At 51.4% G+C, this 70110-nt stretch overlaps 1 protein-coding gene and 1 long non-coding RNA gene across 7 annotated transcripts; one reads left to right on the top strand and one right to left on the bottom strand.

The window, feature by feature from the left end:
* Positions 1-4885: 4885 nt before the first annotated feature.
* Positions 4886-15138, top strand: LOC125936721 (uncharacterized). 2 transcript variants are annotated; one of them, XR_007462101.1, is made up of 5 exons: positions 4886-5334; positions 12155-12634; positions 13295-13405; positions 14091-14303; positions 14776-15138. It is a non-coding gene; the product is annotated as an uncharacterized LOC125936721 (long non-coding RNA). The 2 variants fall into 2 exon arrangements; XR_007462100.1 differs by lacking the exon at positions 12155-12634 and having other exon boundaries at positions 4900-5334.
* On the bottom strand, positions 8103-46750 carry HM13 (histocompatibility minor 13). 5 transcript variants are annotated; one of them, XM_049650974.1, is made up of 13 exons: positions 46454-46744; positions 38119-38217; positions 32549-32631; positions 27380-27468; positions 25645-25730; positions 25441-25566; positions 24579-24636; positions 21805-21888; positions 18678-18714; positions 15691-15793; positions 11346-11431; positions 9478-9624; positions 8103-8572 (listed from the first exon to the last, which is right to left on the bottom strand). In XM_049650974.1, exons 1-13 carry the CDS (start codon positions 46634-46636, stop codon positions 8470-8472), a joined length of 1284 nt encoding a protein of 427 aa, XP_049506931.1. In that variant the 5' UTR covers positions 46637-46744; the 3' UTR covers positions 8103-8469. The 5 variants fall into 5 exon arrangements, 3 of the variants coding, with proteins under 3 accessions (XP_049506931.1, XP_049506929.1, XP_049506930.1); XR_007462096.1 differs by having other exon boundaries at positions 8377-8572; positions 9422-9624; positions 25645-25784; positions 46454-46750; XR_007462097.1 differs by having other exon boundaries at positions 8377-8572; positions 9422-9624; positions 46454-46748.
* Positions 46751-70110: the final 23360 nt, after the last annotated feature.

Consider the following 70110-nt stretch of genomic DNA (forward strand, 5'->3'; position numbering starts at 1 on the left):
GACCCCTTGCTTGGAGCCTGGAGCCTGCTTCGGATTCTGTGTCTCCTTCTCTCTCTGCCCCTCTCCCGCTTGTGCTCTGTCTCGCTCTGTCTCTCAAAGATAAATAAATGTAAAAAAATTTTTTTTAAAGAGGCCATGATTTTGATTTTCTGTTGCTTGCTGTAACTGGTAACTATCCCTGCTCTCAGAGACCTGCTGGGAATGCTCTCCCCCTGCACCCCACCCCCACCCCAGGTCCCTGTTACTTGTCACAAGGCAGAAGTATGCATTCCAGGATCATTATCTAATTCAGTAATTGTGAGGATAATAATGGTGGTAATGATCTAATGTAGGGGTTAAGACTTCAGGCTCTGGGGTGAGGCACACCTCGATTCCAACCAGGGCTCTGATGCTTTGGGGACCGTGGTGCTTTGGGCACACGGTCCGTCTTCCCTGGGCCTCAGTGTCCTCTTCTGCAAATGGGATTCTAGCAGTGCCACTCGGAAAGGTTGTGGTGGGGACGCATCCTGACAAGGATGCAGCGACTCCTGACACTTTGTCATTGGTCTGACTCTCCGTTGTCCATAGCCCACGCTTCCTGGCGCCGTCCCCCACGGAATCCCTCCAGCCACACCGTGCCCCAGGTACATCGCCTCCATTTTGCAGATGAGGAAACTGAGGGGGCAGACGGCTGAGGGGCGTGGGGAGTCGAGGACCTGGGCGCTCTCCCCGTGTCTGACTCCCAGGACCAGGGGGCAAATGGGGCTGGGGGCTGGGAGGAAGGGGCTCTTCTCCTCCACCCTCTCCCCCCCTTCCCTGGGAAAGTCCAACAGGTGGCAGGCCGAGGCGCTGGGGGCCATTGTGCGGGGGGCCGGGGAGGGTCGGAGGGCCCAGTGTGTGTCTGGGAGAAGATGGATGCCTTCATTACCATGTGAATCCTGGGAAACTGCCACCGGGGCTGGGTGGTGGGTGGGCGCGGGCCCCAGGGCGGGGGGCTTGGCGTTCACAGGCCTGGACCACACAGCAGCTGGGAAGGGGGTCCCTGTGGAATCCTAAGGGACCCATTAAAAAAACTCAGATAATGGGAATTCCCCTCTTGTCTAATTTCTTATTTTAGGACATCTCCATCCTGTGGGGCTTGAGAGAGACATAGATTGAAAACAAAAAGATTTTTTTTTTTTTAAAGGACAAAAAAACCCTTGTTTTCCCCCTCTCCGTTGATAGCGCTGCACATTTGGGCCTGAACAGTTAAAGTCAGAGCCTTTCACAGCATGCCGCACAGATCAGCAGCTCCGTGGGGGCATTTTCCAAGCTGTTCCCTGAATGGCTCTTTCATTCCTGTAAAATATGTCCTAGGTAAATCCAGGGTGATTAGCAAAGAGTTGCTGAGCAAATTGGGAGAAGCAGGTTTTCGGCTTAAAAAACAAAGATGTCATCAATTTGACTGGAGCAGAAAGGACTGGCCAGTGCTTGGAAAGGAGGCAGGCGGTGGAGGAAGATAAGGGTGATCAGAACAACCCCAACAGTGACCAGTCACCAAGCACCCGCGTCTCACGGGTGGGAGAACTGAGGCTTCAGAGGGACCCACGCAGAGGGGAGCACGGACCACAGAAGGAGACCTGGAACACAGACCCACACACACGTAGGCAGGAAGAAGGTTGCAGAAGTTCCTCCAAGTCAAGCTTTTCCAAAAACCCTTTCATAAGCCTAGACACTCTCTCAGTCATGCACGATCGATCTTGCTCTCTCTCACACGCACACCAGGGCAGGCATTTGCTCACAAACACACACCCTTAAACACAACACAAGTGCATGTTCACAGACGCAACCAGGTGGAGGCACGTCTACAACACTGTCCCACATAAGATGTCCTCGTGCTTACGACATACTTGTACAGACCCAAGCACACAGGGATTCTCGAAAGAACACATTCGGTCTCGCTGTCGCAGGCACACACACGTACTCCTAAGTGCACAGGGCAACTCTCCAGAAGAGAGGACCCGGGTCCAGCAGAGAGGGCCTTGGCCCCTCCCCCAACTCCACACTTGGGCAGCTGGCTCCCCAGCCTTGGCCCCTGGGTTTTCTCTACTGTCCCCCACCATCTGTGACGCGTGTGTCTAGTGTGCCTCCACCCCCTCTCCCCCATTCCAGCTGGGGTGCCCTGGCTGGCCCTTGGGGGAGCCCGAGAAGCGGTGGGCATCCAGCTCTTAGCAGCAAGGGTGGGCACCTGCCTGCGGGGGACAGGCACGTGGAGGCCTTGAATGCAGAGCCAAGGGGCTCATTCTTCTCTGGGTTTCCTTCCGCTGTCCCCGCAGGGCTGCTCCCAGGCGGGCATGGGGCCGGCCACTCCACTCTTTAGCTTTGAGGAGGGCAGGGCCCAGAGGGGAGGAAGGGCTCACCGCAGATCCCAGCGGGTCTCATCCGCCACACAGGGGTCTGCCTTCACATGCAGATAGCCTGTTTGTCTCACCTGGTCTGCCTTTAAATGACAAAAAAGGTTGGATGCAGTCAGGGCATTAGCTGAGTTGACAACTGACCAAAATGGGAAGGGGAAGGTTGTTAACTGTGGAAACAAAAAAAGATGTCAACATAGATGCAGCCTAGATATAATTTGCGTTACAAAAAAGACATAATGAGCATTAAAAAAAACCCCCAAATCTGAAATCTATGTTAAAGTATCAACGGCAGGCAATGATCTCTGGGTGGCAGGAATATACTGTTTTCCCATTTTTAAAACACATATTCTAATTTTCTACAGGGCATGGATGCAGCTTCTGGATAATAACAGGTTTTTGTAAATGATTGTTTAATGGCATAAAAAATGACAAGGAGGTGGTGGCCTCATGGGAGCCCAGAGCTTGGGCAGGCTCTTGATTGCAGGCGGGCGGTGGCTGGTGCCTTCTCTTCTGTGCCTTTATTTTCCTCATCTGTATAATGGAGACTCGCCACATGGAGGGCAATGTGAGCTTTAAGGGTGTACTGCATGTAAACACTTGGTGCTCGGGACACAGTAAGTGCTCAATAAAGGCAGCTGCTCTTCTTATTCTTCCAGTGAAGGTTTCTGCTTACACTGCCAGGGTACAGTGTCATCTGTACTGCCCGCAGGGAAGGGTGTGCGCGAGTCCCCTAGGCTGACTTCCTGTGCAGGTTCACACGCATAGAGATCCGCCCATGTGCGCACACCCAAACCGTGCACATTGCACACGCGTGGAACATCACGTACATGCACAAAGTGCATGCAAACAGGAGCCAGACCCTTGGCCCAGGGCCCCTCGGTGGGCGGTGCTGACACCCTCTCAGTTCACCTCCAGCACCCTTGTCCCCGATTCTTTCAGCTGAAAGTCGCTGGAAATCTAGGCTTTTTCCTGGCACCTCACCAGGTCCAGGGCTGCTTCAGGGGTCTCAGGACATTTGTAAGGGTGAGAGTGGTGTGGGTTGAATGACCTCCAAGCAGGGGTGCCTGGGTGGTTCAGTTGGTAAAGCATCAGACTCTCGATTTCGGCTCAGGTTAGGTCATGATCTCAGGGTTTGTGAGATTGGGGTCCCACATCCGGCTCTGCGCTGACAGCATGGAGCCTGCTTGGGATTCCCTCTCTGCCCCTCCCCTGCTGGCGTGTGCACTCTTTCTCTCAAAAAATAGACATGAAAAACCCCCCAAAAACCTCCAAGGAAAAGGACAGAGGTAAATAGAGCTGGGACATCTGGGGTTGTGGCCCTGCTGTGCTACAGAGGGACATCTGGATGAACTTGGGTCCACTCTCTGGCCTGCTCTCGTCTATTCATGTCCATGGCCCTTGCCCTAACATCACTATCACTGGCCTATAGCTCCACACCTGGCTCCTGACCTCCATTTCTAATGCTTAGAAAGGACCATGTCACTCCCTTGCTCAGAATCCTTCCTTGGATCCCCACTGCCTCCAGGATAAAACCTACACTCCTTGGCCTGGCCTGTGGGACCTGCTTACCTCTCCTCATTTCTTACTCTTTCTCACTCTGCTGGCTCTCTCACTCTATCTCACTCTCGCTCATCTGGCCCCTCTGCTCAGACTGGATCTCTCCTGGAAGCTGTGATCTCTCCTCTGTGTATTTGACTTGGAGTCCAACAAATTGGTGTGCAAATCACATCCTTGCCATTTCCTAGCTCTTCAGGACCCTGGGCAGGTTTCAGACCCTTCCTGAGTTTTAGATGCCTCCTTTGCCAGAGGCAGATAATAGTTAATATTTCTTTCTGCTGGGGTTGGTTTTCTTTTTATTCTCCATTTCATTTGTATTATTTCAATTGTATTTGTTTTTGAAAAGTATGTTCACCTGGCTCAAAATTTTAAAAATACAAAACATACAAAAGAATACCAATACAACAGAATTTTCCTCCCAAGCTGACCAATTCCTTTTTATCTTTCTGGCCCTCAAATTTACCCCAATAATATCTCTTTTTACACATCTGGTAGATGCTTTGGTAAATATCATCTATGGAGGACCTGTTACGTGTGCTTCCCGTGATGATTTCACTTAATCCTCACAGCCACACACGAGGTAGATGGGGAAACAGGCTCAGAGACAAGAAGCCACTTGCTTGAAGCTGTACCTCTGGTAAGCGGTGGACTCAAGGTAACGTGTGTTCGTTTATGAAGTGCCTACTATGTGTCAGGCCCCTAGAGTACTGAGTGTTCTCATCTTTCGGTCACTGGGCCAGGTTCAAATGGTGGCGAGGGCGGCTCAGCCCTCTCAGAGTTGGTATTTTAGTGGAGATGGCCCGTCACCGTCACCCCATTTTCCGGGTAAGGGAACAAAGGAACAGAAGGGCAAGAAACTGCCCCGTGTCATGTGGTGCTGAGAAAAGAGCTAGGAAAAGCAGACCCGTTCCACTGGTGGGGAAACTGAGGGCCAGAGAAAGGGAGAGGTTTGCCCAAGGGAGTTCAGGAACCACACCCGCTGACCCGACACCACGCTTGGCCGCTTGGCCCCTCCCCACAGGGGGCGGCCCCAGATCGGGCCCCGCCCCTGGCGCTCGCGGCCGCGTCCCTGGCAGCCCCGGCGGCCGTTTCCTGCCTGCGTCGCTGGGCGGGCGGCCGGCCCATCTGGCGGCCCCCAAGAGGCGGCGCGGGGAGGCGGCCCAGACTCGCTGGAGCCAGGCGCCGGCCCGCGCCCCCCGCCCGCCCGGAGAGCCCAGGTGTGGCCGCGGCGGGGGTGGGGGTGGTGCCTTCCTTCCCGCTCGGCCCTTCCTGACGCACCCGCGGGCAGGATGCGTCCGCCTCCCAAGACCCGGCCTGGAGTCGCGGAGGGAATCCCAGCGGTGGGAAAGCCGGCGGGGGTCGGAGCACCCCTCCCCAGTATCCACTCCTTGTGAGACCCCGGGTAAGGCTTGCCCTTCCTTGGCGGGGTGGGGCCCAGTCTTCCCACGTGTGCAAGGACATTCGATGAACTCTGACCTCTTGGATCTCGAAAGCTCTCGCCTTGCCTCTAAGGGACCCCGGACAAGATTGTGGAAACCGGAGGCACCACTCCTGCCCCAGGTGTTGACATTATTCACTTTTTCAGCCGTTTCAAGTCTATTTCCCCATCACAGTTTCAGATCCGGAGTGGGGGGGGGGGGGCTGACCTGTGTTCCCTGCTGTGCCCACTGACTTGACCGGTGCCCAGCTCATTCCTGGTGCTGAGCTCTGACAGGGTTATCTCAAGGCTTTAACCCCAGAAGTTGGAGCGGCCCTGGGAGGGTCTTACCCATTTCACAGCTGAGGAAACAGGACAGAGCGGGCAGGCCCCTCCAGGCACAGGGTGGCAGCCAGCCCTGCTCCGCCAGATGCTGACCCTCTTCTCCAGCGCTGCTCCCAAGGAAGGGAACCCGGAATCCAGTATCCTGATTTATGTCAAACAGCACCTGTGGTGAACATCGTGGTCTTGGAAGCCAGACATCCTGGGTTCAGATCCCCCCCTGAGCACTTAATGTCTCTTTGCTTCAGTTCCCTTTATCTGTAAAAATGATGGTACTACCTTACAGGGTTGTTATAAGGATCACATAAATGTTTTAAAAATACATTAACATCTTGCTAGAAACACGTTAAATACAAAGGAAATCGTATCAGGGCTCTCAGCAGGGCTGGTCCTCCCCATTGGAGCCCCCTGCTGCCTACTGTAGTCAGGGGAAATGGGAGGCCAGAGAGGAACACTTCCTCTATCAGGGACAGAACTTGGGGGTTTTGGAGCAGTTTGTTTCCCAAGAGTCCACCCCTACCCCAGGGTGAGGCTGGCACCAGGCCCACCCAGAGCCCTGCCCAGCCACCCGCCCACCCCCACCTCTCCCGCGTGCAGGCCCAATCCGTGCCCGGCCTGGTGCCATTTTTCCATGGGACTCTGGCGGTGGCGGTTCACATCTGGAGTCTAGACTCGGAGGCTCTGCGGGCCGGGCCTACCGCCCGGGCTGGGCCACCGCTGCCCGCTGTTTGCTCAGCTGAAGCTGGTTAATTGGAATTAGAGTGGCCTCTGCGGTGCCGGCTGGCCGGGCGGGCCCTGGATGGCCGCTGCCGAGGTCTGTGGAACATCTGGCCGGGCCAGGACGGTCATTAGGTGGCAGGCGCCCGGCGCCACTGCCACCTCAGCCTCCGCCGGAGGCCGGCGGTGACTCAATGAAGCCTTTGTGGGCCCTGGGCCGCAGAGCCAACCATGCTGTGTGCCTGGGCTGCCTGCCCCATCTGCTGCCCTCAGAGGGGCCTTGTTCCAGGACCACACGGCCTCCCCTCTGGAGGCGGCAGGAGCCGGCAGAGATCCGAGAAGCCCCTGAAAGGGACCCCATGGCTGGGAGAAACCTTTGAGATTTCCTACCCTTTCTTTCCTTCTCTGTAGGCCCAGAGAAATTGGGTGGTTGTCTCAAAGGTGCCCAGAACAGCAGTCAGTGACGCAGGCCCAGGGTCTAGAGGGGAGCTGCACAGTCCTTAGGAACTTTGGAATTCAGCGTGGATTGCTTGAGGTCATATCCACCCCTGTGGGCAACCCACCTCAATTGTCTCATTTGCACAAGGGGACTAATACTAGCACCTGGAGCCTAAGACGGAAATGAAGTGAAATCCCGTATGGAGGTGTGATTATTATAGAGATACTTCCTATTCTCTGCTCATACTTGTCTTCTGGCCACCTCCAAACTGTCTGGAAGCCACTGTTATTTCCAGCCTTTGAACCCGAAGCTTGGGCAGGAGAGCTCTGGAATGGGAGTTGGAGGCCTGAGTCTCAGACTGGTGGTCACCCCCTCCCACTTGTTTCTCCACCCAGTGACCCCGCACCAGGCAGGTGGAGAAGGGCGGTGCCCATGCCTCGCCTGGTCCACTGGAGATTCTCCTACAGGTCTGGGCTGCTTGCTGTCTTCAGCAAACTTTGGAGAAACGCTGGCTGTGAGATCTCCAGCTCTCGGGCCTGGATCACCTCCCAGAAGCACTGGGCCTCCTGTCCTCCCACTCCAGCCTCTCAGGGGCCCTGGCCCCTGTGCTGTGAGTGGCGTCAATGTGGGGGTGGGGTGGGGTGGGTGGCTTCTAGCAACAGCATCTTCCTGGCCTTGCACAGTCATTGTGGGAACAACCCTGGGAATGAGCAGAATAGGAATGATGGGGGCTTGATCTCCAGGGTGACCTAGAGTCCAAGTGCTCTCCAGCTGAAGCCATATGGACATCAGGCCCAGAGAAGCAGGCTCCTGCCAGCCTGGGAATAAAATTTAAACTCATCCCTGGGATCCATGAGGCCCTGCACATTTCACTAGCTTTGCAGATACTGGTCCCCTTGCAGAGTCAGGTCGGCTTTTTGGTACTTTCCTTGTGGACTTGCTGGGGTGGGTGGGTGACACATAGAGCACCTGTCCCACAGCCTCATAGCCCCCAAATGTTGGAGGAAGTGGCAAGGAGAACTGAAAGGGTGGGGGTGGGGGGGAATGAAGGCAGGCTCATGGGCCCCCTCTGCTGGCTAGAGGGTATCCATGGGAGGCTGAGCTAGCCAGGCACTGGGTGGGCATCCAGGAGTATGGAAGGACCTGGAGGTCGGGGCCTCTCCCCCAGGTTGTGAGAGTTCACAGTCCCCAGGAAGGGGCTTGCAGGGAAGTTTCTGGGTGGGAGGGTGAGAGCTAGTAAAGTCAATGCAAGATGCTGGGTGCAGAGAACCCCTCCAGGGGCACAGTGGCCTGCCCGGGCAATGGGATGAATTTTTAATGTAAGGCAAAGTCAGTCCACAATACAAAAGTCTAAAAATCAGACCCACTTTTCCCACCTGGCCTCTGGGAGGGTGGGGGAGTTTGGGGGCTTCCTTTGCCTGCAGGGGATGTGAAGGGGCAGAAGAAGGCCAGAGAAGGGGGAAGAGGGAATCAGGCCACGGGAGGCCCTGCTGGAGGGATCCTGCTGCCCCCGCCCCTCTCCCGGAGCTGCCAGGCCTCCTGCGCCCTCTGCCCGTGCAGGCCTATGCTGGTCCGTCCCCGCCTGCCTGGTCTGGCCCTCAGAGGGTCAGGCACCAGCCGCATCATTTCTCCTTCTTCTCCAGCCCCTTCGATGCCGAGGCCTCTGTTCCCTCTTTGGATCCCTCTGTCACTGCTGCTGGATCCTTAGGATTTGACTCTTCATAACTGACCAAAAAAACAAAACAATAAAAAACAACACCTTTAGAGGAGGCGGAGGGCAGAATCTCTGGGCCCCGCCTCCCCACCATCCCAGGAAAATCCCTGGGCACACGAGGAACACCAGCCTGGCATCCATGGCCCAGCATCTTCCAGTACTTGGCCCTGGCCCCACTGTATGCCCTCCTCAGACAGGCTGCTCTCTCCTTTCTCTGTGCCTGGTGGTGCCACGAGGTGGCAAGGGCAGTGGCAGATGGAAGAAGGGCTGGTTGGCCTTGGGTGGACTAACTTTAAGCTTCTTGAACTTTCCACTGGAGAGAGTGGGGAAAAAATGGGGCAACCAGGACGAGGCTATGGAGATGGGCTGCTTCCCAGAGCACATGGCAAGGGTCAAACAACTCAGCCCCAGGGGTGCAGGCAGGTAGGGGATTGCTCTACTGGCAAGTGGCAAGGTGCCACTCTCGAAGGCCGCCACCCTGGCTTGGCTCTTGCTATGGGCCCCATTTATTGAACAACTGAGTTCACACCAAGGGTAGTACCTGTATCTCTTCCCCGGGTGAACCCCATGAGGCAGGAATGTGCCCACTTACAGATGAACAGAGTGAGGCTCCGGGAGAGGAAAGTGATCTGCCCAGGGTTACATGTAAGAATATCTACTCCTGGACGACAAGGGCTGTACTGTCCGCTCTCTCTTGCATGAGCCCCACGCTACCGGTGAGGACAGTGAGGTTCTAGAGCCCTGCTCCCGGCCCTGAGGCTGGGTGTAGTGACTGCCTCATGGCTGTGGAGGTGCCACTTGCTGCCTGCCCCTGGCAATGCTCCCTGCCCCGTACACTGGAGCTGGGATGTCTGCCCTACCTTGGGCCCCGGGGCAGTGGGGGGAAGCGGGCAGGTGGACACCCGCCGGGCATTACATGGCGCTGGGATTCTGCGGGCGCCGGCGGCGAGGGCCAGCTAGCTTCTGCTGCATGGAGTCGGCCAGGCTGGCTGGGGAGCCCGAGACTGTGGGGAAGTGGGTGAGTCTCGGGGTGTGAGGCAGGATTTCCGCCGAGGACTCGTAGCTGTGTGAGAGACAGAGAAGACAGAAAAAAGAGATGGAGAGGAAAAGACGGGGGAGGACAGAGACTTCTCTTGCAATGAGCAGGGAGCAGAGCCATGTCTTAATTTTGTCTTCCTCTGCACTTTTGGACTCCGCGGAAAGAAGCCGGAATTATTAGGAGAATAAAATGATGCACCCGTACAAGGGGACACTATGCAGCTGTGCAAAAGAACAAGGATGCTCTAGATGTGCACGTGCTGCTGCAGAAACGTCTCTGAGATCTACCGTGGTGTGAAAAACCCAGATGCAGAATGCTCGGAGAGGGCCACCGGCTGTGCAGGAGCGTGCACGCGCACACGTGCTGTTAGGAGCAAAGTGTTCTCTGAACGTCTATGCGACAGAGCTCTGAGATGGCTGGGGTGTCAGGGGGTTTTCCTTTCCATGGCTATGAAATTTGGAGCCATGTGACTGTGTTACCTATTTAAAAATAAACAAGTGAATAAAACAAGAGAGAGCCTCGTAAGGGAAAAGTAAAATAAAAGGTAAGGTGGAGAATTAGGGAGAGATGGAGAAAGAGAGAGACCACCTGCTTTTTCACCTTAACCAGAGGATATCCTGGGGGTGGGGGCAGAAGGGGTGTAGAGTGCCTAAGTGGTAGAATATTCAGGGGAGCCCAGCACCGAACAGGTGCCCTGGCTGTGGATATTCAGAGCTTGGCCCAGTGTGGACACAACAGGACTGGGACTGGCGGGAGGGGGTTACCCCAAGGCAGGGGGGTGGCTGAGAATGGATGAGCCAGAGGGTGAGGGCAGGTGCTAAGCTCAGACATCAGATCCCACCCCTGCCCCCAGATCTGCCTCCAAGTTCATCCCCCAGCCTCGCGTGAGTCCACAGGGCTTTGCCCGGCCAGGAGATTCGGGCAGGCAGGTTGGGAGCCTGGGGCTTCTAGGCAAGACAGGGAGGGCAGAGGCAGGTACGGGGGAGGGGGTGAGTCACGGGTTCCCCTGCAGGCAGCCAGGTGCACAGATGGCCCTGGCAGGCACTCGAGGGACAACTTGGAGGCCAGGCAGGTGGAGCTGGGTGGAAGGCCCCCGAGTGGGCAGCTTCAGTCGCAGCTGGCAGCTATTTCTGGGTCCCTGGCAGGCGGGGTCAGTGGTGCTGGGGAACAGACACCTGTCAGAGTCACGCAGGCCTTGGGGTATGGGTGGGGCTGTGCGCAGGGCGTGGCAGGTGTGCGTATGGCCACGGGGAAGGGGTATGTGTGTGAGTGAGACATTTGCTGAGACAGAGCTGTGGGTCAGAGCCATTGAGGCAGCTCAACAGGGACTGACATTTGATTTCCAACCTGGGGCACCTCCCACCACACTAGGATCCTCCCTATTACTCACATGGGAAAGCTGAGGTCGGGGAAAGGAAGGCTGAAGTCATGTGGCAGAGTCAGGCTGGGAACCCAGGGCTCCTGACAGTGGGGCAGCCTGGGGGGAAACTCTCCCAGCCAGTCCCTTCTCAAGACCCAGCAGGCATCTGGATGTGGGGGCTGCCTTTCCCTGGCTCTCGGCCCGAGGAAAGGTGCCCGCTGGCGCCACAGGCCAGGCACCCACATGCTGGCAGAAAGGACAAGAGGTGGGCTGGTGGCAGGAACAATGTTCCCCTGGAGACGTGTACAAGCAGCCCCGGCAGGCCCCACTAGCTGCCTGCAGGTGCACCTGGGCCATGCGGACGTCCGCCCCCGCCCTGCCTTACCTGAACATCTCTGTCACTTCTCCCTTGGCCAGTGCCACCAGGACGGGAAAGCCGATGCAGGCGGGGACCAGGTATAGAAGGGCAGGCTATGAGAGAACAGAGGCTGGTGACGAAATGCTGTATAGGGTACCTGCTCAGGGCCACGCCCATCACTCCAACCCTCTTCTGGGCGCAACTGAGGGACAATGACTGCCCAGGTTCCCAGAGCAAGTCAGTGGCTGGGCCCTTACCTGGGGCTCCTGGCTCTCTGACCAGGCTGCTCCTCCCTGGGAGGGAATGCAAGGAACCCAAAGAAACTCAAGCATGCAGGGCTTTAAGGGTCCCCAGGAGTCTGGCTGGCAGTATCCTAATCACCTGGGACATCAGGTTCAAACAAACAACCTCCTGGGTGGGTCCTAGTCCCAGAGACTAGCGGGGTGGCTGAGAACAGATGAGCCAGAGGGTGAGGGCAGGTGCCGAGCTCAGGCTTCGGATCTCACCCCTGCTTCCCGAGTCTGAGGGTGGAAGTCTGCGTCCTTAACAAACACTCCAGGAGGTGTTGTTACAATAACATGACCCAGGCAGTCTGGCTCCAGAGCCTGTGTGCGGAGACTCCTGCTGAAGCTGGGTTTGGAGGGCAGGATGGAGCACGTGCTGCACACACTATGCTGAGCTCAGCCTCCCAAGGAACACTTCAGCCCATCTCCAATTCCCTATGACCATCCTCTTGTTCACAGGAGGAAGGCTGAGGCTTCGGGAGGACGGGGGACAGCACAGGCCTCAGCTATTAAACGGTAAACTGGGGACTGAACCTATTCTTTTCCCCACAGCATCCGAAAGTTGGACATTACTGCCCAGCCCTCCATGACCACCAATGCTCCCAAGGGCCTGAAGACCCCGTGAGACGTGACCCCGCTTCCTTCTCCAGTGTACCTGACCTGCCCTACTGTGATAGGAAGGAGGACCTGATTTTGGTCCTCCTTGTCACCTCCAGCCACAGGACCTCTGCACCGGCAGTTTCTGCTGCCTGCGATGCTCTTCCCACCTTTGCCTAGACTCCTCCTCCTTGGACCTCTGCTCAGTTTTATTTCTCCGGGGAAGCCTTCCCTGGCACGGAGCCAGGCCCCCTTGTTATCCACTCTCAAGGCCCCCTGCCATGCCCTGCAGCATTCTCTGGCAATGTGGAGTGGAACACTGCTATATCATTGCAGACTTCAGCCTCTCTGCTGCTAGGCTGTGAACTTCATGAGGGCTGGGTCCACGGCTGTCTTCGTCACTGCTCTATTCCTGGCATTTCAGGAGGAGGCCTGGTAAATCCTAAGCAAGTGGCTTCTTCATGGGTGCTTGCAAAGTTAAGAGGGTGTCTTGTAGATGTAAGGTGAGACCTCACTCCGAAGGGGAAGCCAGCCCCTGCTCAGAGGACAGGACTCCAGAGCCCCCCAAGCCTGACCTTCAGACCATTTCTTGGCACCTGCCACGCATGGGTCATGTACCACACCGCTTCCTATGTATTACTCTTGGAGCTAGTAACACAATCTGAGTTCTACAGACGATGCTACTGAGGTTTAGATAAGGAGAAATGACTCACCCAAGGCCACAGGAGGTGTGTAAATGGCTGAGCTTTTCTCACTATATTAGGTGTTTGCTGAGTCAGGACTTGGGTGAGTTAGGCTTTAGGCCTTTTGGAGAGCGATAGAAATGACAATGACTAAAGTCCACACCAAAACCTGTGAAAGGCAGCCACAGCAGTACTCAGAGGAAAATCTATAACTCTAGGTGCATTTATTAGAAAACACCGAAGACTTGAAATAATTTTAACTTTCAAGTCAAGAAACCAGAAAAAGAATAAAACACCAAAAAGTAGAAAGCAAATAATGAAGGCAAAAAGCAGAAATTTGTGAAACAGAAAATGAAATAAATACAAACTTAATAGAATTTAATTCCTGAAAAGATCTCCTTATACTTTACAGATGAAGAGACTGAGGATCAGAGGAGGGAAAGGACTGCCCTAATCACACAGCTGGCCAGGATGTGGCTCCAGGTGCCTCTGTCTCTAAGTCACCAGCACCAGGCTGGGCAAGGTACAGGGCTTCCCGGGGGAGGGTGGAAGAAGTTTGGCTCCCTCCAGGCCTGCCTCACTTGAGGGCCGGGGGCCACTGAGGCTCCTCTGAGAGGTGGCGACTTTGCTATCATCACAGGAATACACGCCTACTATTTTCTTTCCTCTCAAGGCACCGAGGAACCTCTCCAAAATTGGCGCTGAGGAGAGGCTAGGATGTATAGCTTGGGATGGTGAACTGGGTGTCAGGCTCCTGGCTTTCCATCTGGCCTCTGCTCTACTGTGTGACCACAGCTAAACCGCTTCCCTCTCTCTGTACAATGAGGACACTTGATCATCTTGGAGGGGGCTTTTCTAGGAGGCTGCCAGACCCCTGGCTTGGAGTGGGTTTTTGGTAGAGGCTACATGGGTTGAAAACCACTTAAGCAGCACCACTGGGACTTCCACCTAGGGAATTACTGGCACTGGGATTGCCTGTGTCATGGAGAGGAAGAGGGTCTTCAAGCAACAGGCTGCCCTTGTGTCCTGGATCCCCTTCCCAAGATCTAGGGGGAGGCCCACGTGGATGACGATGGGGCAATGGCTGGGCTGCTGCTTAGGGGGCAGCACAGGCCTGGGGCCAGGGGTCAGGAGTCCGGGGCTCCAGCCAGGGCCCAGCTTAACTTGCTGTGTGACCCAGGAAGTCTCCTTTTCTCTCTGGCCTACAGTGTCCCTGCACAGAGGACCACCTCTCCAGCCAGTATGGGAGCTCCCAACCGGATCCTCGAGTCTAGCCCAGGCAGCAGGCTAGGCTGCCACCTGGTGGCCTCTGGGGGAATGGCTCCGGGCTTGGAATCTGGGCTGGGAGCAGAGACCTCCCAGACGACTCTGAGTTCGTCCCCCAGGCCAGGCCCAGTCACTCTTGGAGACCTTCTTGTCAGGTGTGTGTCACTCTCGGCTTGCAGGTCATTTGGGGTAGAAGTGAATAAGACATGGCTCTTCACTGGTTCTTGGTTTCTCTACCTATAGGCTAGGGGACTCTGGCCCTTGGACATTCTGTAGAAAGAGACTACTATTTGGTTCATAAACATCATAGGTACTGTAGGAACTAAATGAGTTAATGAGCAAAAGGGTTTAGCACAGCGCCTGGCACAGAGTAACTGCTCAACCAACAGCTCTTGTGATTAATTCAAAGGTGGCTTCTCTGTGGCTGGTGCCCTGGGGAGGGGAGAAAGCCGGGGAGCAGAGGGAGTGGAGGATGGAGGGGACAGTGACAACAATGACAGCTACTACTACCTGGGCCAGGCACAACTGTGAGCACTTTCCTTACGCTAACTCATTTCGTCCTCAAAAAACTCCAAGCTAGCTACGATGAACTAATCTCACTTTTTTTTTCTTAATTAACTACCACAGGAAATCAAGCAGGACTTCTGCAACCTGCCCACAGTCCTGCTTTGAACAGATGGGGGAGTCTGGACTTCCTCCCCCCTGAGTCCCCTTGGCCTTCATTTCACCCAGCCTCTCCCACTGCCGGGGGTTCAGAGCCTGGGCTTGGTTTCCACATGTCACAATCTGGGATCCTTGCTCTAGCACATGCTTGCCATGTGGCACCTGACTTCCAATTCCCTTACCTGCTCGTGAGGACCCTCGGGAAGAACTGAATGGAGACTGGTGTACGGGAAGGGCCCTGCTTTCCAGTACTCAGCAAGCCCATCTGCTGGCGGTCTCCTCCTTGTTGCCCCCTCCTCAGGTCTCAATAAAAGCTCTCAGCCCTCATCCACCCTGCTTCACTCTGCGGCGGCTCAGTAGCCATCTTGGTGGGAGGAGGAAGCAGAGGCTGGATGCTTGGGGAGTCAGGGAGGGCCCCGAACAGCTTCTCCCTCACCCGGTAGGGTGGGCACCGGGCTGAAACACTCAACACCCACCCGACACTGTTCCACTGGCCCCACTCCGGAGGCTCAGAAGCTGCAGCCTCTCTTTCCCAGGCTCCCTGCAGTAGGGGCCATGTGACCCTGATCTGGCCCATGAGATTCGAGCAAAAATCTGACAAGTGTTCCGGGAGAGGTTCTGCCTTCCTGATGAAGGCCACAGGCGTGGCTGGTATCCGTGCTCCTCTCCCTTGCCACTCATGTGCCTGTGCTCCCTGGAGAAGCAGCAGCATCCTGCCATGGGGGAAAGGCCAAGGGTCACAGACGTGCGCACTCTGACATCGTTGGGGAGCACCTACCTCTGGGTTGCTTGTGTATGCGACAGACAAGCCCCAGGTATGTAAGTCCCTACTACCTGCAGTGAGAACATTCCCGAGGCACCGAGCACAGTCCTACTCACCTGAGCGTGCTTGAAGATGTGCATGATGAAGATGGTAAGGCCCAGGCCGAAGATGTAAGCCGCGAAGCTGGTGTAGAAGTACGTGTGGGTGTTCTTCTTTAAGCTTCAGGAAGGTGTGGGGAGAAAGAGGAGGAGGGTTAGTTACAGGCATGGGAGCAGCGCCACCTCTTCCGCGGGGAGAGCCTCCATGGAGGCCGGCTGGGACGGCTGAGAGTTTGGCACTGGCTGTGTATTCAGGTGCTGCCCCAGCCGTATGTCTTTGGACAAGTCACTTTCCTTCTTTAGGCCTCAGTTTACTCATCTGCAAAACGGGAAAACCACGACCCATCTGCTCAGTGGTTGCGAATATCAAGCGCCATGACCTGTAACAGTGGCTTTAAGACTTCAGCCAACATACAAGTTCCCTAGAAAGCTTGTAAAAAATCCCTCAAAACCAAAAAAACAACAGACTTTCAGGTCCAAATCCCAGGGAATCTGATTAAATAGGTCTAGGGCAAGGACCAGGAATCTGCATTTTTATTTATTAAAAAAAATTTTTTTTAATGTTTTATTTATTTTTGAGACAGAGACAGACCATGAGTGGCAGAGAGAGAAAGAGGAAACAGAATCCAAAGCAGCCTCCAGGCTCTGAGCTGTCAGCACAGAGCCCGATGCAGGGCTCAAACCCACTGTGAGATCATGACCTGAGTCGAAGTTGGACACTTAACCAACTGAGCCACCCAGGCGCCCCCAGAAATCTGCATTTTTAAAAATTATTTTTCATATATATATATGTGTGTATATATATATATATATATATACACACATATATATTTTTTTTAGCAGTTGACCATTTTTTTTTTAAATTTTTTTTTTTAATGTTTATTTATTTTTGACAGAGAGAGAGAGAGACAGGGCATGAGTGGGGGAGGGGCAGAGAGAGAGGAAGACACAGAATCTGAAACAGGCTCCAGGCTCTGAGCTGTCAGCTCAGAGCCCGACACGGGGCTCGAACTCACAGACTGCGAGATCATGACCTGAGCCGAAGTCGGACGCTCAACCAACCGAGCCAACCAGGCGCCCCTCATATATTTTTTAAAGTTTATTTTTGAGAGAGAGAGGGAAGGAATGCGAGTGGGGGGGAGGGGCAGAGAGAGAGGGAGACATCTGATCTGAAGTGGGCTCCACACTGACAGCAGAGAGCCCCATGTAGGGCTTAAGCCCATGAACCATGAGATCGTGACCTGAGCTGAAGTCAGGCACTCAACCAACTGAACCACCCAGGCGCCCCTACATTAAAAAATATAGATTTATTTTGAGAAAGAGAAAGCACATGCAGACGAGTCAGGGAGGGGCAGAGAGAGGAGAGAGAGAATTCCAAGCAGGTACTGTGCTGTCAGCACATAGCCCGGATGCAGGGCTTGAACTCACGAACCACGAGATCATGACCTGAGCTGAAATCAAGAGTCAGATGCTTAACTGGCTGAGCCACCCAGGTGCCTAGGAATGTGCACATTGAAAAACCACCCAGGAGAATCTCACATGGAGGAGTCATGCTTTGAGAAACACCGATGCAGAAGCTGCAAAGCTGAGTTATTACTTTTCAGTACAGTGGATGTAACAGTTCAGCAACCTGTTCCGTACGCTAAATAGACCCTGACTACCTTGGATAAAGTGCCAGTAGCTTCCTGGAGGCAATTCATCCAAGATCAGCCTCAGAAGGGCTGGATACATTGCCATGACGGGACTTCCCTTTCACATCAGCTCTATGACCTCCGCGTGTTCCCAGCACCATCTGTGGAGTGAATGAGTCCTTCCAGTCCTTTTTCTCCTTGTCCTGGCTGCTGCTGAGCCCAGAGCTGCAAGTGCTCTCGAAGCTATGCTGCCGTGGACCCTGGGGTGAAGCTGACCACTTCGGGCATGCCGCCCGGATTCTGGAACCAGCTCTGAAGGGCTAGCTGATCCTGCAAATTCAGGCTAGGAAGGAGATCCCGCCTCTGAGGGTGCTGGCAGCCGAATGTGAATCTGTGTCCCTAGCCAGTGGCCCAGGGACTCTCCTGGGGTTCTCTCTGCATTGCCTCTGAACAGCCAGGACTACAGCCAGTTGGCACAGATGTGCCTCTACTTACAAACTGGCCATGTCCCTTCCAAAGGCCGCCTGTAAGCCCATGTTCGTGAGCTCCGAGTGGTACTACACAAATAACCCAGATGTACGTCGGCAGGGTCAAGTTTCATAGGCCAATTCGATTTCAGTGACACTGGTACAGAGTTTCTTGCTATCACTGTCAACACCATTACTGCTTTTGCAACTACTGGGCACGAGGAGATTAAGAAAAGTTCATGAACCACCTCGAAATTCAGCATACACGCTGCCAGCCTTACACAGGGAAGACCGGGCGCCACCTGCTGGTGGGAGGCCCAGGGGCCCAAGTGCTCAGTTAACAGTGCAACCTCTTCTGTTGGAAGTGGGGACTCAAGTTGGCCCCCTTCCCTCTCCCTGTGCTCACTTCCTACAATGGACTGAAAAAATCTGAGTAAAGAGAGGGCGGGAGCAGCTAGAGCAGCTGGGATGCAGTGACCCGACCCTCGGTTGATAATACATGGTGACGGCTGACTGGGCTGCAGCTGGGTTGCCCTGAGGCCCTGTGCTTACTCCCTCCAGATTTTCTTGGTAATACACTACATTCAGAATGCGAAACCTTAGCACAGAAAGGTCAGCTCACTTGGCAAGGCACACAGTGAAAGCACCGTGAGTACCACTAGGACCTTTCGCGTTTAAATCTCTCGGACCGTGATCCTTTTTTCTTTCTGGCCATAGGCTCTCTGAACACTCAGACGTCAAGTGCAGACAAAATCAGAATTGCACTGGCTGCCGTGGAGGTGGAGGGTCTGATCTCCAAGTTACTCTTCTGGGCGTCTGAAAGCCTCTGGGAAGCCCCTGGAGTACCTTGCCCAGAGAAGGCCCCCCAGTCATGGAGCTTGAGGGCTAGAACTTCCAGGTAGCTTACCTGATGTCAAAACGCAGCAGCAAGGCAATGAAGATCCCTGTGGGCAGAGAGCCAGGGTTAGACAGTGGCAGGAAAACTGGCACTCAGGAAGGCTCGGGGATGGAGTCCCCTGCCTGGGATGGGGAGGAGCGGGGGGTAGTAAACTAACACGCAACCGGGTCCCCAGCCTCGTGTTCCCAGTCATGCAGCAATCACTGGGGAACAAGGGTGTGGCCAACACTGCCAACTGCCAGCAGAAATCCCGCTTCTCTGCCATCAGGCCACCTAGAACAATGAGAAGGTCCCAGGGGTTTGCTTTGGTCTGGGACCACACTGACCCGGCACTTCAGAGCACCACACTGTGTCACACTGGGCCCATCCACCCGTATGTGTCTTGAGGCCTCCTAAGTACCAGGCACTGTAGACAACAGTAAGCAAGACCACCGCGCACACAGAGCTCAGCTGAGGTGGCAGGAGGTAGACAAGCTGATCAAACAGTAACAAAATGCAATGTAAGATCATACCGTGAAAGGGTGCTTTCTGTGTCATGGGAAGGTCTATCAGGAGATATGCCAGGCTAGGGGGGAGTGGAGGGAAAGAGGAAGGCAGGCTTCTTTGAGGAAGTGACACTTGCCAGGGAGAGGGAACGGCATGTGCAAAGGTCCCGAGGAAAGAGGGGCTGGAGTTGTGGCAGGGGTCAAGGCGCCAGCTGAGACTGCACGCAGCCCAGAGCAGGAGATGCAGGGGCTGGACCAGCCATGCAGGGAGGGCCGTGGGGCACAAGGAGGAACTGGGTCTCCATCCTGACTAAGGGAACACGTGGAAGAATTAAATTACAAGCAGGGGAAAAACCTAAACAGATTCTGAAAACAAATCATGTGGCAATTGCTTGCTTGGAGGGAGTAGAAGCAAGAAGACCACCCGGAGGCCCTGGGGGAGTGCAGGAGAGGATTAACTCTGTCTACCCGCTGCACTCCTATTCGCACTTCAAAACCCAGCCCAGACACCCCCAAAAGCCAGAGTCCCCGAGACACAGCAGGCTAGCCCAGACTCTGTATGCTGTTCACATACCAATGTCTGTCCCCCTTACTGGTCTTTGGGCTCAGACAGGGCAAGGGCTGAATCTCGTTTAGTTGAGAGTAGGCTCTCAAGAAACAAAACATTCTGTACTGGTCAGAAGCACCGAATGGCAACATACGACTCTTTTTTATTTTATCATCTTATTTTTTACTTATATTTTAAAAAGATTCTATCCTTAAGCAATCTCTACACCCAATGTGGGGCTCGAACCTACAACCCCGAGATCAAGAGTCACGTGCTCTGCTGACTGAGCCAGCCAGGCGCCCTGACACAGGACTTATTTTAAATCGGGAAATCAATTAATCCTCCCTGAAGACCATGAGGCTGTGTGTGAGAAGGAGTGGGCGGGTGCAACGAGAAGATACATGCTGCCTTTCTGGAAACAAAGCTGGGAACCCAGTGCCCCTCCCCCCCACCCCCCACGGCCGAATTCTACATCTGCTCTCCTACCAATCCAGGGGCCAGAGTTCTGCTAAGAGCTTTCACTCCTAGTAATGCATCTGGTCCTCAAAACAACGGTCTGCAGCAACCCGTTATCCTCTGAAGAGCATCACCGGGGCGCTGTGAGGGTGTCATCAACCTCCACCTACAGAAATTGCTCAAAGACTTAGATACACAGGGACGTGCAGTGACGCCCCGTGCACGCCTCAAGTCCAGAACTATAGCCAACAAGGATACCGGGGAAGTCTGTGTGGGTGCCTGGGGCAGCCGGTGTCCTGCACGGTGGGTTGACTGCTTTCCAGGATTCAGTTTCTTCTGTCTGACGGAACCGCGTCTCCCTGCCTCCCAGCACTGCAAATTATGGAAACTCCTGAGTTCAAGACCATACCCCCACGTGCCCAGGAACGTGAGCAAGTCTCTGAATCTCAGTTAACTCATCTGTAAAATGGAAATACCCTCTAGCTCCCTGGGCTGCTAGGAGCAGCAAAGACACTGTATGAAAAGCATCCGGCACGGTGGTGGGCACGAAACAGGTGCCTGGCGAATGGTAGCTGTGCTCATCATCCTCTTCTCACTGTAACTGCTGGTAGAGGGCAGTTCTGACAGTGAAGCCCTTCTCTGCAGACAGACAACTTGACCTGAGTCCTGGCCCTGGCCCGGGGCCAGCGTGTGAAGGTGTGTTAAGTCCATTTACTTCTGAGCCTCAGTTCCCTCACTGGTAAAAGAGAAAACCGCTGCCTTACCGCACACAAAATCCAAGTGTCACGACGGAAGTGCCTGTGCCACCTCACGTTATTAGAACTGCTGTTACTTCTTCGAGTGAAGAACAGGTTGGCTTTTCATTTGTTCTTTCTTTCAAGCAAGCACCAGGGGTGCTTCTGATCCTTTGAGTCTGAGCCTCTGGACTACAGGAACAAGTGTCCCCTTTGGACACCTGTCACCAGGATGTGCGTATCCCGGGCACAGTCGCTGCAGCTACGCGCAGAGCAGCAGCTCGGAGTCTTCTGACTGGTGGTTCGGGCTGCCGGCACCCCAAGGCAAGGCCGTGGGCCCCCAGAGATGCATGCCCACAGCCACAGGTGCACTGGAGCCCACATGTAGACGGTTCAAAGGTCAGCTCATGTGGACGAACAGGCGCATGCCACACGTCCCTCTGCCCAGAGTACAGGAGCCCACACACCCGGGCACATTCTCCTGGGAGCTGGGGGAGGAGGACCACAGGGCCCTTGGCAGTTCTAGCATATTGGTAATACCTATAAACACCTGCAAGGGAAGCGTACGTGTGTAGGTGTGAGAGGGTCATGAACTGTGTTTTTCACAGAACATGGTTCGGTCGGCCACAGACACTTTTGCAGCTCTTGAGTAAGGTGTGTTCCGTCAGATCAGAAGCTCTGTGGGGACAGTCTCACTCACTGCCGTCCCTCCAGTACCCAGCCCGGGGCCAGGCATGTGACTGGCGCTCTACAATGTGTGCTGAGACCCTGGGCTGAGCCACGGGGTGGGTGTCTGGAATCGCCCGGCCTCACCCTTCCAGGTTCCTGGCGGGCGAGACTGTGTCACAGTGCTCCTGCCCCACCTTTCAGTCCCTCCACCACTCGCACTGCGGCCCCCACCCCATCCCCGTCACCTGGAATGACGATATCTCCAAGTCCCAGCATGGCAAAGTTGTCTGCCTCGAGGCCCTTCTCCAGCAGGTCCTGGGGAAACACCACTGTGGGGGGGGAGGCGGGGATGTAAGGAATTGGCGAAAGCCCAGCTCAGACCACCTCCCAGCCTCCCCACCTCTGTGACACAAAACTTGCACACCTGCGATCAAGGGGGCAGGGGAAGTAAGAGGATGCTGACAGGTTGAACGGCAAAGCCTCCACCTGGAATCACGGCTGGTTAGAAGAGGAAGAATCTAAGCTAAGACACACCATACCCTTTCGGTGACCTCTGATAGCTATGGAACGCTTTGGTTAAGTGGGATTGACCCTAAAGCCACATGTACAAAAGAGACCAAAGAGCCCATGCGGTGCTGACTTCTCAAAGGCTTTCCGTCTCACTACAGCAGGGGTAGAGACAGGTGGTGGGGCCTGGTCCGCAGCAGGGAGCGCCCTGGCTATAGGCTCCTTCTGGATATGCTGAATGGAAAAGGCCACATTCCTACACTCTCTGTACTTAAAGCCCCCCACTTGAAAACCACGCTGACCCACTTGCTTATTTATATAAACACACACTGAGATAAATGCCTCCTTCTGTGTCCAGTTATGGCAAGAGGTGGCTGTCACCGGACTTCACCCACAGCATCTTGCAAGCTATGCAGGAGAGCAATTAGGTGTGGGCTTCAGGGTCAGACTGAGTGGGTCTGAATCCTGGCTCTGCTCGTGACTTTGCCCAGGTCACTTGACTGCTCTGTGCCTTAATTTTTTTCTCATCTGTGAAACAGGTATAACAGAACTGGCCCCATAGGGCTGTGTGAGGATCAGATGATTTGTACACATTGTTAACCATCACCCCATGCCTTCTTTTTTTTAATTTAATTTTGGTATGTTTTTATTTATTTTTGAGAGAGAGAGAGCGAGGGAGCAGGGGAGGGGCAGAGAGAGGGAGTCACAGAATCTGGAGCAGGCCCCGGGCTCTGAGCTGTTAGCACAGACCCTGCTGTGGGGCCTAGCTCTGGCCAATGATATGTAAGCAGAGGTAAACTGGGGGAGGCTTGTGCCTCCCTAGCGAACACCCAGATGCCCTTCCCCTCCCACTTCTTTCCACATTGAATGCACAGTCACAGTGATTTACAGATCTCCTCATTCAATCTTCCCAATCCTGCTACCATCCACTTCGAAGTGGCGGATGTAGAAACCAGGCCCCAGAGAGGCGAAGTCTCTTGCCTAAGGCCACACAGCCAGCAAGTGTCAGATCTGGGATTCTAGACCAGGCAGCCTGACTTAACCACTGTGCTATCGTTCCTGAGCTCTACGCCTAGCAATGGAGGGCAATGGGGCTTCTCCCCACGCTGGAACCCAAGTATGATAGTGTCACTTCCCCCTTCAGAGTCTTCCAGTAATTCACTCACCGCCCACTGGGCAGCCCAGGCTTCTTGGCACGATACTCTTGACTTCCCAAACCCGGCCTCTTTTCTGCTGTTCCCCTAAACTCAGCCATGAGAATCCCTCCCCGATTCTCTGCTCCCGGGGCCCTCCACGCATTTCTGTGCCTCTGCCCTTTGCATACTGCCCCCGCCTGCTCGGCAAACATGTGTTCATCCTTCACGAAAGCTTTCCTGGCACCCTGGCTGGCTTCATCTATCACAGCACGTGGGGAATAGCTGCTGTTCCGGCTGGCCCAGCATCTGTTCTCCTGCTGGAGAACTGCCTTGCTTCACATCCTTGGTTCTGGGGGACGGCCAATTCAAATACTCTGCTCCCAGACACTGAGGAGGGCAATGACCCAGGCCTGTCCATTGTGATACCCCATCTTCCCAGTGGGAGGGCCTGGCTCATGGGCTGGGTTGGGCCCCATCAGTTTATTCAAGCCCAAGCTGGCAGAAACTCCTTTCCTCAGGGTCTCTGAGCCGGGACCATAGCATCTGGGAGCAGCATTGGCCAGGAGCCTGTCTAGCTCATGGAGGCCAGTCTGCAGCAGTGGTGGGTATGACTGTGAGAAGGACAGTTATTTCTTGCTTCTCCGAGGCTGGCTTCACCCTGGCTGCCAAGTGCCCGTGCTCAGTCGGTCGAGCGTCTGACTGGCTCAGGTCATGATCCCACGGTTGACGAGTTCGGGCCCCGTGTCAGGCTCTGTGCTGACAGCTCAGAGCCTGGAGCCTGCTTCGGATTCTGTGTCTCCCTCTCTCTCTGCCCCTCCCCTGCACATGCTCTGTCTCTCTCTGTCTCAAAAATAAATAAATATTAAAAAAAAAATTAAAAAAAAATTTCCGCACTGCTCACTGACGCCTAGGTGCCTACAGCTAGACTTTCTCATATTTATACAATGGGTAGCTACACCAAAGAACAAAACCTGAGCAGTGGGAGAGGTCTGGGACAGATGGTGCCCATAGCCAGGCATCCAGTGAGGCTTCAGGTCTCAGCGTGGAATCTCCTTTCCTGGAGAGTCCTCGCACGCCCCACCACAGGCTCTGTCAGATGCCCCCTCTATGCTGGCTCCCCTCCAGCTCATCCCGTGTCACACTCCACTGGGCCCGAGCGGCCGGATGCCAGGACCTGGGCAGAGGGTGGCTGCGCACGAACACAGCCAGATGAGTCTAAGAGGGGAAAGAAACCAGCCTGAGACACAGGGAAGCCTGGAGGAGGAGGAGGTGCGTGGGGAAGAGCCAAAGGAGAGGTACTGACCAAAACAGGACCACGAGGGGAAGGGCCATGAGGCAGAAGCAGAGGGGCTCCCCACAAGGATGTGGTCACTTACGTTTTATTGGTGCCTCAAAGGACTTGGCCACTGTCACCATCACGTTGGTGCCAAATACCTAGGAGGAGAAGACAGGAGTCTGGAGGGAGGTGAGGGCCAGGTGGGAAAGAATGGCTGTCCTAGGGGTTCTGGATGCGATGCTGCCTGAGATCCGCAGGGAGGGGCAGGGAGTGAGGAGGCGCTCCAGAGCAGATGTGAAGCTGAGATTAGGTGGCCACCGATACTGGTCACATGGACACCTCATGGGGCTCCTGGTTCTGGGCAACAAACAGACGATTCGAAGGAGCTGGAAGAGGGCCTCTGATGGCCACAGCCAGGCCTCCTGCTTGCCCAGGGCTCTGCCCCTCCCAAGAGATAAAGTCCTTCAGTACCACTCACTTAAGGTGGAGAGAGGCTGCATGAAGCCAGGGAAAGGGGGCCTAAGTCAGGCTGACCTTGATGCCTCGGCAATGCCTGTCGGGAGTGTGTGTGGCAGGTCCCTCGGCCCAGGGCTGGTGTGTGCCAGGGCGTGCTGCCAACAGCAGCCTCTGTCCTTGGATCAGTGCCCTCACTGGGCCCATTCATCATCATTAACCGCCCCTGCCTGAACTGAGTCTCAGTTCGCTTGCTGGGAAGACATGGGAAAGGAAGTGCCCTGCCAGGGCCACCAGCGGGAAGAGGCGAGAGTGGCTGGAAGGCACCGGGCACACCGTGGGCTCGTAGCCGAGGGGGGTGTCTGTTCTCTCATCGTTTCACAGATGAGGGCAAGCAGACCCAGAGAGGACCCGCTCCGGGGTCTTGCCTTCCACCAGATGACTGCCGCCGGGGCCAGAGAGACAGGGAGGAGGCAGCGAGGGGCCCTCTGTGTCCCTGCCCGACTCACCCAGAAGACATCGTAGATGAAGAGTCCGCCCAGCAGGATGCAGCCGGTGCTGACATTGTTCAGGTGTAGGAGCTCCACCCCGTTAAGGGAGAAGGCCAGGCCGAAGAGGTTGTTGGCAATCCAGTGCTGGGGAAAGGGGGGAGTGAGATCAACTCTCTGCCCCCTCTGCCCCTACGTCCCCTCCCCCGGGCCCTGGCTCCTTACCTTCCTCAGCAGGTACCAGACGCCCACAATGCTGCTCAGGCCCAGGCACACCAGGTCCTTGGCGTCAAACTCATAATTGATGATCTCTGGGCAGAGAGGCCGGGTAAGTCCACTCCCCGGGGCGGGGCTGCCCCTCCCACCTGTCAGCCCCTGGACGGAGGAGGGCATGGCTGTGGGCACCGTCAGAGCCTCCCCAGCACCCCCCCCTCCCCGATTTCCTAGCGGAGGGACTGGAGGCCCAGAGAGAACTCAGGCCTGGCACAGGGTCAGTGGGAGGTGGTCCGAGGTGCCAGAAGCACAGACACAGCATTTGTAGCTGGGTGACCTTGGGGGAGGCAGTTCCCTCTCTGAGCTTCAGTTTCCTCCTCTGTAACAAGGGGGTTGCAGCACCTCCCCGATAGAGCCGCCATGGGGACCAAGTGAGATGGTCCTTAGAAAGCACTCAGCACAGTGCCTGGCACACAGTGAGTGCTCCATGAATACTAGCTGCCACTGAGCCCCGGTCTTTAGCTAGGTCCCAGTTCATTCAGGAATCTCTCTACTTTGCCACCAAAGGAAACCAAGAAGGTCGCTGGCAGCCCTACCTCACCAGCAAAGGAGGAAGGAGGAGGAGGTAAGAGTGGGAGGCCTGGAGAGAAAGCAGGAGGGAGTCCCTGAGTCTGCTCCCGTGGGGAGCCCTATGGTAGACGTCCCTTTACAGCCAATCTCCGTCACTTTCAAGTTTCCTAGTGAGGAAGCCCAGGGAGGTGGTGGGGCTTGCCCACGATCACGGAGTGCAGCCATTTCTTTCAGATTCTGGAGTGGAGTGGACTGCTGGTTGGCCCCAATTTCTGTTCTCTCCTCTGCGGTAATAGCACCCTGGTGATTTTTAACTGGACATGAGGTCAGTTAGCTCACGGCCACATCTTCTGGCTTGCCCTGTAGCTAACACGGGCCCATGATACAGCTGCCTCTCCCTCCCTGTGGAGGGACGGTACCTCATCCTGGGCCTAAGGGCCACCCAAGTGTGGCAGAGTACACGACATGAAACCTGGGACCCCAAAGACTCTGTGGTGTAAGCTTAGCCTTATTTTTTTTTTAATCTTTAAAAAATGTTTATTTATTATTAAGAGACAGAGCATAAGCATGGGAGGGACAGAGAGAGGGGGAGACAGCAGAATCCCAAGCGGGCTCCAGGCTCTGAGCCGTCAGCACAGAGCCCGAGGCGGGGCTCGAACTCACGAAGTGTGAGATCACGACCTGAGCTGAAGTCGGTCGCTCAACCGACTGAGCCACCCAGGCGCCCCTCATAGTTCTCAATTTTTTTTCAAGCCAAAGAACCCCTTTTCCAAGTCTTGGTGGGAGAGTAATCACACTAAAGGTAGGTATGACACAAGGAGCCATGACAGCCAGCTTGACTGAGTGCTCCTGTGAGCCAGGCAGGGTGCTGAGTGCTCCCCTCATCACGTACTCGCAGTCCCAACAACATGCCTATGAGGGAGGTACTAGATAATCATTTTCATTTTACAGATGAAAAAAAAAAACACCCAACAAAACACCCAAGGCTCGGAGAGGTAAAGGCGTTCACCCAGAGTCCTATGCGTAGGTAGCAGCAGAGTGGGGACGGGAGCCCAGGCGGTGTAATTCGAGAGCCCACCTTTTCCATCACTCGCTCTGTTGGAGAGCCCCGAATTTGGAGACAAAGGGGAACGGAGGTGGGAGATCCCCAAGGCAAGGGAAAGCGGGCAGCACTGACCTTCCTTGTTCTCCCCAGAGCCCTGTGTGAAGAGCAGCTGGTACTGTCGATTCGGGAAGTTGGCTGGAAAAAACTTATTCATGAAGGGGCTGGAAGGAAAGACAAAGCAGGTTGGAAAACTGGGCCCCCACGGGCAGTCACAGCCCCAACACCACCCCAGAGGCACCCATTCACAGCTCTTGCCCTCTGGCACCCTCACGGCTGCCCCGGTGGGGAAGAGTCATTGTCCCTATTTTACAGATGGAAACAGAGACCTTCAGAGAGTTAGTGACCACCCGGGGTCAACAGCTGAGGGTCTCTGAGCTGAGCCGCGAACCTAGGCCTCTGGACTCCTAGTGCTTCCACACTGCCTCTTGGTTATCGTCCAAGAGGCACGAAGCAGGGGCAGACTTCCATGTAAAATGCACTTTTAGGACAGCAAGAGAGGCCAAAGCCTGGTCCGCTTACTGTCTCTGTGAGAGTCCTTTGTCAAGAATGCCTATTCTTGGACTCCCTTCCAGACCTATCAAGTCAGATGACCTGATGGTTACTGCCTACCTCTGACTCCATGACTTGTCAGGCCTGGATTTTTATAAACTCAGCTGGACTCAATTAGCTGGATGAATCACAGCCCCAAGGTGGGGGGTGGGGGGTGGGGGGAAGCACCTCACATTCACTTCTTCCATGAGGCCTCTGTTGCTCAGGATGGGCTTAGCTTCATCTCTGGAAAAACTGTCTCTGATTATCCAGTGTACTCTATGCCTTGGCCAGGCAGGCAACGGAAATTCTTTTCCGGATCACCTTCAGAAAAAGATGAGCAGATAAGGACCTCTTGGCCCAGCCTGGCCCTGGGGGTAGCCCAGCCCGGAAGACTATTCTGTCATGTACCAGGCTGTGTGGCCTTGGGCGACTCACTTCAGTGGCTCATCTCCTCAGCTGTATGTCAGGGTAATAATACCAGTGTCTGAAAGGGTTGCTGTAAAGCTAGAGAGAAGGCAGGGAAGAGGCTTTAGTCCAGCTCTGGACCCACAGCAGGGAGGTAAGAACTGTGAGTGTCCATCAGCGTTGGCACTTGTCCGGAGCATGAGCTCAAAAGCATTTGGCAACACCGGATCAGACTGACAATGGCAGATGAGGTGGGCAAATCCAGGATGGTGCTCCCGACTGGTAGGTAAATGGAGGCAGGCCAAGAGGTACCCAGGGCACAGCAGTAAAGGCAGGGAAAGAGAGCTCCCTTTCTAAGACCCTGGAGGTTAGAGAAAGAAGATGTGGAGTTAAGAACTATTTTAGGGCCTCAGTTTCCCCACTCATCACACAGCCAACGCCTGTCTGCAGGGCTGTGCCATGAACGAGAAGGCTTTGTGAACGGAAGTGTAGTGGGCACAAGGATGGAACCGGGAGCAGGCTTCCACAGGAGGGCTCTGAAGAGGTGGGGGGCAGAGGCTGGGACAGGTAAGGCTGGAAACTACTTTCAGCTCTGTTTGCCGAATCATTTTTGGGAGACGCTGGGCCAGAGCTTGAAGCAGAGGCCAAGAAAAGGCTGAGAAGCTAAGCCCTTCACCGCAGCTCGGTCTCTTCCTGAGGAGCTTGATGCTGAACTTGGGAACCAGCAGGGTGCAGTGGCTGAGAACACAGACTCCGGGAACCAGACTTCCTGGCTTCAAATCCTGACCCGGCCACTGATCAATTGCGTGACCTTGGGAAAGCTACTTAATTGTTCTGTACAACGGTCTCTTCATCTGGATCATTTGGAACACTACGATAATATCTTTCTCTTAGTTATTAAGGGTATTAAATGAATGCTCGACACCCTGTAAGCTCGACTGCAGCTTCGACTTAAAGTAGGAAGTCTCTAGACTGACGACTTGGTTATCCCTAGAAAAGAAGGGCTGCTGGAGGACATGGCACGGGAGTCAAGCAACCTGGCTGGTGAGGCTGAACCTGAGAGTAGGGGTCCTGTCTCATCACCTTCACCCCCACCCACCACAGGCCTGGTGCCTGGGAGGCAGGTGGTAAGCAAACGCTTGCTGAATGCCTCTGAATGCAGACTTTGTAGCAGACAGATTCTTTCCGGCCCTTGATGGTTCACATCAAACCTAAATAAAGGTCACCGCTTCCTGCTGGGAAACCACATCCTGGTGCCCTTCTCCCCTGGGAGTGGAAAGCAAGGGGCAGTGAAACTGGCCTTTTCCTCCCGGGGTGGCAGATTTTTGCCTTGTGGGCCCTTTTCCCTCTAAAGGTCAGCTGGAGGGGGTGTGAGCGCAGATATGATAAAAATAAGCTGAGGTTCCCTTGGCAGGAAGGGTGCTGGCAGGGGCTCGAGTTTCGGTGGCTGTACGAGGTGAAGGCAGGTGGCCGGCCAGGCGATGGCAGCGGGGGTGGAAGGATCCATGAGAATCTCCTCCCGGGGCTGACCTGGCTCGGGGCGGGCTCTTCCAGCCCTTCAGCAGGTCTGTTCCCCACCCCAGTCCTCTGGGGACCGCAGGACTGCTACAAGGGGACAGCCAGTCACCCCCTCCAAGCTCTGCTTCCCCTTTACTCTCACCAAATTGGAAAGAACATGGGCTGCAAAGTCGGACAGACCTGGGCTCAAAACCCCGTCTGCTCCCACCAGCTGTGAATCCCGGTGGTCACACAACCCCTTGGAGCCACACCCTCCCCGAATCCCACCTTCAGACCCTCTGGTTTGGATCCCGACAGAGGTCTGATTCCAAGTCTGGATATAAACAGCTCATGGAAATGCTAACAACACTGTAGACTTTCTTAGATAAAGTATTTGAGGAAACTCAATTTGACTGAAGAAGAAAAATAAATTTAATTTTTGGCTCAGCTTTCTAAACAACGTTGATTAAATTATGCCCTCCGCCCTTTTTACTAAAATTATTTGCATCTGATCAGTTCTTTTCCCTGTAAATTTTCCAAAGCAATTTCTTTCATGCCACTGTTTTTGGTCCATATGCAATTTTTCAGAGGACAGCCCTGACCCTGTGCGGTGAACACCTTGCCTGTCCCTGGTCATCTGTTAGCCTCAGGACGTCGGATTTTCCCATGTGTCAAATACTGTGCCCTCAACTTTATCAAGAAAATGACTCCTCCGTGAAGTTTCGGTCACTGATGTAGTTTTTACTACACGCACTTCCATTTGCTGTTGGTTCTATTCCCGTCAGTAATTTCTACCAGTCAAAATCACGAGTTAGTTAAAAGACAGACAAACAAAATATACTGGGTTCTCTCACTCTGAGGTGGGGGTTGGGCCACCAAGAGGCCTGGGAATCTCAAGCCTCTCAGATGCAGGGGTGGGATGGGTGAAAGGGGGCGAGGGCGATCCTATTCATCATGGGGAAGGAGGGGCCCCAGTGCCTGGAAGTGACTGCCCCCACCCCACCCCAGATCCATCAGATAGAAAGGTCTGCCCTTTGAGGCCGGGTCTGCCTCTATCTTGCTGCTAGGTCCAAGTTACCTAGGTAGGTTCTCTGAGCCTTAATTTTAAGGACAGGGCTGGACTAAAGTTCTCATAAGATGGCCAGAACAAGATTTTGTGGGTAAAGGGTAGGTATAGTTGAAGACAACAATGAACTCAGTCAAAAGACCAGAGTTCAAGTATGCGACCCTGGGCCAGAAGCACAACTCACAGTGTGCCCAGCACCGAGCTCCAGGCAGGTGATAGATGTGGCTCGCTTGCTCCTTCCCACGCCCCAATGAGGAGGTGATGTAGTGCCTCTGTCTTATAGGTGAAGAAACTGATGCTCAGATGGCTTGAGAAACTTACACAAATCATGCAGCCGGCAGAGCCGGCCTTGGTCCCAGGACCAACTGTCTCTTGAACCCACGCTCCTGATTACCAACCACACTGTCCTGCCAGTGTGCCCAGAGGAGCAAAGCCAAACTCAAATGGCTTCCAATGCCTTTGGTGAGCAGGCCCTGTGCTTCCTCTCTAGCTTTCTCTCTGACTACTGTGGAAAGATCCTGACTGTGCCTTCACTGCATACAGACCTTCCAGCTCCTGGCTTCCCCCTCTCCTTCACACCTCTTCCAGGTTTCCTACCCTTCAAAGTTGACTACAAATTGAGTTCCTTCCTTCTGGGAACTTCCTGGTCTGCTGGCCACCTCATGGTCAGTGGTTCTCAACCTGAGGCTGTACCACCCCAAGGGATCAGGTGAAAACAGCTGGGGACGCTTTTGTAGTCACAAGCTAGGGGATGGGCGGGGGACACAACTCCCATTCGGTAAGCAGGGCTAGGGATGCCAAATGTTTACAACACACGGAGAACTGGCCTGTCCACAACGTTAACAGCAGCACCCCCTGAGGGCCTCTGGCCTAGGTCCTTCATCCCCACAGAACGGACATAAGCACGTGGCAGTCTTAGCAGGCTGGCAGTGAGAAGATGGGCTTCTGGGGTCACCCAGACCTGGATTTGAATCTTGGCTCTGCTGCTTATCCAATGTGTGATCCTAGCCAATTCCTTAATCTCTTTGAGCTTCAGTTTCTGAAGATAACACGGGATTAAAAGCAACAGCTAACCTCATAAAGTGACCTGGCAGATGAGCACAGGTAATAATGGCAACGACAGTTAAGTCACCGGACACATCAGGTGCCAGATGCTACGCGAAAAGCTTTCCACACGACCCACGAGGAAGGTTCTGTTATTTTCCTCCACGTTCAGGTGAGGAAATTGAGGCCAGAGAGATTAAATACCTGGCCCAAAGCCACAGGGCTATTAAGTAGCAGAGTCTGGATTCAAATTCAGGTAATCAAATTCCAGAGCCTGCACTCTTCTCACTATACTGCCTCTCTCTCATTATGAAATAAGGTCACGTGGGAGAAGCCGGGCTCAGTGCTTGGTGCACAACAGCCTACAACACCTGGCAGGTGGCACCGGTATTCCCCACCTCAGCACCGTGACGACTGACATCACGTTACTGCTCACAAATTAACTTTCCCAACAACCGTGCTGGTGGGAAACACCCACTGGATACTCTTATGACTCCTTGTAAGGAAACGGTGTCCCCCAGAGGTTAAGGTTCTTGTTCTAGGTCATCCACGGTGTAACACAGGGGAAAGGTGCCCTTGGGTTTTACAGCCAGGATTCAAACCTGGCTCTGAATGACGCCAAAGGTCATGTTCTCATCCAAGACCCTGTACTGGTTCCTGAGAAAGCTGCTTCAAATGCTGCAGAGATGCCTTCTGACCTGATGGTGTGGGACAGGGCCAGGATCCCCAGCACGAAGAAATACATGGACAGCAAGAGGTTGATGTACTCCTGGGAAAATATCTGAGGCAGAAATAAAAAAAGAAACAGGAAGTCAGGGTTGCCAGTGGCTAGGAGGAAACCAGAGTCCCCGCTTCTCTTCTCCAGGCTGGTCTCACCCGCTGGAGTTAGGGAACGGTGTCAGGAAGAATCTCAGGGAGTGCTAGGGGCCTTCTAGCTCCTGTGGCTATAGAGAAGAAGGGAGGAACCTCAGGTCCCCAGATGCACTCGCAAAGGAGTCTGTACTTTCGGGCTCGGTGGCCCCGCTATCGGGAGACAGGCAATAGATTTGTGCTCAGCGTCCTCGGGTGGGAATCACGGGGGAGGACAGTCTGGAGTGCAGAGTCCCAAGGCAGTCATCTGAACCTCAGAATGCCCTCTTCCAAGTTTCCTTCTCCTTGCCCAAATATCTAGGGAGCCCCCTACGGCGGCCACCAACGCCCCAGGCACACTAGTTACAAGTCACTCGTGCCTTGCTTCATCCTCTACGTTATGTGCTTCTGGATGACTCCTCCCATGGTGATGGCTGGAAGTTATGACAGCAGGCCCTGACTTCGGCTTCTCGGCCTTACTCTCTTTCACCGTGTTCCGAAGCCAGCCGTCACTGTTGTGAATTCAGGAGTCTGGGAAGCCTCTGCCATCTCACTCCATGTTCTCCGCACCCTCTGCTGAGTTTGTTTTTAGGAGGGTTTGTAGCCGTGGTATGGGGCACCGGGCACTCGCAAGGAGGCTGTTACGGAATCTGTCTAAACGCCTGTCTCCCCTCGCTGCTCCCCTACTTCAAGCCTCGCTTTCATAAGCTCGAGACTCATACGCTCCCTTCGGCCCTCACCACCCCCGACGGTCACTGCGGACCTTCTCAGCTGCGGCTCAGGCCACACTGTTCTCCTTCTACTTGCTGTGGCCACAGTGGCCCTCCTGCGGGGCCTTGTCGGCGCCACAGCCCCGGCACAGTTAGCCAGCCTGTGCACACGCTCTTCTCTCCTCGCCTAGGCCATTCTTCCCTCTTTAGCTCTCAGCTCGGAGCAGCTCTCCTGGGTACAACCACCCCTCATCAATTCAGCTCACATTTACTGATTGCCTACTATGCGCACGGCATCGTGAGAGCCCCTGGGGATACAGCAAGGAATGAGGCCTACCAGTCCCTGCCCTCGTGGAGTTCATGAGCCAAAGAATCCCAAAAGAAACAAATATGCACTATATTTTGTCAGGGGGTAATGCTGCTCAGAAAAGCAGAGCCGGGCAAGGAGACAGAGAGAAGAGGGGAGAGCTGCTCCTGTAGACAAGTGGCCAGGGAAAGCCTCCCAATGGGAAGATATTTCTGTTGTTCAGGAGTAGAACCTTAACGAAGCAAGAGAGCTGCTGTGAGGATACTGGAGGGCCGGGGGGCGGGCAGGGGAAGCATTTGGGGCAGAGGTGAGGGTGAGCGCAAAGGTCCTGAGGTGGGTACGTTGCTTATGTGTGTGGGGAACAGTGAGGGCCTGTGAGCTTGGAGCCGAAGGAGTAACGGGATGGTGTATCAGGAGATGAAGCTGGGAAAGTAAGAGGGAGAGAAACCCTGCAGTGCCACGAGAAAAACTAGATTCTTCTGGGTGAGGCAGGCTGGTATTGGAGGCTGAGGGCAGGGCTATGGCTTGATCTGACGGCGTGAGAGGATCCCATGCTGCTGTGTGGAAGACGGACTCCACAGGGCAAAGGTGGAAGCAGACAGCCTGGTGAGGAGGGCACTGCATAGTCTGGCGGATGGAGGATGGTGTCCTCAGCTGGGGGACGGAGGGAAGGGATGAGCAGCAGTCAGATTCCAGATCTGTTCTGGACCGGCAGAAGAGGAGGTGCTGCTGTCTGAGATGGGGGGGTGCAGGGGTGGGGTGGGGGCAGGAGCAGGTTCCCGCTAGCTAGGCTGGCTCTTCCGTGCTTCCCTGGTGCCACAGACCTTGCCCCTGCGATGCTTCCCGGGACCGTCACTTCACATTTATTGATGTGATTTGACTGGTGTCCACCTCCACCAATTAATAAGAAGCTCCTCGAGGGCAGGGATGGGTCAGCTGTTTTTCTCACTCTGGGCCTTGTACATAGCAGGCACTCAATAAATGTTTGCAGAATGAATAGATAAGCAAAGCAGTGGCCTATAATGTGACTAGGAAAAGAAAAGGCCCCACGGACATATTCCATGGCATGTGGGCCGTGTTTTAGAAGATGCGGCATAACCTCTCGGCAGCGTTCCTTTCACGTGGGCCCTTGGCGAAACCTCTCTGGCTGCAACTCTGAGCTACCCAGTGGGCTTGACCGTGCGGCCTGTGAATGGTGCACCAGGTCTGGCTTTCTTTGTGCTTTAGCTGTTAGAAACTCAGAGCCACACGGGTTTCAGAGTCACTCTGACAAGAGTACAAGTCTTTCAAGTTTAGAGCCTGGGGTCAGGGTGTGGTCCTTACCCAAGGCTTTGTTTTCTCCTGTTTTAATTTTCTCCTTCACCCCAATTTCTTCCTTTACTTTTTTTCCTTACACTGTTGGGTATAATTTTTATAAGCTGCCTTGAATAATCAGTTTTGAATGAGGTGAGGAGAAGATAAATTTTAGGATATTGAAAAACATTACAAATTCTCTCTGTCCCACCCGGCGGGAGAGGAGGAAAGGGGCTGAGGGCTACCACCGTTTGGCAAACCACTCCACAAGCTGCCAGCCCAGAGTTTGGTGAGAATCCGCTGGCTGTGTTGTCCAGCTGCCTCTCAGAAATCTCAGTATGGACCCTCTAGAGACCTGGGCAAGAGGTATGCTGTGTCCTCTGCCACAAGGCAGGCTGGGGCTTACCTACCTGGAGAGGGGGACAGGCTGAGCATCCAGTGCTTTAAAGAAAAATGCCCATGCCTTCACTTGCCAGAAATTTCTCTCAGAGGGAACCTGGCCGAAGGAAAGAATCCTAAGTAGTAAAAACGTTAGAAGGTCTTGAGGCAAGGGCCTGGGTATATATCCCTGGCACTCAGCACGGCAGAGACTTGAGAATTATTTGCCAAAAGCCAAGTTGGGGGCAATGGGCTGGATGTAGAGACAGCCACAGAGCGCTCGCGAAAGTATAGGGGCTGGGGCGCCTGAGTGGTTCAGTCGGTTAGGCGTCCGACTTCGGCTCAGGTCATGATCTCACGGTTTGTGAGTTCGAGCCCCGTGTCAGGCTCTGGGCTGACAGCTCGGAGCCTGGAGCCTGCTTCGGGTTCTGTGTCTCCCTCTGTCTGCCCTTCCGCTGACTGCACTCTGTCTCTCGCATTGTCTCAAAAATAAAATAAAATAAGAACATTAAAAAAAAAAAAAAAAAAGAAGTATAGCGGGGAGAGAAAGCATACAGGGACATGTACCACACAGTTCTATTTAGGGAAGCTAGACTCTCGGCACACACAGATATACTAACACCGTACATTTTATAAGGAGACACACATCTGAGGACATAAAGCAAACGCATCAGAGCGGGTGCTGCTCGTGGAGAGGGAGATGGGGTGGGAAATGGAGGCGGGCACTAGGGGTGAAGGGCAGCCTGGCACAGACGCATGATCGTGGGCTGTGAACCAAAGCAGAGAATAAATTCAACTCTTCACCCGAGGTCCAGGAAAAAAAAACCATCAGTCAATACCTAACGTTATTTGATGCACTCTTATTTTTAAGAGTAAAAACTGGGATGGCCTCTTCTGTTTAAAGTGAGGGGGATGTTGGAGGTGAGCTGTGGGGAATCTGCTTGTGGGGGTATCCTGAAACCGTTAAGAAGTGCAGTTCTGATCCAACAACGAGGGAGCGATGGAACAGCAAACCGGCGTTAAAAATTATGTTTCTGACTCACTCACAGACTGGGAAAGAATTCGGGATACTGCTCCACGCAGGTGAAAGTACAGGGGAGTCAGCATACTCCTAACTGTTAGAGGCAATGTAAATGAGTGCAGTCTTTTCGGAGGGATCTGGCACTATCTATTCAAATGACAAGTGGAGGTGGTATGTGACCTGCTTCTCCCGCTGCAGATACACTTGAGAATACGGGCCGGGCCAAAATACTGTGCGTGATGTTCACACGGCCCTGCGGTGATAGCCCAGCATTAGATATCCCTCAGGGCCACCTCCGTAAAATACAACCACAAGCAGCTGCTAAAAAGAATGACGTAGATGTGACTTTTGCCGATACAAAAATATCTCCGTGGTAAGAACCCTTTATCTGACACAGATCTATGCTTTTAAATTTTCGCATAAACGTAGATCTATGCGTATGACTCATAAGACGCTACGCTAGGGAGAAGCTTACGGCTCACTGACACCTTCCCTTAGACTGAAAACAGTGTTTTAATCATCTACGTGTATTTTTAAAATGTAAATTAGGGGCGCCTGGGTGGCTCAGTCGGTTAAGCGCCTGACTTCAGCTCAGGTCATGATCTCGCAGTCTGTGAGTTCGAGCCCCGCGTCGGGCTCTGGGCTGACAGCTCAGAGCCTGGAGCCTGCTTTGGGTTCTGTGTCTCCCTCTTTCTCTGCCCCTCCTGCACTGTTCTCTCGCTCTCAAGAATAAAAAAACATTTAAAAATGAAAACATGTCTTAAATGTAAAATAAAAGTCCTTCTTGAGGAACTTTCAGTGACCAGGACAAAAGCACGTGTGACGCAGCACTACCGCAAAACCAAAAGACACACCGCTTCGGTTACAAGAGGATGATTAATTACGTTAAAAGCGTGCGTGTTAAAAGCCTGGAAGGAGACCTGCCCAAATGTTAACAGCGATCGTCACCTCTGCGTATTCTTCCCTCTCTTGATATCTTCCCCTCCCTTTAAGTTTTCCGCAGATACCACTGCTTTCACAGTCGGGAGATATTACGTGCTGCGTTAAAAAAAACACGGAAGCGTAAGAAGAGTTTGAGGTCACGTGAGCGAATGCCCATGACGTCATTAGTGGGGAGGGAAAGCAGCAGCTACGCAAGTGAGTACGCCGGCCGCGCGGCCCCAGCGACGGACAACCACGCACCGGGAAGACAGAACAAGGACACACCTCCAAAGGGAATCTGTGATTGTCTCTGGTGGTGGGGTTTTGGATGACTGCTGTTTTCCCCTTTTTACTTTTCTGTGTTTTCCAGGTTTTCAACACTGAGCCTGTGTAACTTTTATTGGGAAAATAAACCTCGGTAAATTAAAAAAAAAAAAAAAAGAAAGAAAGAAAAAAAAAAGAAGAAGGCAATTAGTAGGGCAGAGGCGTGGCGGAGACACAAGCTACACACCCCGTCCCATCATGAACACGACAGTGCAACCAAAACAGCGTCGTGAAAACAAAACACAAGAGCTACGTGGAGAAGAGAAATAAAGACTATGGGAATGAGTTCCAAACACTGTCAGTGGTTATCTCTACGGAGTCGGTCTAGGGGTGAATGATTAATGGTTTTCCCCCTGCTCTTTATTTTCTACAAATGAACATGCATGTCCCCTGTGATGGGAAAAACAAAACAAAACAAAATAAAGTTATTGAAACCAAATGACACACAGGTGGCAAAGGACTTACTTTGAAAAAGAGATAGAGCCCCAAAAGCGTGCAGCTGGCGATGATGGGGAACCGGGCGGCGTCCCGGCTGGTGATAGTCTCAGGCATGTCCGAGGCGTTCTGGAGCAGACAAGAAAGGTGGCTGTGAGCAGGGGTTGTGGTTCGGGCCTCCAAAGGCCACAGCTCATTCACCTCCTTCCCCTCCACGTCTTCTGGACCCAAGACTTGTCCGTGTGACAAAGACGGTCTGGAGCAAGATGGTCTACCCTGCCGTTTTGCCATTGGGGAGATCTGGACCCCGACAGGGACAGTCCAGGGAGGACACGGGGCACATGTGGCCCATCTGGGGAGAAGGGTGACAACGAGAGAAGTTCCAGTATATGATAACCGAGAGAAAAAACCCTGGAAACTGGTAACACGAGAGTAGTCCTAGACCTCGTGAGGACTATTCCCAATTTCCTTCTGGAGGGATGAATTTTTTATCCAATAGGTACGAGTAGAAACAAATCAACAACAGCCGCGGACACCGTATGTGGGAAGACACCAACTGTAAGAAGCAAATCTGGACAATACTTAAACTTAAGGAATCTGACTGGGAAAAGTGAATCTGGTAAGAGTAAAAGCCACAATTAAATCTACAATGGCAGATGCCATAGTTGGCGACAGTGCGATTTGGGTGAAGAGATGACAGAGGATAAATATTTACATGAAAAAAAACCTGAATGTAGTCAAAATAATGTCAGTACTTTAAAAATGGAAAAAAATGAAAGTAGGGCAACAGTGCAGCACAGGGATTGTATCAGCTTCATAGAATTCCTGCCAGAAAACGTTCTAATGAAAATCCATCAATGGTAGTAGAATTCTGGTTTAAATTTATAGTAAAAAGACACAGAGTCAACAGCTTTCAAGATCATCATGCTCTCCATGCCCTCTCTGCTAGGCAGGATCCTCAGTCCTCAAGGACCTGGCCAATGTCCCTGCCACCAACCTTTCCCAGATTTCCCACCACGCTAAGCCTACTCCCCCCAAGGCAATTCCTATTATATGTGTAATTCTATTTATAACCTAGCTACCTGAAGTCCTAGCAATGCCAGATGAGACTTCTGCCCATGTCGAAGCGAAGTTCTCTCGTCACAATGCCCGAGAGTCCACCATCACCACATCTGTCCTATGAGTAAGGTACCAGCACGCCTGGGACAAGGGATCATGTTCAGCCGTAGAGTCTCATTAATTTTTTGGCTCACAGCTGCCTCTTAAAAACCAACAGGACAAAACATGCTCAAGGGGAAGTTGCCCAGAGAGGGAAGATTTTGGCTCAGGCAGGCCTTCTGCTCAAGGATGGAAGGAAAGTTGCAGGAGGGGAAGGTGAGGGGGGCAGAGAGCAGCAAGCCCGTTAAATGGTTATGAGATGGAGATGGGGGGGTGGGGGAACGGGGATGCACATACACTGTAGGTTTCAGTATACACTGGTCCAGCCTTTTGAGGAGGACGACTTAGCAGTTGCATCAAACTGTAATTTGCACATGTCCAAGGACAGAGAAGGTTCACAGAGCAGGAACCACCTAAAGCTTTTAATCGCAGGTATACATGTTCACCCTCACTTTTTTAATAAGAGAAACTTGAAATGAAGTACACAGAGATCCCATTTTTCATCTATCAGAATGGCAAAGGTCCCCATGCTGACTAACAGGTGGAGCTGGTAAGGCTGTGGGGAAACAGGGCCTGACCCACAGTGCCTTCAGGAGGGTAAATCGGTCTTCCTGCAGAGAGCATGTTGGCAATATTTGTCAACACCATAAATGCGGATGCCTGGGTAGCTCAGTTGCTTGGTGGTCCAACTGTGGCTTAGGTCATGATCTCACAGTTCGTGAGTTCGAGTCCCGCATCGGACTCTACACTGGCAGTGCTGAGCCTGCTTGGGATTCTCTCTCTCTCTCTCTCTCTCTCTCTCAAAATAAATAAATAAACTTAAAAAAAAACAACAACAAATGCACATACCTTTGACCAAGCAATTCCACTGCTGGGAATTTTTCCTACAGATAAGTCACACACCTGCAAATGACGCATGTAAAGCATGGCCAAGGTATGCAGTGCTCTATTAATAGCTTGCTGGGTGACTGTGGCAAGTCCTTGTTCTCTGAGCCTCAGCTTACCCATCTGTCAAACAGGAGCACAATCTCTAGGTTTATTTACCTCTAAAAGGGCCAAAAGACTTCAACGAAATGAGATGGGATGTGAAATAGCAAACTGTAAAGTACCATGACTGCATGAGGAGCCATGATGGTCAGGGAGAGGTGAGTGGGAGGCACTTCACCAAACCCCAACACGCATGACTGAGGTGGGCTAGGCACTGGGCTGGGAGGTGGGGAGTGGGGCAGATGAGTGGTACTGACAGAGAGAGGCAGGGCTCTCTCCCTCCTTCTCCCCTGGCCCTAGGTTTCTGCTTTGGGCAGCAGCGTGCTAGGGGGGGGCTTGGGAAAATTCCTCCACAAATCCAGAGCATGTCCCCTGTAGCAGGAGCTTAGGCACAAACATAAATTAGACAGCTGCTGATCTCAGAGAGTTCACAGGCAGGCGGGCCAAGACCCTGCTGTGTAAACAGAGTATCACAATACAATGTGACACGTGACAAAGTAAGATGTATACCGGTGTGATACCCAGCACGAGTGCCACATGGTTGAGAGAAGGTTCTGACGTCAGAAAGCCCAGCCCGACTTCCAGTTCTGCCTCTTCTCAGCTGTGAGACCCAGGAATGTCATTTTCTCTCTCAAAGCCTCGATTTGCTCATCCTGTGTGAGCTTCAGGATTCTATGACTTTTGCACTGGAAATACTTAGTGTTGTGCCTTGAGCTATCACACAAGCTGTCTAGACTCTCTGTAAGATGATGGTGATGGTGGTGGTGGTGGTGGTGGTGTAGAAGGGAATCACATGAAAGCAGGGCAAGGCCCTGAAGGTCAAGCGCAGGGTCTGGTATGGGGCAGGAGCGAGATAAATGCTGAATTGAAGAATCCGCTCTGTGTACAAGGTAGGGAACAAGGCAGAGGGAGCTGCAGGTGCAGAACACATGGGACTCTGGCCTCACCTACAAACCGGTGTTATGGCTCATTTCCACATATTCCTTTTAATTCGGCCCAGTGACCTGGGTGGGGAGAGGCTTAAAATTACTTGATAACAAGCCAAGGTGGGACACATGCTCCACTATACAGAGGAACCTGGTCTCCTTGGTGGGTGACTGTGTAAATACCCATGCTGCAATGCCGGGTCTGAATGGGAGACTGGAAATGTGACAACAGTAATAAGCATAACATTTACAGACAGCTTTCTAGATGCCAAGCACTGTTCTAGGTGCTTTACGTGATTTCATCTTCGCAAAAACTCTATGAGGCAGGTGTTTTTAAGAGCTCCACTTTACAGATGAGGAAACAGGGGCTCAGGGAGGTGAAGCAACTTGCTTAAGGTCACACGGCTGGTGAGTGGTAGAGCTAGGATTCAAACTGAGGCAGTCTGGTTCTAGTGTGCCAACTCTTAGCTCCTACTTCCTAGATGACCTCTACCTTCCCTACCTGGAAATTCCTGCTGAAAAGCGGTGACAGGATGCTCAGGGGGCCTGTGGCAATAAAACAGTTGACCTTCACCATTACAAAAATACAAAAGGTTATGAGGATTCTCCATCAGTTCAATGTGGATTTTTAAGCCAGACGCTCTTGTGCAAACACAATAGCTCCCGAAACGCAAAACGTAATTAGAGAATATGTGTGTGTGTGTGTGTCGGGGGGGGGGGGGGAAGCTGACACAAATAGGAGAAATAAATTTAGCTTCCAGTGACATTCTGGACGTTCAGTTAGCAGGGCAGAAGCAAAAGTAGTGAGGGAAGACAGATGCCCAACCTCAAGTCATTGGCTCGGCCTGAGCTCTGGGAGTACTGCTTCCAGGCCATGCCCTAGAAATGATCTGGGATTTGTGGACCATTGTGTTCCTCTGACACCCCAGCTGGAGACCCCAGGGTCTCTTCTCCTTTCCACTACACTCACTCATTCACGTCACCACAACTCTGCTTCATAGGCGTTTCTAGCACTACCCACTCCAATCCTGTGCCCCACTTGAGTCTTTACCATGACCACCTCACCAGCCTCCTTCCTCTCCTCTCTCCCGCCCATCACTGACCCTGCCAGGAGCACTTTCTGAAGCCTAGGCTTGACTGTATCATATACGTACCTGGCTCAGAAAGCCCTGGAGACTGGACTATCACACAGCCGTCACCCAGGAATTGAGGTCACTGCCGGCGGGGGTGTAAAACTTATACAACCTCTATGGTGCAAATGTGGTAAAATCCATCTAAGTCAAACATGCACATAGCCTGTGACCCAGCAGATCGATTCAAAAAAAAAAATCATCCCACAAACACAGACAAGTGTCAAGTAACAAATGTATTAGATTAATTTCAGCACCGTTTGTAATAGTAAAAGACTGACACCCGTCTGAACGACCAGTGGAGGACTCTAAATCGCACTTGAGCACACATCAGAATTGCCAGGAGGGCTTGTGAAAACAGGCTGCCAGGCCCACCTTCGGTTCTAATTCAGAATCTACATTTCTAATAAGTTCCCAGGTGATGCTGCCGCTGCTGGTCTAGGAAACCACATTTTGAAAACCAGTGCTCTAAACAAACTGTGGGACACAGGTAGGCTACTATGTAGCTGTTAAAGAACATGACCACTCTGTATGTACTGACGTATTTGATCTCCAGCATATATTTGGTGAAAAGAGCAAGGTGCGAAAAAGAGAGTACTTATAACAACATAGAAGTTATACAACAAAGACGGGGGAAAGCATATGCTTATTTATTTGTAAAGGCACAGAATTTGTTGGATGGACAGCCAAGAAACAGGTAAAGGGGGCTGCCTCTGGGGAGGGAAAATGGCTAGCGGGGGTGGGTGGGGGGTTTTCACCATGTGCCCCTCTGCGCCTTTGGAAATCTATGCCACAAGCATGCATTACTCACCCTCCCCACCATAAAATGAGGCAGATCTGCATGTACTGACATAGAAAAATGACCAAGACATAGGGCTAAAGCAGGAAAAAAAAATCAAATTGCAGAGCAGTAAGTACTGTTAAAATCCCACTGTTGTAAAAATAAACCTATGTACGTGTATACACATAGGCACATGCATAATACATTTGTATACACACAGGACAAGTTCTGGAAGATTACACACCAAACAGCTAACTGGGTTCCTTCGAGGAGTGGCACTGAGGAGGTTTTTCCTTTATACTTCTGCACGGCTTTACAAGCGCCAGTGTGTGGTCGCTTTGTTAACTATGAAGATGAACTGCTCTGTTGCCTTCAGGATGCTGTCGCCCAGGAAGGCTGCAGGCTGCCTGAGCATCTTCTTGTCACGATCTCCCAGCCCCTGCCCCAGCTCACATCACAGTGCTCACTGCCTCCCTGAACACACTCCGTGGTGCCACGCCTCCCTCTCTCCTGTTCTGCCTGCTGAACTTGCACCCATCCGTGTAAAGGCAGCTGTGCTCTCCTCTGGAAGGCATGTCAGGATTCGGTTTAGGCGGCTGCTCACACATCTGTTTCTCTATGGGGACTAAGCTCCGGGAGGGCAGGTCCTGGCCTTCGTTGTCCCAGCACCCCTGGTACCCAGCCCGGGGCCTGGCACACAGCAGGAGCCCAGTCCAGTTGGCTGAGGGGCTCCTCTGAGTTACAGGCCAAGAGCCTCTGAAGCAATCTGATCCCCAGCTATTGCCTGGGCTGGGATCTGCTCCCTTCTGGGAACACAGGTCTCTGACAGGGATGGGCACCCCTCTCAGGCTGCTCCTCCCATGGCTACTTCTTCCCAACACACTCCTGGATGCTCCACCTTCTTCTCCCCATGATTTCACAATTTGCTCTGCCTGTTATGGACAACTTGGCTCCCGGGAGAACTCTGTCCTCACATGCCCTCTCTCAGCTGGCTTTAAGGTCTAACACTGGTGGGAAATCAAAACTCCTGGGCCCCCACACTAACTTTTCTCTCTCCTTGCCACATGACCAGGGAAACATGAGTCAGGGTAGAAAAAGGGAGCTGTTTGGCTTGTTTTTTTTTTTTTTTTCCTCCCCTAGGCCCAAATGCCACTTGTGTGGGTCTTTGGAGGCACCTGGACTAGATCTAGCAACACCTAGTTCTGTCCCTAATTGGCAGAGGGATCATGAGAAGTCATTTCTCTGACTCTCAGTTTCTTTCTCTGTACCACAGGGAAAATAAAACTGGCTCTGTCTGTCCCATTCAGTTCCTGGGAGAAGCAAAGACGGTGAAGGCTCTGTACCTCTCAGAATATCCTAGTTATCGGTGGTGGGTCTGGCTGCCAGCGATTTCATGAGGCTTTCTAACTCCCCTACCCTGCAGGAGACGGTGGCGGAGGTATTTAGAGGCTACGGTGGATCGAAAGCTCCCTTCTATGCACACCCTCTGTGCCTGCCACACCAGACCTTCCACCACCTCCTAAACTGCTTCATACAACTCCTTACCTGGTTTCCTCTGCCTAGAATGTCTTCTAGCTGAAATTCTACCTCTGCATCAAGGCTCAAGCCCACCTCCAGCACAAAGTCTCTCTGCCCTGCCTCAGGTGTGCTCCAACTTTCTCCCTAAACTCTGCAGCACGACTGTACTGCAATCACATAACTAGCTATTCCTTCTCCATTCAGGCACCTAAAGCCCTTGGTGACAGAGCTCTGACCGATTCATTTTTGCAGCATGCCCCCCCAACAACAGTGGAGGTTCAGGAAATTCTGTTGTCAGTAACGTGTTTTCTTAAGAGATTAGTGATCCTTGTGGAGAAGACACCAAGGAGAATTACTCAGTTTTGGGAGCCCCTCAGATCAGCTCACGCCATGCCACCTTCACTTTCCTTTGTCCTGGTCTATTTCAGCACCCCCCGCCTCCCGCCCCACACAAGTGTCTGCCCAAAAGGCATGGCAGGGAGGCTGAAAGCCATCTGAACTCTGCTTAGAAGAGGCAGAATGGAAAGGCAGGCAAATGGGGCCACCTAAGCCCTGCCTGACTACTCCCCTTTGTGTTTGTCCACAGAAGGAGCTAACAGCAGGTTCTCTGATCGTGGGGAAGGAAGGTGCCAGCCCTCAAGTTGGGTAATGTTTTGAGAACCCAGGCTTGAGCAGTTTCCGAAGTGGCAGCTGCTTTGTGGACCTGCCCTCTTTGGGTAAGACAGCTTCCGCTTAGGTTCAATTTCAGGTTTGGGCCAGGGAGGAGTTACAGATCAGGAGGGGAGAGGGTGCCAGGAAGTGAGAAGCCACCGGTGTAATGGGCTGGAGAGAGCTTAATACAGGGAAGAAGGGTGAGGGGAGGAAGTCAGGGGGTGGAAGGTGCCAGGGTCCTCTTAGGTATCCAATGGGACATATACTGAGGAAGGTCAGAAGTGGATCTGGCCTAGTCTAAGAGAGGCCCATAGCGGCTTAGTTCCTCAGCAGGTAAGCCAAAGTTGGTGGAGAGACTGTTTTAGGGAGCACAGGATGAAAAGCTACTTTGAGGTAGGGTCTGGGTTCAGCCCAGGAGAGGTCCAAGGTAGGAGGTGTCTACCAGTCAGGGAGAGCAAACCAGCAAAAGAAGGGTCTATGCCTGGTAAAAAAGAGAAGTGCTATGGAGTCAGGCTCTGAGGGGCTAGCTGCGTGGAAGTGGCTTGAGAGGTGATGCAAAAAATTGGGGCCTCAGCTGCGGCTATATCCTTGGGTTAATTTTTTTTGAGGCAGTGCAGGGGCCTGATCTGGGCATTCTAGGAAAGCGCACTGCGGTTCACAGATTCCAGTTAGGCAGGTGTCACAGCTTAGGGATGGACCTGGATCCTAGAACTTGCCCTAGGGTGGGTGAGGCAGAGTTCCTAACGGAGGAATGACAAGGGATTGTACCACTCAGTTGTCAGGACCAGCGCCCCATCAGGTACAGATTGGGGTTGACCCAGAGCCCAAGATGAGGTGTCCCATATGGGATGGGCAGCCAGAGCAGAGGGTGCGGCCGATCTGCCTGGGTCCAGTAGGCTCAGAACAATACATGCCCGAGTCGCATGTGAGGCTGACAGTGTTTGCAGCATGATGCACGGAAAGGGAGGGATGTGTCAGGGTCCGACTGCGGGTAGAAGCCAGTCCCCTATCTGGGAAGGTGTCAGATCCCGGGACACCTAAGGCCAGCTCCCGGATGTGGTGGGGAAGCGGTGGTGATCCAAGCTGGGAAAGGTCAGTGTCCGGGGAGAGGTAGTGTCTGTCCCGTGTAGGGCGGGTGGGGGAAGGATCCGCGTCAGTCACGTCCCGGAGAGGAGGTGGAAAGCGAGCGCGGCTTTGCCTCCGACCCGACCTACCTTGCCGCGGGCGCAGCGCACGGAGCGAAGGGCGCCGAAGAAGATGGGCAGCAGCGCCATGAGCAGGAGGCTGCCGTAGGCCAGCGCGATGCCCTCGGGCGTGGAAGGCGGCCGCGCCGTGCCGTTGGCTGCGCCGCCCGCCTCGGCGCTGCCGTTGTGCGGGTCGCTGAGGGCCGAGTCCATGGCGACGCTGCCCTCGGGGTCCGACTCCAGCTCCGGCCGCCGCAGCAGAGACGCAGACAGGAAGACAGGCGCTGCAGGGAAAAGCCACGTTCCCTTAAAGAAACAGGAAGTGACGTGCCCCGCTTGCCGGCCCGCGCCGCGCACGCGTGCGCGTCCACGTCTCCCCGCCCGCGCGCCCTCTAATGGAAGCGGAGGGCCGGGCGACCGGTTGCTAAGCAACTCGCGAGTGGTCGGGAAAGGAACACTGGACCGCTGCGGTGGGCATCCATCCGGAGAGAGAGACCCGAGGACCCCATGCCCCGGTGCTTGCCGGCTTCCTTGATCCCAGGCTGTTCTGCTCCCTACAAGTCCTCATTCGAATAACTGAGAATTTGTTTATGCATGCATCATTCATCCAATATTGAATCTTTGCATCGCTCCTTAAGTATTTGAATATCCCGTTATATGCCAGACGCCGTCCTAGGCTCTGGGCACACAGGGAGAATACAGGCAAAAGTCCGTCCCTATACTCATGAGGGTTGTTACATTTTTAGTGCAGTGGTAGGGGGAGGTGTTGGGAAGACAATAAATAAAATGAGCAAAATAAAATATGAAGCGTGTAGGATGTTAGTGTGTAGTTGTGTGTTCCATAGCATGTTAAGGGACATAAACAGTTCATAGATATCTCCCTCTCTAGGAATCTAGTGTATTTCTGCATATGGCTTGGGCACTTCTGTAGAGTGATTCCCTTCAGTCAGTTCCAGCGGACAAAAGTCAGGTGGTTGGCTCTGTAGATGGACAGCCCTGTGGAGCTTCCAATGTATGTGTGTCCAGGGCTGAGAAGGTGTGGGTAGACGTGATCTGAGTTTGGGTGCAGTCCCATGCTGTCTGGGGCTCCTGGCTATGTTATTGCTGCCCTAGTTAAAAGCTGGAGAAAGTATGTGGCAGACAAACTGAGAAAGTTACACCCCGCAGAAACCTAGCACTGGAGAAACTTTGGGCCAAGTGATGGAGAAAAAGTATGCTCTCCTGGAACCCAGGAAGCAAGCCAATCTGAAACCAGGAAGGAAGATCCATTCCCCTCCAATGTCCCTTTATTATTATTATTTTAAAAAATGTTTACTTATTTTTGACAGAGAAAGAGAGAGAGACAGAGCATGAGTGGGGAGGGGCAGAGAGAGAGAGAGAGAGAGAGAGAGAATCAGAAACAGGCTCCAGGCTCTGAGCTGTCAGCACAGAGCCCGATGCGGGGCTTGAACTCACAGACCACGAGATCATGACCTGAGCCGAAGTCAGACGCTCAACCGACTGAGCCACCCAGGCACCCCTCCAATGTCCCTTTAGTACACGGTACTGAAAAAGCTTAACTATGTCAGCTGGAAAAGGAGAAATACTTACAAGGCCCATCTCCATCAGCCCAGAGCAGGCAAAAAGAGTGGACTGAGAGCTGAGAGGCAATAAGTTGATAAATGACACAGAGGGTATAAAATCCCACGGCCTGGTCCAAGCTTGACAGGTGGTGAGGTGGGGTTGGAGCGTGGGGCTCATGGTGAAGGCAGACAAAGGCAAGGAGTCAGACTATAAGAGTTTGAATGATAGAGTTATTTGCCTAGGACATGCCAGGCACTGTACTAGTAACTTTGTGTGTGTGTGTGTGTGTGTGTGTGTGTACGTGTGTGTGTGTTATCTCCACAATACTGGTAGGAGTTGATTGGTCCCAATTTACAGATGAGGAAACTGAGCCTCACTGAGGTAAGCTAAACTAGCCAGCCCAGGGCACACAGTCAGCAGTGGAAAAGGAGACCCTTGAGCTCAGGTCTGTAGGACTCCAAAGCCTTTGCTCTTTGCAATATTCTAGCTACACAAGAGGCTAAGGAGTTTGGACCAGAGTAACTTAGTTTTGGGAGAATGGCGTACAGTTTCAGCCTCTGTTTTTCACTAAGCTGGGCCTGACATGAATGGATGGGTGAAGGTGGTGTGCCCGATCAATTCATCCATCAATAATTCCAGCCACAGGATTTGCCCAGCAACCAGGCCTCACGGCTCTGTGCCTCCCCAGCTGAGAGTCTGTGACCGGAAGTTGGACACTCCTGTCTCCCGCTAGGCTGAGCACTTGATTTAGTTTGTTCTAAGGCGGATCCGGCCATCTCTCTTCACACTCCAGAGTGGGAGGTTGTGAATGTGACCCAGGGAACTGAGGGTTTGACCCAAGTTCAGAAAGATCCTGTCAAGGCTTCTGGAGGGTTGGATTTCTGGCTTGGAGCAGACCTGTCTTGATATTGTCTGGAGACGGGGATGAGACAGTCTGCAGGTGGGTGTCCTGAGGCTTTATCTGCTGAAGCCTGCTGTAGGGGGTTACTTTCCCAATTTCTGAACTGACGTCAAGAAAGCAGCCTGTTGAGAGCCTGAGGTAGCTAAATGACCAAATATTTGTTCCAGAGACGGATGTAGTCCCTCTCTCTTGTTCACTTATTACTGTGTTCAGTCACCGTGAATGGGTTTCAGATTTTCTAATTTTTTTCCCTCATCTATGCCCACACACATATTCACTGACACTTACACACACTATCAAATATTTAAATATTTCCAGACCCCACAAGCAAAGAGTGTGAATGGATGCTAAAGTTGTTGTGAGAAAGGTTGAGGAACTATCCGTACAGTCTTAGAGTGTCACCTCACAGATTACCTGTTAGCTACAAAAGGTTTCCTTTACAATGGAGTGACAAAATGGGATGGGGTGGGACAATATGACAACAGGTGATGTGAGGTGTGGGACACATCATCTGGGTGGTCTTCTTGCCAAACATGTTTGACTCACATCTACTCATGAAGGAACCTCAGAAAATGTCAGAAAAGTACAGACTGTGGAAGGTTCTACAAGAGAGGTAGCCTGGACTCTTCAAAAATGTTGGTGCCATGGGGGAAAAATTCTATGGGGGGATTGTTGCTGATGAAAGGAAACAAATGTAATGTACCATTCTTGATTGGTTCCTGGGTCACAACATTTTAAAAATGTTTATTTATTTACTTATTTATTTATTTTGAGAGAGAGGGAGAGACAGAGTGTGAGCAGGGGAGGGGCGGAGAGAGAGGAAGACAGAATCCGAAGCAGGCTCCAGGCTCTGAGCTGTCAGCACAGAGCCCGACGGGGGGCTCAGACTCACAAACCGCGAGATCATGACCTGAGCCGAAGTCAGACGCTCAACCGACTGAGCCACCCAGGCGCCCCTGGGTCACAACATTTTTAAAAAGCCTGGAAAGGAAAGTTTGAGATGAGTGGGAAAATTCAAACATGGATTGTTTAGGTGTGATGATTGTCTGTTGATTGTAAGACCTCACTAATCCAGGTGTGGTGCCCAGGTTAGCCCCATCAGCATCACCTGGGAACCTGGAAGAAATCTAGAATCTCAGCTCCACCCAGACTACTGGATCTCTACCTGATCCACATGCACATTTAGTCTGAAAAATGCCGGTGTAGGAGAAGCTCCTTATTCTTAGATGGTATATGTCTGCCCGAGGGCCCAAATAGTCCCATGTTCTTGATCCCTGTACGAGAATGGGCAGGAAAGCAGTAAAACTCTATAAATGTTTACTGTTCTCAATATCTTCCAAGGCCATGGGACCTTTACATGTATGTGATCCATAAATGTTTGTATATGAATGAGGGAATATATCATTCTCTTCACGTAACCTTCACTTTCTCACCCCACAATCCCTCCGAGCTTGAGTTGAACGTCAGCTCTGTGTCAGGTTCCAGTATCGGGGAACCCCAAGGAACCCCTGTATCTCTGGCAGAGTAGAGCTGGCAGAAATGCCCCTGGGGTTTCACTAAGATGAAAGAAACAGGGAGAAACACTTTTGGTGCTTCCATACCTCCTTGCCTTAGGGCTGGAATTCTCATTCAGGAAAATATTTTTTTTTAATGTTTATTTATTTTTGAGAGAGAGAGAGAGAGAGAGAGAGAGGGAGAGAGACAGAGAGAATGAGCAGGGGAGGTCCAGAGAGAGAGAGGGGGACAGAGGATCTGAAGCAGGGTCTGCCCTGGCAGCAGAGAGCCTGATGTGGGGCTCCAACCCATGAACCACGGGATCATGACCTGAGCTGAAGTTGGCCATTCAACCAACCGAACCACGCGGGTGCCCTGGAAAATCTTTTTGGAGGCCCAAATGGCTCATGTGGATTATTTTCAGCTCCATAATCCTAGAGAAATTTTCACGCGGGTCTATCAAGGGACATGCCCAGGGATTTCCAGCAGTGTTTGTTATTTTTCTTGGTAGCAGGAAGTTAGAGCAAACTTAGGTCTGTGTCACTGGGGAAGGATTGACAAAATGTGACGGATGTGTCTATGGAACGCTAGCCAGCAACAAGAAGCAATCTCAGAGCATGCTCAGCTGGGGTGACGCTGCCTCCTGGTTTGGCGGGGAGTCATGGTATATGCCCTTTGCCCTGGCCTAATTATTATTTATTTAAAAAAATTAACATTTATTTAGTTTTGAGAGAGAGAGAGAGAGAGAGAGAGAGAGAGAGAGAGAGAGAATGTTTGAGCAGAGGAGAGGGGCAGGGGAAGAGAGACAGAATCTTAAGCAAGATCCATACTCCGCACGGAGCCCAGCACGGGGCTTGATCCCATAACCCTGCGATCGTGACCTGAGCTGAGATTTAAGAGTTGGACGCTCGACTGACTGAGCCACCAGACACCCCATTGTTTAAGCGATTTTGAGGGAGAGTGTTTTTAGGGGGACGGGCATGAGGGAATGCAGGAAATAAAAGACTAAGTGAGGAGGAGGTCTCAGCCAGAGACTTTGTTCTCTGTGACCCCAGGGAGAGTTCTGGGGCATCACAGAATCGTTCCTGCCTTGAGGCCAGACCTCTTGTACCCTGTATCTGTCAGTCACTGGCCAAAGTGTAAGAGTCAGGGGTGAGGTACCCTGACTAGTTGGCCCCTGTTTGACCAAGGGCAATTCTCCAGAGAAGGTGGCCATTGCCGGTGGCTTTCAGCCAACACTCCCAACAGCTGGGGGATGGGCCACTATGTCTGTTAAAGGGGATCTGGGTGGGGCACCAAATACATCCCTTATAATCTCCCTTATCTTCATCAACATGTAGAGATCTTTAAAACGTGGAGCTGAGTATGAAGAAATGTGCAACATGATTTCCATAAATCACAAGTCCTTATCACATAGCAACATTGCAAATCTAACAGGAATATTTGCATATTAAAGAATATACATCTGGGAATGCAAACTGGTGCAGCCACTCTGGAAAGCGGTAGGGAGGTTCCTCAAAAAATTAAAAATAGAACTACCCTACCACCCAGCAATTGCACTACTAGGAATTTATCCAAGGGGTATAGGTGTGCTGTTTTGAAGGGGCACATGCACCCCAATGTTTATAGCAGCGCTATCGACAATAGCCAAAGTATGGAAAGAGCCCAAATGTCCATTGAGGGATGATGAGTGGATATATATACACAATGGAGTATTACTCAGCAATCAAAAAGAATGAAATCTTGCCATTTGCAACAACGTGGATGGAACTAGAGGGTATTACCCTAAGCGAAATTAGTCAGTCAGAAAAAGACCAATTTCTTGACTTCACTCACATGAAGACTTTAAGATACAAAACAGAGGAACATAAAGGAAGGGAAGCAAAAATAATATAAAAACAGGGAGGAGGACAAAACATAAGAGACTCTTAAATATGGAGAACAAACAGAGGGTTACTGGAGGGAGTGTGGGAGGGGGGGATGGGCTAAATGGGTAAGGAGCATTAAGGAATCTAATCCTGGAATCATTGTTGCATTATATGCTAACTAATTTGGATGTAAATTAAAAATAAATAAATAAATAATAAAAAAAAACAAACCAAACCCTGGGTCTGAATAAATCCTAAAAAGAAAAGAAAAGAAAAGGAAAGAAAAGAAAAGAAAAGAAGAAAAGAAAAGAAAAGAGTATACATCAAGCACATTAGAATGGTTCCCTAGAGAGGGGTGGGAATGAGAGTGGGAACTGGGGATTAAAACAACGACAACAGGGGTGCCTGGTTGGCTCAGTTGGAAAAGCATGCGACTCTTGATCTCGGGGTTGCGAGTTCAAGCCCCACGTTGGGTGTAGAGATTACCAAAAATAAATAAACTTTAAACAACAACAGCAACAACAAAACTTACATAAGTAAAATAAAACAGGGACTTTGCCGGACAGCAGTGAAGACAGTCTGCCATGAAGGAAGGAGTATGATGAACTCATCCCTCTACTTTGGAGATTCAAGAAAGAAAATACATGGGGCGCCTGCCTGGCTCAGTCGGGAGAGCATGTGCCTCTTGACCTCAGGGTCATGGGTCCAAGCCCCACGTTGGCCATGGAGCCTACTTAAAAAAGAAAGAAAAGACAAGATCTCTGAAGACTTGAAGCAAAGACTCATTTCAGAGTTCTCTTTCTTCTTTGTTGGGTTGGGGACAGAGGCTGGATTTGCAAAAGGAATGAAGTACCCTTCAGACAGTGAGTCAGGGTTCTTTGGTTTGCAAGGGCTGAAAACCCAACTGGAAACACTTTGGGCAACGATAGGAATGTTTGGCTCTTGAACAACAAGGAAGAGGTGAATAACTGAACCTGTGGACAGGACGTCAGGGACCAAGCTGGGCCTCAGTTTCCCTCTGAAACCAGGGCACCTGTGCTGCCAGGATTGTCTCTTGGCTCGTCTCTGCTCCCTGTCTTTATTCTCTTTCGCAGCAAACCTGTGCGTTACAAATGGCATCTCCCATGAGCTGAGTTAACATGTTATGATTTGCCTTGGGAACCCAGAGGCTCCTGGGTTCATGAACCCTCTTGGTTCAGGGTGGTCATGATGTGCCGCCCCACTGTCAGAAGGCCTCTGGGGTGGGTGAGCCTTCCATTACATGGTGGGGGTTGGGAGGGTCAGTGAGGATTTCTGTAACCATGGGCCAAGCCATAGGATGTTGGAATGATGAGACATTAGAGTCCTAGCATGTTAGCATCACACTGTACTCAGGGTGAAAGTGTTATCGCCTTGGCATTGGTATTTTTCCCAGGGAAGCAACTGTCTATATGGTTAGCATGGGAAGACCTTGACAATTTGCACCAGGGGAATGTGAGACCCCGAGAGCCCTGGCTGGCAAGTGCCAAAGAAACAGAAATAGCAAATCTGCTTTGTGGTAGACATGAACAGGAGGCAGAGAACGAGACAAACAGCAATGAAGGGGAGGATGGAGGAAGGAGAGGAGCCAACGAAAGGACATGAGTATGCCAGGGCATGTGTATGCCAGGGATTTCCCCGTTGGGCTCCACACTGAGCGGTACGAGGAGCTATCCATTGAGGAGAAAGAATTTTGGCATTAGAGGGTATCGTGAGGGCTCTGGCTGCCCAGTGGGAAATGGATTGGCCAGAACAACGTAAGTAGACCAAAGGAGAGAGGGAAGCGGCTTTGGCTACTGTGGCCTGGTGGAGATGGGGAGCAGTGGGTGTGATTAAGATATACTTAGGAAATTTCTGATTTAGGATTCTATTTAGGAAACGGCATCAACAAGACTCCCTGATGGGGTGTAAGGGAGGAGGAGAAACTGAGTCCTGCATTTTGGAACAGAGTCACTGGATGATAAAGGTGCTGAGATAAAGATGAACTGAGATGGGGGAGATTTGGGAGCCCGGGTGTCCTCTCTTGTTACTGTTTCTTCCAGAGGCAGATGCTCCCGTTGCGCTAGTGCCTTCTTCTGCCAGCAGAGGGCAGACTTGGCCAGTGAACGGACACAGCATAGGTGGTAGGAGGATATCCAGGACGGTCCCAGGGACCCTGACTCTGGAAAAGCCAATCATTGCCTGGCTTATGGAAAAGCAGTAGGTTTGCTCTCAGGCCTAAATCCAGCCTTTGACTTTGAGGCCAGTTCAGACACCGAAGTCTGGGGCTGTCCATGCCCAAAGCTGCTGGTCAATCCAGGCCACATTGTTTCTTCTAGGCCATTTCAACAGCTTCCTCATTCAACTCTTGGAGACCCCCCTGTATCTTATCTCTTTGCTTGAAACCCTTCAATGGTCCCCCTGCCCTCAAGATAATCTCATGCTCCTTCCTCACCATGGTCTTCAAGGCCCTGAATGCACTGTCCCTGCCAAGATACTTAGCTCATCCATTATTGCTTTCCTCTTTTGCATTAAATTCTTTTCAGCCTCAGGTCCTTTGCATAAGCTGTTTCTCCTTTCCTGGTCTTCTCTCTTTTTGACTCTCTTGGCTAAGCTAGCTCCTTCTCATGAGTCTTAGCTTAAATGTTGCCTTAAATTAGTTTTTTTTTTTTTAATTTAAATTCATGTTAGTTAACATATAGTGCAGTATGGATTTCAGGAGTAGAATTTAGTGATTCATCACTTACACATAACACCCTGTGCTCATCCCAACAAGCGCCCTCCTTCATGCCCATCACCCATTTTGTCCATTCCCCCACCCACCGCCCCTCCAGCAACCCTCAGTTTGTTCTCTATATTTAAGTGTCTCTTATGGTTTGTCTCCCTCTCCGTTTTTATCTTATTTTATTTTTCTTTCCCTTCCCCTATATTCTTTTTTTTTAAATTCCATATATGAGTGAAATCATATATTTATCTTTATCATCCAGTGACTTGTTTCACTTAGCGTAATACAACACTTCCATCCATGTTGTCGCAAATGGCAAGATTTCATTCTTTTTGATCGCCGGGTAATATTCCATTGTATATATACACACCACATCTTCTTTACCCATTCATCAGTCGATAATGTTACCTTAAATTCTTTATCTCGGCATCTTAAAAAAATCCTCATAGCACATAACACTGCAGTGGGTAATGTGCTGTGTACCAGGGTAATTTGACATATCAGTTTGTGGTTTTGTCCCTCTTTTCTCCTCCCCTTTTTGTATTTCTTGCCTAGGGAAGGTTTGGTCATAGAGTTCAAAGCTGAAGCTGCCTCCAAGACGGTTTCCTCTCTGGCTTCCATTTTGTACACGTTTAAACATCATAGAACAGATACGGAAACTCAGCTCCCTAGGTCCAGTCCTGTTCACAGATGTGTCTTGTATGACCTTCACCTTCACGGGTTCAACAACTGTTTTCACTCTGTTGCCAAAGTTCAAAAATAGAGCAATTTGGGGGTGTCTAGGTGGCTCAGTCAGTGAAGCGTCTGACTCTTGATTTCAGCTCAGGTCATGATCTCATGGTTCATGAGACTGAGCCCCACGTCCGGCTCTGTGCTGACAGCTCGAAGCCTGCCTGGGATTCCCTCTCTCCCTCTCTCTCTGCCCCTCCCCCACTCACACTCGTGCTCTCTTTCTCTCTCTCAAAATAAATAAGTACACATTTTTTGAAAAAGCAATTTCAAAGCAAAAATTTGGATCTCTAGCTTCTCTTGAACACTTAGGGGATCTGGCAATCTCACGCTTGTATTTCCACTAATATATATTGAGTACCTACTGATGTCAGGCACCGTTCAAAGTGCTTTCTCCCCTGGAGCTGTTGTACAGGTAGGTACAAATATTCTTTTTCATGGCTAAAGAAGCAGGCACAGAGGGGTTAAGTGGCTTGCCTAAGAACTCACGGGCAGTAAACAGCAGCACCAGCATTTGAACCCAGGTAGCAAAGCTCTAGAATGTGGGCTCCTAACCGTTAGACCGCATGGCCTGATGGCAGTTTTGTGGGCTGAGCTGTGCTGCCCTCTCTAGGTAGAGCACGTGTTCTCTCGGTACCAAGCTTCACACTTTGGTTGCTGTTGTTAAGTGTTTGGTCTCCAGAGACTCTTGAGTTTGCAAATTCTTGTTGCAGAGAGAATGCTCCTTGCTTCTGAGGGCAGGGACGGTGGGAGACACAAAGGAGCTCTAGGAAGCTGTGAAGGAAGGTCGATGGAGGCTGGCGTGGGGTGGGGGGAGGGGATCCTCCTGCCCCCTTCTTGATAGTGCGGCGACAGGTGGCCAGGCTCTGTGGGGATGGATCCAGGCCCGGAGATGCCAGACTCCAGCAAGACTTTGAGGCCCCAGGCTTGGAAGCAGGCTTGGACTTTAGGGCTTGTTGAGGCTTTGGGCACAGCCGTCAGAGGCCTCCCGTGGTCCAGTGCCAGGGAGAGCCCCCTGGCTTCCCTTCTTGTCCTCTGGCGGGAGTAGCCTTCAGTAAGGGCAGAGATTAAATTTCTCTCTAGTCCAGAAGGATGGAGGCAGTAGGGGTAGAAATTTATTTTTTTGTTTCTTAAAATAATTTTTTTAATGTTTTTTTTTTTTTAATGTTTATTTATTTTTGAGACAGAGAGAGACAGAGCATGAACAGGGGAGGGTCAGAGAGAGAGGGAGACACAGAATCCGAAATGGGCTCCAGGCTCTGAGCTGTCAGCCCTGAACCCGACGCGGGGCTCGAACTCACGGACTGTGAGATCGTGACCTGAGCCGAAGTCGGACGCTTAACCGACTGAGCCACCCAGGCGCCCCTTAATGTTTATTTTTGCGAGAGAGAGCGCGAGCAGGGGAGGGGCAGAGAGAGGGAGACGCAAAATTGGAAGCAGGGTCCAGGCTCCTAGCTGTCAGCACAGAGCCCGGCGTGGGGCTCAAACTCACAAGCTGTGGTATCATGACCTGAGCCGAAGTCAAAATGCTTAACCTACTGAGCCACCCAGGCACCCCATGTTTCTTTTGTTTTTTAAAGGGTATAGACCCCTAATGTGGGGCTCAAACTCACAATCCCGAGATCAAGATTCACATAGTGTCCCGAATGAGCCAGCCAGGCATCCTGAAATTGATTTGTTTTTTGAGAAAAGAAAGAAATGAGTATTTCTTGCACACATGAGTCTGGGGGTTAAGGTTTCCATCTGATGTGACAGTCTGTAATTATTATTATTTTTTTTAATTATTTCCGCTTTTATGAGGCTCTCTTTTTTGGTTTGTTTCTTGCATTAGACTGTGAGCCCCTCGAGGGCAGAATGACGGACAGTGTTCATCCGTGTTCACCCTGCACATCTACTGTCTAGAGAGCGCCAGGCATATGTGGATACTCAATTATCATCATGGTCATTGTCACACACACGCATGGAGTGCTTACTTCCCGGGCACTGCGCTTAACATCTATATATAGTAACCAACCCATTTGATCCTCACGCCATCCCAGGGGCAGGCATCTTCATTGCCCTCATTTACATGTGAGGAATCTGCAGTTCAGAAAGGCTAAATAACTTGCCCGAGGTCACACAGCCTGCGTCATGTCTAATAAGTATTCATGAATTAACGGATGAGGGACTGATTCCTGGTATGCTCTCGTCTCTCCTCCTGCATGGCTGTGTCCCACGGCGCCCGGGAGTACAAGGGTCAGACCCAGGCGGGAGTCCCTGAGGCAATATCCTCCCCCTAGAACTGCCGATCGATTGTTTTCACTCACCTCTGGCCTCTCCTTCTGGCCTAGTCTCTCTTCGCCCCCAGCACCATACCTACACTTCAACATATTAACTACTCTTGGGTCTCCAGATTCTTTCAGCCTGTCTGTTTTGGCTCCAGCCCTTGCCTGTGCCAGGACCGTCCTTCCAATCCTGAGATTCCATTCTTCTAAAAGGAGAAGGCCGGAAGGGAGGCCAGGTCTTTGAACCACATCATTCTCTGGTAACACTAAAATGCTGGATTGCATCTGGTCTCCAGCAGCCTTCGGGCGGTGGTGGTGCTGAAGAAGGCCAGTATTCTCGTGCCCGTCTCTCTGGTGGGGATACAGGGTCCCAGAGAGAAGAAGGGACTTGGGAAAAGCAACAGGGGATCAGATTCAGGACTGTGCTAGAAATCTGGGCCATTGTCCTCCCAGCCCAGAGCCCTTTCCACGATGGGGCAGCAACTCTGGTGTTACACAGAGGACAGGCCTGACCGCCCCCCCAAAGAGCTTCTCAATTCTGAGCTAAGAGTGCCTGAAGTTCCTCCAGTGGAGAGATCACTTTCTTTGGGGGGGCAAAGGGTGTCGAAGATGTTTTGGCCCCCAGGGAACCCCAGCAAATGATGAAAACCCCTGTGAGGAGTTCTACACTGAGATCATGTCAGCCTGTTCCCAGGAGGGTGATCTGGCTGACAGGCAGCCAAGGGTGAGATGCCGTGGGAAGGAGACCCTGACTGAGGGCTGGAGGAATGTGGGAAGCACCAAGGCAGGCAGAAAAATGGGTCAAGGGTGGGGGTGTCAGCCAAAGGACGGAATGGCTGTGAGAGCCTTCACCCTCAACTTGCTGTGTGATGTCAGGCAAGTCTCTTTCCTACTCGGAGCTCCGATCTGGGTCAGTGCTATGGAAAAGACTTGCTTCTGGTTTATCTTAAGGCTCTTGGTGTCAGGAAGTTGGGGCCCTAGGTCGTGGTTGCCTTGACGACAATCTCTGTGGAGATAGTGACCGAGGTGACTGTTGCCATGACTATGATTACAAGGTCCAAGAGCCAATGGACTGGCTATCAGTCCCGCCTCGACACAGGTCCCTCGCCGTCACCTCCTTCCATCACCCACTGAAGTTCAGTGTTTGTGGGGGGGGCCAGAGAAACTGACGCCCAAAGATGGCGTCAGGAGTCGGGGACCTGCCTTGTCATGCCTTCTCTTATCGTCACCTGCTGTGTAACCTTGGGCAAGTCTTTGCTTCTCTCTGGGCCTTTCTCCACATCCGGAAAATGAAGACGTTGCACAAGGCCCTTTTCACTCTAGATTCCTATCAGTTTGCCTTTAAATAAGAGACCAAGTTTTAAGCCAAAGGGTAGTTTCCAGGAATGATCGGAAAAGTATTAACAACTGTTTTGACTGGCCATCGCTCACGGACCCGTCCACACAGGCCTGGACTGCCCTGCAGTGGCAGGGGTTATCCCTTTAGTAGCTGTAAGTGGGGAGGTCTGGGGAGTCCCAGAGGAGGGTCCAGAGTGGCCAGTATGCTTGAAGGGTACCTGGAGGGCACTCGGGACAGGGGTTGTTAACAACAAGTAGGCAAATAGCTAAGTATTTTGACCACTGGGGTGGCCATAACTCTGCATACTGGCTGAGTGCGAGCCTCTGTTGTGTCTCTGATAGTGCCATTATAGGCACTGAGTAGCGAAGGATCAAGCCAAGCCCTCATCAAGATCTCTGAGAGGAGGATCCGTCCTTCTTCCTGGTCACTGCGCCTTCGGACTAGGCTGTGCATAATCCCTAGAGAGTCAGACTTGCCAGCGTCTCAATTCCGGGATGACTGATGCCCAGACTAGTGGGGAGGGCACAGCAGGAGAGGCAGAGCAGGGGAGCCCAAGGAGGAAGCAGAGAGCTCAGGGGACGCCTGCTCCCCCTCTCCCAGGAGACTAGGCCCTGGGCAGAGGCCAGACCGTTGGCCCCCGGGATCTGCTCCTCTCCCCCCGCCCCCAGTCCACTTGTCTCTCTCAGCAGGACTTTGCAAACAGCTTCTCCGGATGGACGGATGGACGCGGCTGCTGCCTCCTCCCTGCACGCTTTCTATTCCCAGCCCTGAGCCCCAGCCAGGGTTCCTCAGGAAAATTGGCTGAAAGAGACATTTTCCATGCTCTTGACTCCTCTGCTGGGTAGCCGTCCCTGCCTCCACTCTCTCTAGCCTCTTCTCCAGCTGGTCACCAGGACCCAGAAGGAGGGGAAATACTTACTTGGTCAACTGGTTGCCGCTCTGGGACCCTTTAATTTTGCATGTCATTTTATCTTCCTGGGCCTCAGTTTCTTAATCTGTGAAATGAGCTAGCTACCTTGGGAAGCAGGCTTGAGAGTCAGACTTTTTTTTTAAGATTTTATTTTTAAGAAATCCCTACACCCAATGTAGGGCTAGAACTCACAACCCTGAGATCAAGAGTTGCACGCTCCACCAACTGAGCCAGCCAGGCACTCCAGGAGTCAGACATTCTTGATTTATTCATTGGCTTAGCTGGTTACTAAACTGTGTGACTTTGGACAAGACACGTCCTGGGGCCTCAGTTTTCCCCATCTGTAAATGGTGTTGTCTCTTACTGTTGTGAGGGTAATAAAATAAGCTGAGCACTCTGCACATGGCAAGTGTTCAACGAATACCTATTTTTTTTTTTATTAATTGTTATTAGAGCCTACTAGAGGCCAGATGCTGTATTACATGCTTTACGTATCCGATTTCTTTCTTTTTTTTTTTTTTTTTATGTTTTATTTATTGTTAGGAGAGTGCAAGTGGGGGAGGGGCAGAGAGCGAGAGGGACAGAGGATCTGAAGCGGGCTCTGCGATGACAGCAGCGAGCCCTATGTGGGGCTTGAACCGTGGTATCATGACCTGAGCTGAAGTCGGACACTCAGCCACCCAGATGCCCTTATGTATCCGATTTCTAATCCATACAACACCTGTGCAAGGTGCTGTCACCCCCTTTGTAAAGTTGAGGGTCCAAAGGTTCAGAGAAGCTAAGTAACTTGTCCAAGGTCAGAGATGTCATATGGCTGAGCCAGAGGGATTCAAACTCAGATCTGGCTGATTCCAGACTTCCTCTTCTAACCAAGGCTCTGGTAACTGGAAGAAAGAACATCCCTCTGCCTCAGGCAGATAATAAAGAGCAGAATAGCTCTGGCTGAGATTTTTAATCCAGCCCTTACAAGCTGTAATTTCAAAGCTTCACTGGGGTTTTGGGCAGCTAAGGGGCACAATCACCAAGAGGAATACTGCTCAACTTGGTTATAATTAAGGAAATGCAAAGTAAGTAATGAGGCATCTTTGTTTCCAAACTTTCCTCATCCTGGCCCCAAGAAAATGTGAAACGAGAAAAAACTAGTAATACCTAATGTGGGTCATGGTATGGGGAATTGGGCACTGTTGGTCTGAATATAAAAAAAAGCAGTCCTTTTGGAATGCAATTTGGTAGTGCCTGTCAGAATGTAAAAGGTGCATGTTCTTTGACCTAGTAGATTTGCATTTGGTGATTTCTCCTATATGTGCAAAAATATTCACTGCCACCCTGTTTGTAAGGGCAGAACATTTACAGTAAACTAATGTCCTTCAGTGGGTGAACTATGTACATCCATATTGTGGAATATCTGGCACCCATGAAAAAAGAACAAGGTGAAAACAAACAAATAGACAGAAAGAATTGACACAACACAATTATAATTGGAGGTTCCGACATTGCTTTCTCAGCAACTGGTGAAGTGATAGGGATAAAATCAGTGAGTGTGTGGAACACTTGAACAGCATTAGTAATTACCTTGACCTAACTGACATTTTAGAGCACCCCACCCAATCATGACATTGAACAGTATTCAATAGTATCATGGAATGAATAGTATTTTCGAGCGCACAGTGGAACATGAATCGTGGTAGACCAGATGTTGTGCTATAGAACAAATTTCAAGTTTGCAGTCGAATTAAATTAGAAATCAGTAACAAAAAAGATACGTAGAACTGCCCCCCCTCCGTACTTGGAAATTAAACCACATGCCTTTGAATCACCTGTGGAAAGAAGAAATCACAGGGGAAATTAGAAAATATTTTGAACTGAGTGATCATGGAAACAACACGCTAAAATTTCTGGGCTGCATCTAGAGCAGTGCGTAGAGGGAAATTTATAGCTTTATATAAATTATGTAGTTTTTTTCTAAAATAGCTTTATTTTTTATTTTTAAAGGTTTTATTTTTAAGTAATCTCTACACCCAATGCAGGGCTCGAACTCACAATCCCAAGATTAAGAGTTGCATCCCTTTTAAAATAGCTTTAAATGTTCGTACTAGAAAAGAAGAACGTTTTTATTTTTTTTAATTTTTTTTAACGTTTATTTATTTTTTTTTAAATTTTTTTAATATTTTTATTTATTTTTGAGACAGAGAGAGACAGAGCATGAGTGGGGGAGGGGCAGAGAGAGAGGGAGACATAGAATCGGAAGTAGGCTCCAGGCTCTGAGCCATCAAGCCCAGAGCCGGACGCGGGGCTCGAACTCACGGACCGCGAGATCGTTACCTGAGCTGAAGTCGGATGCTTAACCGACTGAGCCACCCAGGCGCCCCAACGTTTATTTATTTTTGAGACAGAGAGAGACAGAGCATGAACGGGGGAGGGTCAGAGAGAGGGAGACACAGAATCCGAAACAGGCTCCAGGCTCTGAGCAGTCAGCACAGAGCCCGATGCGGGGCTCGAACTCACGGACTGTGAGATCGTGACCTGAGCCGAAGTCAGCTGCTTAACTGACTGAGCCACCCAGGCGCCCCTGGACTTCTTTTACATGAAGGAGAAATAGACTCCTGTCTTATTTCCATTACTGCTATTTTGGGTTTCGTTCCTTGCAAATGAACTCCGTGCCAATGCATATAACTGATTCCATTTCTGTGAAAAACAGCAAACGAATCTATATATGTGTATCAAATGGGTGATTTTGACTTTGGTGCAGAAGTCCCCAAGATAATTTGCTTCAGCATTGAAGACATATTCTCTTACATAACAATAAGTCCAGAGGTGGAACACTTCTGGGATGGCTAATTCAGTGACCTGACTTCCTCATCAAGGACTTGGGTACTTCCCATCTTTCTACCTTGCTACCCTCTGATTAGACCTTGTCAGAGCTGCAAAATGCTGACTACGGTTCCAGCATCACATTCATACATTTCAATGACCAGCAGAAGAGAAAGGATGGTCTCCTCCTGCTGCAGCTCGGTTTGTTTATCTACAAGCCCTTTTTAAGAAAAGTTTATTTATTTTGAGATAGACAGAGGGCATGAGCGGGGGAAGGGCAGAGAGAAAGAGGGAGAGAGAGAATCCCAAGCAGGTTCCGCACTGTCGGTGTGGAGCCGGACTTCAGGCTCGAACTCATGAATCATGAGATCATGACCTGAGCTGAAATCAAAAGTTGGACGCTTAGCCAACTGAGCCACCCAGGCACCCCTCCCAGCTCTTTTTTAAGAGCAAAGAAACTTTTTTCTAGAACCCTCCAGTAAAATCTCCCTCATGTCTTATTGACCATAGCTGGGTTGTAGGTCCATCTTTAAACCAATCTCTGGTTCTGAGCAATCAGGATTTCTTTTAGATCCCATGGAAAAGAGAACAACAGAGTAAAATTGCAACTCTGACAATGTGGAAGAGAAGAAAAATGACCAAATGTCTGCATGTATGTACCGAAAAATCTGCAAGGATACACCCCAAACTGCTGCTAATGGTGGGAACCCCTGGGGAAAAGAGTGGTACTGGGGGAGAAGAAAGGAGTTCTGTGGCAAATCCTAAAGTTGCCTATCCAATGACCCTCCCCACTTATCCTTTGCTTGCGAAAACCATCTTGTTAGGGTAGCATAGGGATGAATCATGATTGGCCCGAGCCAGGTGTGGCAATCTCTTTCCTTTTTGCCAGATAGTTGGCTTTCTCAGCCCACCTTGCATCTGGTCGTGAGACCCAGTTTGGCCAGTGAGATATGAAGGGAAACTGCTGGGAGAACAGTTTCCTCTTTGGTAAAAAGAAAACCTCTTTCTGACCTTTCCCTTTCCATTCTTGCTTGGGATACTGGGGTGAAGATGTGATGCTTGGGGTTGTTGCAGCCATATTGCAACCATGAAGGAAACGCCGAGAGAATTATGGAGATGCAGACCCAGTGACCTGGCATTTTTAGGGCCTCTGGACACCTTGTTAGAAAATATCCTTATAAGGATTTCTATCATGTGTAGCTGAGGGCAGCTTAACAAATAAATGCATCTTTACTTTTTACCATATATTTTCTGTTGTTTTGATCTATTCTTCTAATTAACATGTATTCTTTTTGTAATTCAAAGTTCAATTTAAAAAATATACTACTTGGCACTGGGCACCTTTGGTATCCCAATAGGCTTGAAGAGGCACTTTTGGAAAGGGGAAGGGAGGAGTTGAACAAAAGGGACAAGCTGTTCCTTATAATTCAGTACTAACTTCATGGTCTGAGGGTTGACCTTGCAGATGGGGGAAAGGCTGAGAGTACATTCTTCTGTCACTGTTTGGGTTCAGACCAGAGGTTACAAACTGTCGGCCTCTGGTCAGAATTTGGTTGGACATGTTTTGCTTATCTTGTCCAGGCTTTTTATTATTTATTGATTTATTGATTCAATATAATTTATTGTCAAATTGGTTTCCATACAACACCCGGTGCTCATCCCAACAGGTGCCCTCCTCAATGCCCATCACCCACTTTCCCCTCTCCCCCAGGGTTTTTAAAAATTAAAATTAGCAAGGGCGTCTGGGTGGCTCAGTTGGTTAAGACTCCACCTCTTGATTTCGGCTCAGGTTATGATATAGAGGTTTGCGCGATCGAGCCCCGCGTCCAGCTCTGGGTTGACGGGCTCTGTGCTGACGGCATGAAGCCTGTTTGGGATTCTCTCTCTCCTTCTCTCTCTGCCCCTCCCCTGCTCGTTCTCTCCCTCTCTCTCTCTCTCTCTCTCTCAAAATAAATAAGCATTTAAAAAAATACAAATAAAAATTAGCAACTAGTATTTAAGAATTGGGATACTTTGGGGCGCCTGGATGGTTCAGTCGGTTAAGCGATCAACTTTGGCTCAGGTCATGATCTCACAGTTCGTGAGTTCGAGCCCTGCGTCGAGCTCTGTGCTGACAGCTGGAGCCTGCTTCGGATTCTGTGTCTCCCTCTCTCTCTGCCCCTCCCCTGCTTGCACTCTGTGTCTCTCTCTCTCTCAAAAATAAATAAACAGTCAACACCATTTGTTGAAAAAAAAAACAAGAATTGGGATACTTCACATAAATATCTGCCTTGCTGGCTTTCTCGGAAAAACCTAAATTCAGGCAACACTGGATTCATTTCCTAACAGCAGTAATAGGCAGCTCTGATCTGTTGCTCCCTGTACACAAGGCAGGTGCTTCCAGTTGGCTGCAGACCTTGGTGCTCCCTAATGTCCTCCATTCAGTCTACTTCATGATTTATGTTACCTATCTGACTCTATGAGCATCTGTTAGTGACCCCTGGGTTTGGGGTTTAGAATTAATGCACATGCGGGTATGTAAGATTCAATGATCGCTTCCTAGACAATTGGCCGTCTACAAGGCATCTATCCTCATTCACACAGGTGGGCAGATCTCTCGAAGAACACTGGGTTTGGCGTGGGCTGTTCTCTAGGCTGTTCTGTAAGACCAGAAGAGCTCTAGCACCCTTGACTGCCCTGCTGGAGCAGCTGGGGGTCTTGATCCAGTCCCCATAACCCACTTCTGAGGATGCATTACTGCTGGGGGAGAGGGGTGATCCGGAAGCAAGACCTACATCTGTGGGTGAGGAGTAAGGTTTTCTGAAAGGTGGGTGGTGGGTGTATTTGTCCAGTGGAGGTCTGAAGAAGCTGGTGTTCCTGGAGAGAAACAGGAACCTGAGGAAGGCAGGCAAGGTCAGATTCTAGAAACAGTGTTCCAGTGCCTCTGACATTCCACTAGGAGGGAAGCCCTTCAGTTTAGGGTTTTCTCTAGTCATTAGAACAAGACTGAGTGAGTGTGTGTGTGTGTGTGTGTGTGCGCGCGTGTGTGTGTGTTGGGGGGAAAGTGAAGACCCAGTCACCACTTTCCCACACCCTTCATCCTACCCTGCTGTGGTAGGCAGAAAAACAGTTCCCCAAAATGTCCACGTCCCAATCCCTGGAACCTGTGAATATGTTACGTTACATGGCAACGTGGAATTAAGGTCACAGACGGCATTGTTTGCTAATCTGCTGACTTGAAAACGGGGAAGTTATCCTGGATTATCCGGTGTGCTGCACATAATCACAGGGGTGCAGAGGGAGGCAAAAGAGGGAGAACCAGAGCGATGGAGGCATGAGATGGACTTGGCCTGATGTTGTTGGCTTTGACGATGGAGGCAGGCAGGGGTCATGAGCCAAGGGAAGCGCTTGGCCCCTAGAAGCTGGGAAAGGCCGGAAACAGATTCTCCTCTAGAGCCTCCAGAAAAGAATTCAGCTTTGCTGACACCTTGATTTTAGCCCAGTGAGACCCACGTCGGACTTCTATACAGAACTGTGAGATAACAGATTTGCGCTGTTTTAAGCCCCTATGTTTGTGGTAACTCATTACAGTAAAAACAGGAAATAAAGACACCAGGCCACGTGTAAGTGAGATCCCTACACTGCCAGCTTCAACCTCCAGACTCATGAGATGATTCCAGTCACTCGAGTCTTCAAGTTTCCCAGCCGAGGCCCTAGAGAGGAGTTGTATCCACTCTGCCCTGCCTGAATTCCTGACTCACAAAATCTAGAAGCATAATAAAATGCTTGTTTTTATGCCACTAAGCTTTGGGGTGGTTCCTTATGCAGCCTAGAAACCAGAACGGTGACCCATCCTAGCCTTGAACTTGAACCAGATGGAACTGGAGAAAATTGCACACATTGCTGAACCCAGAGCTCCCATCCCATCATCAGTATTATTTTTAACTGAACCCTGATGCGAACAGAAGGGAACGCTGCTGAAATTGAAACTGAACTTGTGTATTTTTTCAAGCTAAGGTACTAGAATATTCCAATATTCTTGAGTCAGAGACAACCACATAGAGAATTTTACCCTAACGCCTTCACTCTGTATGTTTTGATTTGCCTAAGGTTTTATGGTCGTGGCAGAACTGAGAGATTCTTGGTCTTTATGAAGCAGACAGCTGTGACGCTCTTTACCCTTCTTGCCCTCCTTCAGAACACGCACCCTTGTCCAAGTTTGCTGAGTAAAGGGAGGCTTCAGCCGCCCCCAGGGGACGGGAATTTCCCACCATCCGGGGACAGGCAGTTTCAGCCTGAACCTGATAACTCGGGAGGGGGGCTCCCTGAGTGGAAGCTTTGTGCCCTTGGCTGAGAAATTGTAACTTTCCATCGAGGCCAGTGATCCTCAGTATTCAGGGAGCCTGGCTGGGGTGTGTCAAGTTCCAGGTGGCCTTCGTCTCATCTGGATCAGGCCGGCACAGTTTGTGGCCGTCTCCTACTAAGGAGGCTGGGGGGGACTGTGAAGAGACTTGGGGCCCTTTGGGAGACATTCATCTTTCCAGAGCTTTATCATTTTTTCCATAACAGTACTCTCCCTTCAAGGTGGAAAGTCCCAGCTGGCGGCTTAGAATACACTCAGTGTGCTTTTGTTTTCTGCCCCCCCCCCGCCCCCAGTCCGGGAAGCAGGGTGCTGGTGCCCCTTCATTTACACCAGCCTGCCCTGGACTTGCCATACTGACAGATGGTGTAACAGAGGCAAGCCCTTAACAAACCGCAGGACTACACGTCCCTGGTTCGAATCTTAGCTCTGCTATTTGCTAATTGTGCAGACCTGGCAGGGCAGTGAACCTTTCTTTCTGCGATACAGTGTCTCTATCTGCAAACTGGCATGGGTGATAATATGACCGGTGTTGAGGACTGAATATACGCAAAGTACTTAGAACAGTGCCTGATACATAGTAAGAGTGATGTAGTTGCTTGCCATTATTATTACATGCCTTTGGACAATTTGTCTCCTTTCTCTGGGCCTCGGTTTCCCCAACTCTACAATAAAGAAAGCAGCTCCTACCTGACCTGAGTGCAAATCCTGACTACGCTTTCTTGGACAAATTTCTTGGGTTTTCTTAGCCTCACTCTGCTAAATCTGCTCATCTGTTAAATGGTACTTATTAAGTAGATGGGTGTGGTGATAATTAGATAAGAAAATGCGTATCAAGCATATAACATGGGGCCTAGCACACAGAAAGAGCTAAAACAAAGTTAGCTTTTTTTTTTTAATGGGCGAGAAAGACTTTTCTAAACTATCACGGGTCATGTCCCTGGGAGGAGTATTGTGGTTTTGTCACACGCTTTCCCAGCTATGCTTTATTCACAGACTCCTAGAGTTAGAGGGGTCAGGATTGGAAGGGCCATTTTGCAGATCAGTTAATCACTCCCTTCAACAGGTATTTATTGATCACCTATTATGAGCCAGGCACTGTTGTAGGTGGCTGGGGAAAGAGAAGTACTGGGGGCCCTAACCTCATGGGGCATTTATTCCTGGGGGGGGTGGGCAGACAGTAAATGGGTTCGCACATGAATATATGGTACAAGTTCACATTCAATCTCTTTATTTTACAGATGGGAGAACTGAAGCCCAAGAGGGGAAGAGATTTTCCTAAAGTCCTCCAGTGTCACAGCAGGGCAAAGACTCCCAAGCAAATCTTTACAGTCCCAGAGTATCCCACCCTTAACAAGCCCTGGTCAGGGTGCCTGAGTGGCTCAGTCTGTTAGGTGACTGACTCTTGATTTCGGCTCAGGTCATGATCTCAGGGTTCCTGAGTTCGAGCCCTGCATTGGGCTCTGCACTGACAGCACGGTGCCTGCTTGGGATTCTCTCTCTTTCTTTCTCTGCTCCTTCCCCGCTCGCAATCTCTCTCTCCCCAAATAAATAAACATTTAAAGAAGATTAAAAAAAAAACAAAACAAGACCTGGTTTCCCCAAGGTCTTAAGATATGCTAGTGGGAACCAACAGTCACTGAATCTTCCTTGACACAGGGACTGTTTTTTTTTTTAAATTTTTTTTTTTAACATTTTATTTATTTTTGAGACAGGGAGAGACAGAGCATGAACAGGGGAGGGTCAGAGAGAGGGAGACACAGAATCGGAAGCAGGCTCCAGGCTCCGAGCGGTCAGCACAGAGCCCGAGGCGGGGCTCGAACTCACGGACTGTGAGATCATGACCTGAGCTGAGGTTGGACGCTCAACCGACTGAGCCTCCCAGGCGCCCCAAGAAATTTACACATCTTAGGTCATTGAATCCTCACATCAATCCTGAGGAGGGAATTGTCGTGAATCCTATTTTATAGATGGGGAAACTGAGAAACAGAGAGATAGAGGATTGAACACAGACCCTCTGGTTCAGGACCTATGACCCACCTCAACCACTGCGCTGCCATGTTGGCCGCATAATTTTCCCCTTGACCCTGGTCTGCTCTTCCTCCCTCCCTCCCTCCCTCCCTCCTTCCCTCCCTCCCTTCCTTTCCTCCCCTTCCATCCCTAATCCTGGTCTCAACGACTTCTTCCACACTCTGAGTAGCCTGGGGTAAGCCCGCCCCCTCTCTCCGGTTCTCAGTTTCCCCATCTGTAAATTGGCAGGATTGCACTGGATTATCCTCAGGGCCTTCCACGAACACCCTCATTAGTCCCTTATCTGTTTGTAACCATTTTATTCACTTACTTGTGTTCTAGTTTGCTTTCCCCACCAGACGGGGGCTCCAGGGAGCAGCATCCTACTGCTTCGGTTTGCCTCTACCTCCCCAGAGCCTGGCACTGTGCCCCGCACTTAGTAGGCCCTCAATAAATATTTGTGGATGAAGAAAGGAAGAAATGACAGCGATTACCTTCAGTGTTCTCAAAACCAGCTCCTGTGCTCTCCCCCTGGCCCCTCTTCCTTTCTCAGCCTGTGGGGCCCCCTCCCTCCCTCCCTCCCTCCCTCTCACCTCCCAGGGCCGACTCAGGCCCTCCATCCGGCCTGCATTTTTCCGGGTTTGATATCATTTTTTCCACTCTCCGGCTGCTGCCGGCTGCCTCTGCCAACTTTCCACAACTGGAGCCCCTCCCCCACAACCGCAGGCCAGAGACAG

The sequence above is a fragment of the Panthera uncia genome, assembly GCF_023721935.1.
Source record: "Panthera uncia isolate 11264 chromosome A3 unlocalized genomic scaffold, Puncia_PCG_1.0 HiC_scaffold_11, whole genome shotgun sequence".
Taxonomy (NCBI): domain Eukaryota; kingdom Metazoa; phylum Chordata; class Mammalia; order Carnivora; family Felidae; genus Panthera; species Panthera uncia.

Coding starts and splice junctions, on each gene's coding strand:
- HM13 (XM_049650974.1), bottom strand. CDS start 46,636: ATGGACTCGGCCCTCAGCGACCCGCACAACGGCAGCGCCGAGGCGGGC. Junction 18,715..21,804: donor TGGAGATATCGTCATTCCAG/GTGACGGGGATG, acceptor CTCTGCCCACAG/GGATCTTCATTGCCTTGCTG. Junction 8,573..9,477: donor CCGCAGAATCCCAGCGCCAT/GTAATGCCCGGC, acceptor TTTTTTGGTCAG/TTATGAAGAGTCAAATCCTA.